Source organism: Rosa chinensis, chromosome 1, assembly GCF_002994745.2.
Source record: "Rosa chinensis cultivar Old Blush chromosome 1, RchiOBHm-V2, whole genome shotgun sequence".
Lineage (NCBI taxonomy): Eukaryota > Viridiplantae > Streptophyta > Magnoliopsida > Rosales > Rosaceae > Rosa > Rosa chinensis.
Genome location: NC_037088.1, coordinates 58,478,780 through 58,547,608, shown reverse-complemented (window position 1 = coordinate 58,547,608; position 68,829 = coordinate 58,478,780). Strand labels below are relative to the sequence as shown.

Genomic DNA, 68,829 nt, shown 5'->3' with positions numbered 1-68,829 from the left:
ACTTCGGCGAAGTCACTCGATCGTGCCCACTCCTCGGCTAACTCCTTCTTCAGCCGCTCCATCTCCTCCTCCCTCTCGCCTGCCTCCAGCTCCACATCCCGTAAACGGTCCACTTCCCTCTGCAGATTCCCAACTTGGTCCTCTAGATCCACCATGTGATCCGGATAGGGAGCCAAACTCTCCAAGGCAGTGGCACGACACTCCAACTCGGTATCGCGTTCACGGACTTGCCTTTCCAAATCTTGCAGACGCTCTTCGGTCTCGGCCACCCGGGCCCTAACTTCGGCGTAGTCACTCAATCGTGCCCGCTCCTCGGCTAACTCCTTCTTCAGCTGCTCCATCTCGCCTCCCTCTAGCTCCACATCCCGTAAACAGTCCACTTCCCTCTGCAGATTCCCAACCTGGTCCTCCAGATCCATCATGCAATCTGGATAGGGAGCCAAACTCTCCAAGGCAGCGGCATGACACTCCAACTTGGCATCGTATTCACTGACCTGCCTTTCCAAATCTTGCAGACGCTCTTCGGCCGCGGCCACCCGGGCCCCAACTTGCTCCACCAATCTTAGACCATCCTCCGCCCGCTGCAGCTTTCCAGTTAAATCCAGGTTCGCCTCCCTCAGCGGAGCGATAGCACCCTCAGCCTCTTGACGACAAGCCTCTTCTATGGCCAGCGCTTGCTCCAGCTCCATCCTCCTCGTGATCCCTTCATCAATGGCTCGCCGCATATCCCCATGCTCAACCCGCCCTTGGTCTACAACGTTCTGAAGCTCGCGCGCCCGATTCCTCTCGGCCTCCAGCTCCTCTTGCAGTTGAGCTATCTCTTGATCAAAATAAGCCACCAGCTCACCCGAGGCGTGTTAATTCAAGTTCACCGCCTCCATTATACCATTGTCAACATGTTCACAAAAAAAAAAAAATAATAATAATAATAATAAGTAAACTCATAATGACACATACCCTCATCAACCTCTCCTAGGTCTCCCGATACCCAAGGCGTGGGTCTTCAGCACTCACGCGACTGCGATCACAATGACAGTTCCGCAGGTCAGCAACCATATGAAGGATGGAGCCATTGATAATTCCAATCTCGCCCAGTGTGCGCGCGAGACCCCCGGCAACATCATCCTGTGAATCCCTCGAACCCCCATTTGTAGATCTCGAGCGCGACACAGTATCAACCCGAGACCTCTTACTACCCCGAGTGTTGACAGCGACACCAACCGGGGGACTCCCGAGACGAAGTTGCGAGGCCATCATCTTCCTCGACAAGACCCTATCCGTCCGAGCATAGGTGTCCGACATTCGGACTCCATCCCCCTCGCCACCTTCGGTTCCCCCCTCGATAACCTGAGCAACCCCGAGTACACCCTCTCCAGAATCCGGTTGCACCTCCGATACCTCAACCTTCAGACCTGTCTCGCCAACGGCTTGGCTGGTTACCTTCGTCTCCACTCTATCCATAGTAATGACTTCCCGCGAGACAGGGTCACCTATCTCCTTACCAAAAACGGTTTCCAACTGTTCCAGCACCGCATCCTACACCAGGAGAACACGAGCACTAGTGTCGCTCTGATGTCACTCTACCTCCTCCAGCAGCTCCTCCACCGAGATCTCTACCTCCACAGTGGGCTCCGAGACCCGGGCCCTATCTCTTGCAAAAACCTGGGGGGACTGCCTCATTACTTCCCGAGTCTTGGGGGACTGACGCTCGCCAGCTCACACTTAGGGAAGTTTACCCACCTCGCCGACCTGCATGGGCTGATCCTGACCATCTCGAGTTGGCTCCCGAGGATCTGGAACCTCATGCACCTCGGTTCCAGCCTCCTCCTCGGCCCGCTGATTGAGATACTCCAGGACGGCATCGGGGAACCTCAGATACATCTCATCGGGCAACGACATACTTACCCAGTGATCAGTCACACGCACCTTATCGGGGAGGTCCACATCAATGCGCCTCGCCGTCTACGATTCTTGCAATAACGCTTAAATAATGGTATCAGGATCAACATCAGCATATGGAGCATTGCTCTTGCTCAGAGCTTCGGTCGGCATATCAGCTGCGGAATAAACAAACAATGTCAGTAGGGATACCACAACACATAACACACCAAGAAAAAAGGAGAACCCCTCACCCGGAAACCTCCCCAACTCAAATCTCTCATATATCGGAAGCCTACACAAACGATAGAACCCCCTCGACCCCCTTGGAAAAGCACCCATCACCCTCGCCACACGTTTCAGCTCCAGCGTGGTCAAATTCACCTCCTGCCTCACTACGATGCACAAAAACACTATTAGTATACACCAAAGGCAAGAAAACCTACCAAAAAAGACAATCACGATACTTATAGATGGGTTGAAACCTGCTCAGGGCCCGGTGCACCATTTTCAGATTCTGCCACAGGCCACCTACTAGGCATGGCCTTCCTCGCTAACGCAAATAAATGTTCGACGGCAAGTCCTCGATTACAGCGCTGCCGCATGCCCTGAAATTCACGCACCCGCTATCGCGACCTTTGATCGAATACAACTTTTTGAACAAGGAATTGAACTCACCGATACTTGGACACAACAGCCTACTCAACTTCCATAGCAGCAATACGCCCATTATTTGCCTCAACGGATTGGGCGATAGTTGCCCTACCGCTATATTCATACAAGACAGCAGATACTGTAATTCCTCGGATAACGGGAATGACAACCCACACCTGAGTTGGTACTCGTAAAAGCCTGCCCACCCCAACTGGGGGTGACTAAAGGTTTCACCTTCCCTCAACGGACGCAACAGGATGTTATCCGGAATCGCCCAAGTGACCCTCAGTTCAGCAATCTGCTCCTCCGTCATACTCGGACCCGGCTGATCAATGGGTGTCTCGCCAAGGATCAATTGCCCACGGGGCGTACGTGGGATCTCCAAAATCTCGACTTCCTCCTCATCGGGAACATCGGGCACCACAAGGCTCCGAGAGAGGAACCCTCACCACCCCCTTGGGACCTCCCCACAATACTCCCGCGAGACCCCCCACTACCACCTCCTCAGGAATCACTCTCACCAGCCCCCCGGGGGCCTCCTCCACCGCGACCACAAGAGGAACCTTCTCGCCCGCCACGACCGCGATTCTCACGCCTCATAATCTGAGTGATTTAGATCCTTGACCAGTCGCCTCTTTTCAATATCGCCTTCCTCAAAACTCTCCCGCAAAATTCAAATCCATGAGCCCTATCCGGAGCAACCAAACTAGACTAAACTCAACCCAAGGCTCAAAACCCTAAAATCTCATAGGACCTAACCGAACCCAAAATCCACAGGAAAATCACTTTCCCGGAGCACGACCCCCCACAAGATACACGCACACCAATAACTCTAGATAAACCAAGAAGGTCAAGAGACGGCGTACCTATTCACTCATCCGGTCGAGATACAGAAACTGCGACGACCACTCCACGTCCAGATAAAATCTCTCCACACAACTATGACTCCAATCTCACCTAGTCCTTCTCTCAAGCTCCAATACGAACGCCGAAACAGTAACCATCTCCATCTCTACCCTGTCCTTATATAAGGACCTCGAGAACGCCCGGACCGTTGGACGTGCAAGGACAACCACCCAAGATCTCACCACGTGTACGACATCCCTGAGCGTTACAGAAGTCGTGCGCCATCGCCTCGGCTACTCACCACTCTACCATTATTACAAGATACAAATCCTAGTACACCGGTCTTCCCGCACACGAAAGCAAATAAGCTCACAACAAGTGTCACCAGGGAATAGCCCATGCGCTAGAGGACGTATGCAACCCCATCGCCAATTCCTGATAGCGACACCACATCGAGCACCAACAGAGCTTACTCACCCTAGCTAAGACTCCTCCTGAGTGGGGACTTGGGGGACTGGGGGGGGGGGGGGTACTGGTTGTACGGAAGCCACGTGGCATAAACTTGCCTTGAACTTCTGATACTTTTACCAGCAGCAAACTCCCCACCCAAAAGAACTCTTGACTGGGGACTTGGGGGGACCTGTTGGTATACACATACCTCCTAAGCACAAGTATCGGAAGCACAAGACTCGTATCGCCTATACATTAGCAAGATAAGCTCCCAGCTGGGGGTTCCGATACCCCTCGGGGCGATATCGGGATCCCAAGCGTCCCACACTGAAAGAAACGTGACTAGGCTCCCACAAACCTGCTGCATTAAGGACATCTCCAACAACCTAAAGAGGTAACTGTTTACTATCGCTTTCCATTATCATTATCTTATCCGATACTGACTTAGGCATCGCAGCTTCAAAGGTCGGCACACCCGGTCTTCCCTCTGACCTGTGTCTAGCTTGCAGATAATCGAGACCGATAGCGATAGTAGCAGACCGATACAACCCGTGTTCAGTTGGACCAGATTGCCCTCGAGACCACTGAAACAAACCATTCTTTAATTCTTGGGTTTGCTTTTCTTGCACCTTGGGTTGAAAGATCTTACCTGGAATTACAATTTTTGCATACAAGGAAAAGAGAAGGGAAGAGAGGAGAAAGGAAGAGACCATCCGTTTGAAAAAAAGAAAGAAAGAGGTCTCATGTGACACAGAAAGAAAGAAAGAAAGTAAGAAAGAAAGAAAGAAAGAAAGAAAGAAAGAAGGAAAGAAAGGAGAGAGGAGAGGGGAGAATAATCTTCTGCTTCAACATCAATATTTGGGTGCTGGAATTTTCCATCTTGAACCATTAAGTCGTGGTTTGCTGATGTGGCAGCCTTATATTAAATTATAACAGATCCTAGCATCTAGTATTATAGTAGAGAAGCCGGATCCTACTAGAATCACTCGAATAGAAGAACAGAACACTCCTTTGTTTTAAAGAAAGAAGAAAAAGAAGAAGAACATAACCCATCATCGAACAAAGTGAAGATTTCATCATATTTTTTGTTATTTTATTTTTATTTTTTTGAAACATGAAAGAAATTACAAAGAGGATCCACTTAGAATCTTATACAAGGCTTTATCAAAATGTAACAAGGATAAAATCTCAGGAGGGAAATGATTACACTAAATATAATTTTGAGAATAAATTTGGTTGTTTAACAAAATAGTCTGCTACCATATTAGCTTCTTTGTAAACATAATCAAAAGAGACGGTTGTAAAACTTGAAGTTAAGTGCAAGAGTGTGGATAGTCTCCAAGAAATCTTGAATTGACGCTAACCATTTTGATAAACAATATTGTGACTTAAAAAAAAAAAAAATTGATGCTGCTGTGTTGTAAGTATAATCAGCTGTGAATTCGTGTTTGGTAAATAATACTTTAAAAGTATTGTCAATACATAAAACAACTTCAGAATGTGTTTTAATTGAAAACAGCTTCAAAACTAACCTTTGGGTTGCTTCTAAAATTTGCCGTCAGTGACCTGTAATTTTCAGTTAAAACTGTTTTTATTTATTTACCAAACACAATAAAATCTAAGGGGGGGTGTATTCAATTAAGAGTCTATTGGATTGTTTTGTATTTTAAAAGTCTTTTAAAATCTTATGGTATTCAATTAGGATTTCAAAAAGTCCTTTAAAATCTTGTGGTATTCAATCAGGATTTTAAAAAGTCCTTATAAATCTGGTGGTATTCAAAAGCCCGTGATTTTGAAGGATTTTATTAGATAATTGATTGTGTAGGATTCTTGGGTGTCTGGTATAAATACCAAACCCTATCAGAAATCCACTCTCTAGAGGTGAGATTTTGATGTCTTTATTTTTTCTCTCCGTCTGAAGACGAAAAGACCTCAAACACCAGAAGACGAACTGATCTCGACCTCTGACCTCAATCTGTATTCTCTACTAACCAAGGTAATTCCTCATCTTTGTTTTGGTATTTGGAGTTAGCATCATTTTCAAAACTATATGCGGATTGATTGGTTTTTGTTTTGGTGTTTGGAGTCGGTGGTGTACGTGCTTGGACCGGAGCATATAGATAGACACAAACACACAGCAATAGGATTGGTTCATAGTTTTCAATTTCTATGTACTTGGCAAAAGCAATAGGATTGGTTCATAGTTTTGGTTCCATATAAACTGTCACAGTTTTGGCATATTTTGCTATAAAGGTTAATTTTAAATTCGAGATTGGAGTTGGTGGTTAGCAGTGAGTTCAATTACGGAGGAAAGAATGCAGTGTCAGTGATATGATAGATATATAGCAAATGAAGACCGGTCTTATACTCTTATCATAAATTTAGACTCTCAATTAATTCTATGGATAATGACAGCTGCTCCCATCCTGTTGGAGTTAATACAAGTTACTTGTTCCTAAAGATAGGTTGTTTCATGTCCGCAATCTGAACCTATGTAAATAGAACAGCTTATTCATATTTAGATTTACTCCCTGGTGGTGTCTTACTGTTTTCTTTTTACATTGATCTTTGATCTTGTTATCTGATCTTCATAAGAAAAGAGCTTATTTTCTTTGCAATGAGCAACTTCCTGCTTTAGTTCTTGATTGTGAGCCGAACATTGACTTCAAGAAAGATATTGAAGCAAAGAGGCAGTAAGACTCCCTATTAATTTTTTGTTGAACTAGAAGTCCCTTCACACTTGCTGCCTTCAATTTCTCCCTCTGTATACTCTTTCATGTACGTACTGAAACGATTCATAGAAACCAATTCTCTTGTGTATTATTAATTTTGATAACTTGTATGAAATGAAACTACAGAAATTTGTTACTTCATTGTACTTGAGCGTCCCGTCCTTGCTGCCCCAGGAATTGCATTAAGCATTTCCAATGTGCCCCTTGACTTTTAAGTATATTTAATTATTTATTTGCATAACGGGGAATAATGGAACAATTTAGTTGTACTATACCCTGCTTTGAGATCTAACACAGAAAGATTTTAAAATTACCCAACATGCATTCAACTTATAAAGTACGCTGCTATCAGGCCATTGTGATTAAAAAAATAAGCTTTTGACGTTGAAGATGCTAAAATACTGAACAAGATATACTATGTAATTCTAGTTTCCTCTCGAAAAATATACAAGACTATCGTTGATCACTTCAATTCTCTTAACGAATTTCTTCACCAAATCAACAAAATAGCAGTAGCAAGACAAAAACCCACTCACAAAAGAATCATGTGACCATAACCCTCACCTTAAACAACGGAACTTCTCTTTAAGACACATATAGAGTAACATGGCAGAATCATAGATTACATAGTACATATTTTGGTCTTTATTATATTATTGTTATAAGGACAATCCATGCACTTATTAAAATCTAAATAAATTTTGCTAATACAATACATTAGAATCTATTCAAATCCGTATAGAATTAAAACAATCCGTGGATTCTGTAGAATCCACGAGAATCCATGAATTATAAAAAGTCAAGCAGAATCATTTAAAATCTAGATTGAGTACACCATCCTAAATCCTAAAAGTTTATACAAAAAATGATTATTTTTTTTTTAAAAGTAAAGCTATCTCAAATGAAGCCTTAAAACAATTAGATTGAGTAAGATTCCATCGAATAAGAATGTTCCTTTTAGGTCTAAATTTACGTAGAGCAACTTTATTGGCTTCCTATAATCAAGCAAGAATTGTCTAATATGAAAAACAGCCTGTTAAAAAATTTATTTAGGAAGACATAGATATACTACTCATATACCATATTGTAATTTCAGCAACCGACACGTGGCAAGAAAAGGGATTTTATTTTTATGACACATCAAAAAAGGGAAGTGTGGATTTTGCAGAAACCAACTACCGGACAACAGAGGCAGCAAGGCCCTCGGTGCCCAAGGCGAGGTGGCGCGTGCATTACACAGCCTCTTCATTGTTTTAGCTCCCAATCCTTGTAGCCGCTTGGATTTAAAGGTCCGTTTACAACATCCTTGCGATATACATTATTCCAAAACTTTGCTTCTTTCTGGATTTGTTGTTCTAAATCCAGAGAAGGTTTCGATCTTGTTGGGCAAATTACCCACCATTTTTACCTGGCAAATAAAAATAAATCAACAAAAAGCGTCTTAAACTTGGGGATTTGAATTCAAAGATAGTTAGGGTTTCGTGATGCCGGTGATCTATTCTACCGGGCAGTAGCAGTAGCTAGAAGCCTAGTAGAAAAACTGATTAGGGTAATTTTCTTTGTTTAATCCACTGATGTAGCCCCATTTTTTGATTGTTAATTATGTTATTTTATACAGGATCGATCAGGAAATATGATGCTTGATTTGGCTTACGCATCTTAATTGTTACTTTCTGGGTGGGGTGTGTAAGAGATGGTGGCAAAGTTGAGGTTTCCCAGGTTGATGAGGACTAGAAGGAGGAAGCAGAAAGCAGTGGTTGGAATTTTTGCTTTTGAAGTTGCAAGTGTGATGTCTAAGCTGGTCCATCTATGGGCATTCCTGAGTTCTAAACAAGTTGATAGGCTCAGGAAAAAGATCTCAGATTCGGTGGGGATAAAAAAGCTTGTGTCACATGATGATGATTTCATTCGAGGTTTAATACCCGGTGAATTGTTTGAGAATATGGTCCCTTTGACAAAATATGTGGCCAGGCTCGGGAAGAATTATTGTTCTGATCCTAGTTTGAAGGATTTTGAGCATGCTGTTAGTGATTGGATCAACAATGGTGTTGACCCTTTTGGATGGGAACTTCCATGGGAGAAGATGGAAAAGAAAGCCAACAAGATGGAGAGGTTCATTTTAATAAATGCAAATTTGTATGACGGGATGAAACTTCTTTCGGATCTTGAACATACTCTGAACGACATCACTGCCACCTTGGATGGTCCAATTTTGCTTGAGTTTCAGAACAAGGTAGAGCTGAAGCGGCTTGAAGTGGAGAATTTGAAAGAGGAGTCTTTGTGGAACAGGACTTACGATTACGTAGGTATCCTTTTGGCAAGATCTGTCTTCACAATTTTCAGTTGGATCAAGTCTGTTTTTGGAGTTCCTCAACTGATGGCAGATGCAGAAACCAAAGATTCTGATCACATTAGTCCTAGTCCATCAATTTTCAGCAAGTACAAGCTGTTGGATGCTCCATCCGACACACTCGGTGCTGCTGCCTTAGCACTGCACTATGCAAATATTGTTATCAAAATTGAAAGTTATGTAAGATTTCCTCTCTTTTTATATTGTGGCAGACATAACCTGTACAGTATGTTGCCTGCAAATATGAAAGCTGAGCTAAGTGAAAGGCTGCCTTCTATCAAGAGCTCGACTTCATCAGTTCGCGATCTTGCAGCAGAGCGGAAGGTGGCAATGGCGGAAATATTAGAATGGTTAGCACCACTTGCTCATAATACGACGAAATGGCAGTCCAAGAGGAACTTTCAACAGAAAGCCTCTGTTTCCAGGAGCCATGTGCTTCTGGTACAAACCCTCTACTTTGCAAATCAACAGAAGACAGAAGCAACAATTATGGAACTTCTTGTTGGTTTGCAGTACATCTACCAAGCTGGCCTAGAAGCTTTCCGAGAGAATGACTGCCGAAGGCGTGAAAGAAAAGCAGCCTCCCTGGAAGACCAAGACTAAGGCAGCTCTCCATTGTTCTCTAGGAGTCCAAATCAGTAACTACTTAAGAGTTAGTCTAAAAGTTATATTACGAGTATATTATTCGCATCTAGTGTTATTGACAGTCCATTTAACTATTTAAGGACAATGTCCATTATAATCTGACTGAGTACTTTTACAGTCCTTTGGTACTGCACGAGTAAATGCTCTTGCAATGTCTATAAGGGCATCTCTTATAGAATATGGTGAATGCTATTGGAACATAGTTGCCTAACGGAGATCAAACTGTGAGATTGACTCATTCAGATGCCAAGAACATGTTTTATCAGCTTGATTAGTAGTATACTATTCCCTGGAACTGTATGATTTCAGGTTCTACTATAGTGCTGCATCACATTCATTTATCACTTTGATTTTGCCTTGTTCTTTTACTTTTAGATGTAGGTCTGTGGAGTTTCACCTAGCAGTACTACACCTTTCCCAGTGTAATCAACGCTTTATAGTGTTCTGAATGAAAATTTGAGTACATCAAGCAGTATATGATTTAATTCTAGCTTTCTAGGGCAGAACACTTCCATACCATCTTTTGTGATTTTATAATGTAAAACATCAACGAAAGCAGTTTGAAGGATTTGGAGAACGTTTATGTCACTCTACCGCAAACATACACCAACGAAAGCAGCTTGAGGATACTTGATGTGAGACAAAATCAATTGCAAGGGCGTTGATGTTTGAGACTTTGGGCCTGTCAAACAATTACTTCAATGATGTCTTTCCCTTTTGGATGGTTAAGTAATTCTAGCTTTCTGTGGCCATCCTCAATTGATATTCGTTATTTACAATGCAAAACATTCTCCCAGAAATGTAATTGGGAGAGGAGCGTGTTTGATGCGGCTGCACTCAAATTGCTTGACGGGTTACTTACCCCTCGAAAGGTGGGAAGCCACTCGTAATTTAAAAGTTCAAATGTTCAAATAAAACTGTTTTGACGTCGGGGTCTCTAGTGTGTTCTTGCCTCTTTTGCGTTGTGAAGTCCTCTCATTTCATTATGAAGGCCTCTTTTGTTATAGCTTAAATTCTGGTAGTGTGATGTTCTCACACCATATGAAGTTGTATACTTTTCAATTAAAAACAACCATTACTTGAAGAATAATTGATTAACATTAATATGAGTTGCTCAATATAATGGATAATTTTACGAAATGCACATTTTCTTTGTCTACTATACTTTTGGTTGCTTAAGTTAATGTATTGTGGAAATGTAAAGAAAAGGTAACATAATAGCTCATTGAAATAGGAAAAATATCCAGGAAAAAAAAAATTATGGCATGCATTTATGTCCATCTACGGCTTGCATAAGTGTTGATTTATGGCGTGCATGAGTGTTGATTTACGGCGTGCATTGGTGTCGTGAATTGACGTTTTCAAAGTGGTGGAAAACAGATTCACGATGTGCTTATGTCCATCTACAGCGTGCACAATGTAAATTTACGGCGTGCATAAGTGTTGATTTACGGCGTGCATTGGTGTCGTGAATTGACATTTTCAAAGTGGTGGAAAAGAGATTCACGATTCACGATGTGCTTTTAAGTTCATTTACATTGTTCATTTTTTCTTTTTTGAAATGGGACTGGTGCGGATGCCCTCAAACCTTGATTAATGAAATTGCAGAATACAAGGGGAGGACATAGAACTTGAACCCCAAATTACATTGTTCATTTTGCGCACCGTAAAATTGAAACATTGTAACTCAATTTTACAACGCGATCCATGAGGGCGCATTTTTGCATGGCTTTGCACGCGTAAGTATCATTCACAGTGCGCTTTAATTTGCATATTGTAAAAGACTTGTTTTCTTGTAGTGACTATTTAAGAGAGAGATAAACAATAGGGTACAATCATTATTTATTTATTGAAGTAACAATAAATATTTTCACCTGATAATAGATAATATTTCGCCGGTCACGGTGGCATGTTTGGCCGAAGATGGTGCTGATGCCAATCCAAAGAACCAGTGACCTGCTCCCACTACTACAAAACTAAGCAACACGTACCATTTCTTGCCCACGTTTGAGTTAATAGTGATTGACCCTATGATTCTTTGTTTCTTTTTTGGATGTAAAGGGCATGGCCACATTATTTGACACGAAATGAACCAATGGCAGAGAGGGGGGAGAGGTGGAGCGTGTAGTGATGGTGCCTATCCAATTCTTTTAATACAGAAATAAATAAAAAATTGGATCAGATCGACGTTTGCATGTGTTCATACATTCACACTTGTTCTCTCTTGCTCTTGGCCAATGATCAAAATATCGAGTTTCGAGGAAATATCGATGGTTTCGAAAACAAAATTTTCGATGGACATATCATGAATATATCGATTTTGGTAAATAATCAAGAAAAATGATGGAAATTTGAAGAAAAATATGAAAATTTTAAGTAAAACTTTTGGATACGTTTGTTTTATCAACTATCTACTATATAGGAAAAGAAAACCTTGAATAAACAATATTATATAGTAAGTTATAATAATTTAATATGAAACAGTAAATGCTCAATCGCCGACAATTCTTAAAATTTTTTAAATAAACGTTTTTTTTTATATTGCTGGAAACTTAATGGGAGACTAGGTCATCATGCCTTATATACCTTCTTTGTACATATCATACAATATTATACTTCTACTTCCGCTACTAGCCATTGTATTTTCTTATCAAAATACCTGCACCTAAATTAAGTAAAGTTAAACCTTAAACTCAAAATCCTAAAAACTACCTTATTATAAATATAAAAATACCCTACATTTATTCATAAGTCGATCCTAGGTTTGCATTTGGAGATAACAGATCTGCAAAGACTTGAATTAACTTATTTTTGTTAATATCTCAATACTTTACTAATCTCCTATATTTTTTTGAATTAAGGGGAAATAGTGTATTCATCACAAGCAAGAATATGTCGTTACATACCTTTCCGCTATCATTTAAATAGACAGACAAGAAGATAGTGGTAGTACCCACAAGTAGTACATATAAATAGACTTACTCATTATACATTCAAATACGTAGAGTAGCAGTGAGCCTCATTTGGTACTACTCCAGAGGCGCTAGAGAGATATAAAGTGCACATTGGTGCTTAGTTTCCTAAAAACAAAGAATTTATTGTTAAAAACAAAGCTAAAAACAGAGTAAAGAACTAGGGCAACAACCCTAGCCTAAAATAGTGACCCCAACAACATTCAAGAATAGTCCAATTCCAGAGCCCATCAAGCGGGCTTGGTCCCGGCCCATCATCTTTTGATGCCATGTCGTACGCCACAAGCCCAGGACCTTTGTCCGACCCCCTCCGCCAAGACCCGTGACACCAAGATCTACACAGTTGTGACCTCTAGCCTCGTCGACCCAAACCGCCGCGCCCTACGCCTCCACAGCTCCCGTCCTGCTGATCCAATCCTGAATCACGCCAGTTCAACGCTTCACAATCTGCCCCACCGTCGTCAATTGAGAACCCATGCCGCCAGTTTTAATCAGCATGACCATGCCGCCGGTTAGAGATGCAGCCAGAAAACACAAGCCAAACGTTGTCAAAAACAATCTTGAGCACAACCACCCATGGAGCACCCTCGAAACTGATCGGATCAAAGACCCGTTCGGCAGCATACCCAAGACGTCGGCGAGTCCGGAGGCCAACACCGGTCGTGGTGTCGCCGGACTAGCTCGATTGCACAATCAGTGAAGAAACCTGTTTTGGGGTTCTAGGGTTTCTAGAGTAAGAGAAAAATGTAGGAGTGTATTGAGATAATGTAGGAATATTAAAAATAGTAAATGTCATTAACTAGAACAATAAAATAAACAATAAGAAACAAATGGTTAATAATATTAACTTATTGCTTACTAAAATTTTAGAGTGAATAAGTAGTAGGAGAAAGAAGTGAAGAAAGAAAATTATAGTTTTCTTCGTGCAATAAATGAATGAAATTTTGAATGATTTATATAAGTCGAATTTTAAACTATTTATATAAGTTAAAATTTAAAATGTTGTTGTAAAAAATTTGAAACATCTGGTAAGTATAATTCAAAATGTAATTGATTGTTCTAAGTTAGTTATTAATTAGATAGTAGGCAAATGAATATATATTAGAATGTAATGTTACAATCGTGACACAAGGTGCAGAGAGTTGGCTAAAGATTTCAAAAAGCAACGAAGTGGTCAAGGTTCCAGCCTTATAACTTAGTTGACTTTTTTATTAGAAATAATTTTAGGCCAGCTAGTTGTGGGCCACAATGTTTGACTATGCATGTGAGAAAGGGTAGTGGCCTATAGAGGCAACTGATGTTTCTCATTACCTTCATCAAATTGACTTGGATTTCTAGCCAATCCCTGAATTTATGTCATCTCACCCCCTTTTTGGAGGACTTGACGTAATCTCAGCTCATCTTAAGTGACGATTTACTGGTAGACCGTGACCAGACTATATCTATACTATTATTAAGAAAAGAGAGAGTTTGTTTTCCATAGCTGATTTTTTTTACAAATTTATTTCTTATATATTAAAATATTTTGAATCAGAAATAAGCAATAGGGATAATAAAGTCCATTAACAAAATAAAAACAAAAATTAAATTAAATGTGTGAAAACGTGGTGGGTGGAAACTTCCACTATTTTTAACTACCTCCACCACACACTCTTAATAAAAAAATAATAGTAATAAAAAATAAAGAAAACCAACATTCCACACACAGCGTGTGTAGGCCAATACCAGTAACAACTATCACAGGACGTCAAAAGTAAACAAGCTTCACGCGTCAATTGAGACATGCAACACGATGAATATTTTAGTTGCTTTAGAGCAACTCCAACAGTTTCCTTATAATTTCTGTATTATAGGAAAACAAAAGTCAAAGCTTTAGCCTATTTTTCTTCTCCAACTTCAACAAATTCCCTATTTTACAGCGATATCTAAAATCTCCATAATTCTTCCTTAAAATTTTAGAGATTGCTGTAAATTTAGGGAATTTGGTTTTCTCTTTCCTCACTATCCCTAAAATGGGGGATAATTATAGGAAATCTATTGGAGCAAAAGACACTCATTTTTTCTTTAAAAAAGAGAAAAATTAAAATATAAGAAAGTTGTTGGAGTTGCTCTTAATAACTTTTGCATGTAGGACATTGTATGGAAATTAAGCTGGCTGGTCTATAAATAGCTCTCGTTCTATCCCACTTTATTCACACTACACTTCTCTAGAGAACTACAGCATAGCAAATCAAAATTTACTTACATTATATGATGGGGTTATCCCATTGCTTGTTACTATTTTTCATCTTTTTCTTCAAGGGGTGCAATACCGGTACTTCCCATGAGGTACCCAGCAGTACTGTTCATAAAATAAATATGCCTCTTCTGTTTTTGTTGTTAATGTTCTTTCGTATTTCGATTCCTAACTGTTGTTGTTGTTGTTGTTCTTTCATGTTTCGGTTGCTAATTGATCTTGATACTACGTACGTACACTTTGCAGCAGCTATCTTATTGTCATGATGAGGAGAGCTTTGCCTTGCTACAATTCAAGCAAAGCTTTACTATCAATGCATCTGCTTCGGGTTTAGAGGGGGCTTACCCGAAAGTGTTGTCCTGGAAACAAGCTCAAGGAGGAAACAACATCAGCTGCTGCACATGGGATGGGGTCGAGTGTGACGAACACACGGGTCATGTGATCGGGCTTGATCTCAGAAGTAGTTGTCTCTACGGCTCTATTCACTCTAACAGCTCCCTCTTCAGTCTTGTTCACCTTCGGGGGCTGAACCTTGCCGATAATCACTTCAATTACTCTCAAATTCCTACTAGCATTAGGAATTTTCCGAGGCTCACCCATCTCGACCTCTCTGCCTCTGTATTTTCTGGTCAAGTCCCATCGGAAGTTTCACAGTTGGTCAAGTTGTCACTTCTTGATCTTTCTTTCAATACCGACCCTTCGTCGGGTGTAGGATTGTTGACACTTGATGGATCCAATTTGAGAAGTCTAGTTCAAAACTTAACTAATCTTCAACATCTTCGTCTCCGTTTCATCAATATATCTTCTCCAATACCCGATTCCATGGCCAATTTATCATTTTTGACAACCCTTGACTTCCATCAGTGTCACTTGTTTGGAGATTTCCCAGTTAGAATTTTCCAGTTACAAAACTTGCAAAATCTCTATCTCAGAGACAACCAAGATCTCATTGGTTATTTGCCTGAATTTAATAAAAGTAGTCCTCTCATAACTCTCGATGTTCATGGAACTAGATTTTCAGGGAACTTAGCCTTGTCGATCAGAAAGCTTGGTTCTTTGAAACAGCTGGATGTGGCTGCGTGCAATTTTTCAGCAGGGTTAGTTCCATCTTCGCTGGGTAATCTCAGAGAACTGACTTATCTAGACATTTCAGCAAACCCATTTGGAGGTCCTGTTCCAGATTCTTTTGCAAACCTTACAAAATTGTCTGTTTTTAGGATTTCTTCGAGTCTACTAACTGGTCCAATCCCATCCTGGCTGGGTAATTTTAGCGAACTAAAGTACCTAGACTTTAATTATAACAGCTTGAGTGGTTCAATTCCTACATCATTTTCCAATCTCACAAATCTCCAGATTCTTTATCTTCAGTCCAATAACCTGAGCGGTATAGTGGAGTTTCAAACATTTCAAAACCTACAAAATCTCAAGCAACTAGTTCTAAGCTCCAATTCTCTGGAATTTTTCTCTGAATCCACAGCAGTGAATGCAAGTACTGTTCCACAGTTCACCCATCTAAAGTTGACTTCATGCAACTTAAGAGAGTTCCCATATTTCCTGAGCTATCAAAAACATTTGCAGTATTTGCTCCTTAATAGAAACAAAATCCATGGGCAAGTACCAAAATGGATGTGGAACATGAGCACAGAATCCTTGGTTCACCTAGATATTTCTTATAATTTCCTGTCAGGCCAACTTCCTGTTTTCTTTCCTTGGGTCAACCAACTACACTTGGGTCTTTCTTCCAACATGTTCCATGGGCCACTGCCGATACCTGCATCATCCACTTTAGTCTATGAAGCTCATACCAACAAATTTACTGGAAAGCTTTCACCAGTGATCTGCAATATGAGTTCTCTTCGGGCCCTTGAATTGGACAATAACAACTTGAGTGGCATGATTCCGCAGTGTTTCGGAAACTTCAGTGATCCATTGACACTTCTACTTCTTCGAAATAACTCGTTTCATGGCACTCTACCACAAACATACACCAACAAAAGCAACTTGAGGATACTTGATGTGAGTCAAAATCAATTGCAAGGGCAACTGCCAAGGTCATTGGCCAATTGTCTGATGCTTGAGACTTTGGTCCTGTCAAACAATTACTTCAATGATGTCTTTCCCTTTTGGATGGCTACTCTACCTGAGTTGAAACTTTTGGCAATGCGGCATAATGCGTTCCAAGGATTGATAGGAAAGGGTGAAAACAATCAGCGGTTCCCAAAGTTGCGTGTCTTTGATATTTCTCACAATAACTTCACAGGCAAATTTGTAGCTGAATACGTCTTCTCCAAGTATGCCATGAGATCAGTCAACCAGTCCACCTATATCTCGGTTGTCATCAATTACGACTCTGGTAATGATTGGCTCGGTCATGAAGCTTATGATTCCACGATTAATATAACCATTAAAGGTGTGGATAGATACTATCCAAGGATTCAAGAAGCTTTTGCAGTCATTGATATCTCAAGCAACAAATTTGAAGGGAAGATTGATGAATCCATTGGGAGTCTAAAAGGGCTTTGGTCACTTAATTTTTCCAATAATCTTCTCAGTGGTCGTATCCCGTCATCGTTTGGGAACTTGACGAATCTTGAAGTACTAGACCTTTCCAATAACAAGCTCTGGGGAGAGATTCCCAAACAATTGGCACAGCTGACATTCCTTGCACAATTCAATGTCTCTCACAACAATCTCACAGGTCCAATACCGCGTGGACCGCAACTCAATACCTTCTCTATCAATTCATATAAGGGAAATCCTGGATTGTGCGGAGATCCTTTGCCAAAGAGATGTCAGAGCTCTAATGCCCCACCGGAACTGCCACCTTCAAACACAGAAGAAAATGATTCTGGAAGTGAATTTGAATGGGCTTTTGTGCTCGCTGGATGCGGAAGTGGGTTCGTGGTGGGAGTTGTGCTTGCGGACTTGGCCATCACACGGAGGCGTGAGTTCTTTCTTGAGATAGTTGGAACGTTGATCAGACTAATGGAAAGGATCACAAGCCGGAAGGGGTTTGGACGCTGAAATTGATGAGTTTATTATAGAGTTAACGCCATTGTTATGTTGTGTTTTATTGTCTTTCTATATTTGTTTCTTAGCTAGTTACTCCTGCCTGCTAGCTGATTGGTATCTATATATGTCTTCAGATTTGTTCACCTAAGGGATAATTTTAAGGGACTGTGAGGGACAAATGCATCTAAACCACATGTATTAAATATAAAAGCAGAAATTATAACAACTTAAAACTATGCATTTATTTTCAGCCGACAGATTCACTTGTCTCTCACAGTCCCTTAAAAACTGTCCCTTAGGTGAGCAAGTTTTTATATGTCTTAGTAAGGAGTACGTGTCTACTATGGTTTAAAGGTGATTCTGAGGTGATTGTGTTTTATCTTTTGCTCATCTGATTAGCCCGTTTATCAGGTAATCAGTTTGTATTTTGTGGAAATTTTTACAGATTTGGTAATTGCATTGCGCAGTTTTGAGTAGCTTGGATCGTACATATCTAAATCATATTGCTTTAGTAAAAACCAAAACCGTACCTAGAAATTAAAGAAGTTAAGCACACATATAACCGATAAGCACATCGAATTTCATTTGCACAAAATTGAAACTTTCCAATGCATTAATATTTGGAAAAATAGCCAAATTATCCTCTAACTTTTCTCATGCATCAAATATTTACTTTAATAACACATACATAAAAATCCTAACTTAGGCAATTCCAAAGTCCCCTATCTGAAATATTGCAGGTTTAACTACATTCGCTTTTCTAGGCCAACACTGTTACCTTTCATGTTCTGCGTAACTGGAGTCCTAGTCTGACAACCAATCCAATTATTTATATCACTTGAAACTTAATTTGGAAACGGATTCTCAAGTTGATTAGAGTTACCAAAGCCTCTGCTTTTCACATTGATTTCAATATCGATATCAAAGACAACTTCAATTTCCGACATGATATTAACTCAAAACTAGACATATTATTTTTCTTGCCAATCACTTGTCAAGAGATCAAGGATCATGGTGTGCAAAACAAACATTCAAATTCACAACCCACAGTGTTCCCTTAGACAATCAGACTAAAACTTCTTTGTTAACAAAACAATGGATTTTTTTGTTTTTTTTTTTTTTTGTCGATTACTTTGGACACACATTTCAAACCAATCCCATTTCAATTGTTCAATTGATCATTTTGTCATATCTGCACTAACTTTGGATAAACAATTATCCATGGTTCCCTTCATTCCATGCCATACCTTTAACAATTCCAAAATAACTTAAATAGTCCCCACAACAGATTATATTCCAAATATGCCGATGATCATTGCTTAATGGTTCCATCCAATTCTGCAACTCCTCTGTTATTGACCCAAACCAAGCATTAATTTGCATTCATGAACAATGAATAAGGTCGAGAAAGACCAACCAAAACCCAAACTCTCACTATTCATCATCTGTCTCTAACACACAACAACGTTTCAAATAAAATGAGGACCCAATTTCGAATAGAGAAGCTGAAGACAACAACCCTTACCATGACTTCAGTTCGAATGAAATTCAATATTCTGCTGCTAAATCCCTTCAGCCAATTTCACCAAATTAATGCTCAACTCCCTGCTTTGCTACCCAATTCAAAAATGAGCCAAGGACTCTAGAACCATTACCGGAATCAGTAAACTCGGTGGTGGCCGGCGTCACCCAAAATTACAATTCCTCCAAAACTCAATCGAATTCAAAAAAAAAATTATACCGTCACTTAGAGCGTGAAGATTTGATCGAGTTTCATACCTCATGACAAACAATCGCCGGAGCCACCGGAAGACGTCAAAGAAACGTCGGAAAACATAAAATTTGTCAGCTTCGATTCTCTCTCTACACCCAGCGACTGGACCAACGGAGGCTGGAAGTGAAACCACGGCGAGAAGACGAACCAAACCACACCGGTTTTCCACCGGACGAAGAAGTTCCGGTCGAGTTGCTTTCGCGGGTCGTCCGATCGAGGAACCGGGTCTCCGGCTGTGGAGATTTCTGATGCGTGGATCTGATCTGGGGGGTATTTTAATTTATACTCCAAATTTAAAATTAATAACCGCCCGGATCAACAGGTTGTTTATTTCACGGCTGAGATCGCTTCAGTCTATTTTTATTTTCCATTAAACAAATTCTATAATCCCAAACATTCGGAAAATCATAACAATTAGTTCAGGAGTCTGAAGACTTCCACAAAAATTAGCACGGACTCGTTGTGAAGTGTGTGTTTTATCATCAGACCTATAAATTGAAAGTTTCGCCTCAAGAAAAATTCAGAAAATATTCTCAAAAATCTTTAACAACTGTCGAGACTACCAATCAAATCTGGGGGGTTCTAGTTGGACTTCCAAATTTGTTATTTGGACCTCTCTTACTTATTGGATCTCTAATTCATTTTTTTTAAATACTTAAATAGCTAAGTGCACCTCCTTAATTTTACCAAAATATCTTTAAACAATTAAATTTATTCTTCAACAATCTTTTGTTATATTTATTTTTTATTTTTTATTATCTTTATTAATTCAATTAAGAGAAGAAGAAGCATAATGAATTGACCAAAATATTGCAGATTTGGACTGGTCAAGTAAGTCAAGTTTTAGGTATTAACGCTGCTCGTGAGCCTTCCGGGTATTAACGCTCGAACTTGAAGAAGAGCCTTTACTAAAAGCGAGATTCTTTGATGTTGGTTTCCCTGGTCCTATGAATCAATCCAACATTTTGGAGTGTCGTAAGCCATCGAGAATTGAAGATATAAGCTTTGAAGAAAAAGTTAGGGGAAGCAGCAGAACAAACTGATGAGAAATTACAAGTATTTTTTGTTACTCTTGCATTCATCTATCCCTTCCTAAAGTTGAAACAAATAAGGAGCAGTTTTGCTTACAAGTATAAAGACCAAACTTATCTAATTCCATATTCAAAACATGAGACTTTAATAGAAAACAATAACAATTTAAAATTTTCTACAAATGTATCATCTTGCATCCAAGCATTGGAGATTGAAGGGAGAACATACTTTGAAAGTAAAAAGAAAAACGCTGTTAGTTTGTCGTGGGAGGTAAGAAGAGTTTTTTTTTTTTTGTCTTTTCTCTTTCTCTCTGTATCCTTATATGTCTTTTTATATGAGTTGACAAAGTCCAATAACTATTGAAAAATAATAGAGGTCCATATAGCAAATTTGGAGATCCAACTAGAACCACCCATCAAATCTCAAACTATCATGCATGATATCTCTGTAGCTTTTTTGCACCTTTGGGAATCTCATTTGGTTCTAAAATCCTTCTCTTTTTGCGTCTGCCTGGTTGTTTGTGATAGAATGGTGGAAGAATCAGCATGCCACCTTTTAGGCCACAAGTCTTGATTGGATATTGGGGAAAATTGATGGCCTTCCATATTTAACAGACAATTCTCTTATGGCCTCCCTACATTGTGTCATAGTTGGAAACTCTAGACCCAGTTTGAAGTGTGGATCCCTTAAGTCAGTATCTCTTCTATACTACTTGAACTTTGGTTGTTTTATAGGCTCATTAACCTCTTCATCACTTGAACTCTCATCAAGGTTCTCAAGATCATCGATGTCCACAGATCAGTCATCAGACTCCTCTCTCCAAGTTCCACATCCTGATCAACTTCAATTTCATCTACAACACAAGTCGTGAACTGCCTTGATCATATCTTCATCACTCTGGACATATTCTTCATCCACCAACCACTGCACATTTTCAGGATCCAGTGCATCTTCATCATTGCTGGAATCCTCGTCCAAATCATTATCTACCAAGATATTAACACCAACAATTCCAAATGTAAAACTGTTTGAGACTTTGAGGTTGGGGTCTCTAATGGGTGAATTGACCTCCCCTCCCCACCTTAATTTTTTGGTATGGGTTTAGTATCTTGAGTTAAGGTCTTGATTGCCTAAAGTCTTAGACACACTATGAACACACTATGAAAGGATTAAAATCATATGCAGTTTATTTGGACGGGAGATTCAAGTGAGTGAAAGGCATATCTGTGATCTTCCAATTCAACTTACCAGGACATTTTTTGAGTGTGCGAACATAACTGTTGCATTTTGCACATGAAAGTATATTGTTTGGTTATTAGTATTTGTAGATCAGTTCACAAATACACGGAGTATGATCGAACAATAGTAGGTCCAACAACAGTTTTAACTTTCTTTTACTAAAAACTTAACCGCATAATGTATTTTCTTTTGTTGAATATAGCTTTGTATTGATACACAAATTTTTGGTATCTAACCTTTGTAAGAGAGATATTCTGTTACGTCCCGTATCTCAATTTACCGGTTTACTAGTCATTTAGACGGTAAACAACAATTACTTTCACTTTTTACTTTGTTTCGATACTTTGAGTGACCCTAAATGTTGACTTTTTGTTCAGGTCAAAATTTGAGAAAATTTTCTTATGGAAAGTCATAGAGGACGTTAAACTGAGTCCGTGCATATGTGGTACGTAAAAATCAGAGTTCGTATGCTAAAGTTATGGATGAAATTAGCAAAATTACTGTTTATGATAAGTTTCTATATAAATGAAAAGTTACTGTGCTAGGTTTCCATTTCCGGAAACCTACCCACTCGGTAACTCTCTCTCCCCGGTTTCGTTTTTCTTGATTTTTCGGGCATATCTTCCGATTCCGGCCATCTGACGGCGTGCCACCGATCATTCTAGGACCGCCTCTTCCTCCTGCACACGCCTATAGTGGTGGTTCACGGCGATTTGGCAGGAAAACTACAGATCGAAGCCAAATCCGATCACTATAGCAGTTCATGTTTTCTGGCCACTTCTTCCAATTTCGGCCATCGATCTACGGCCCCAAAACCAGGTATAGTAGAAGCACCTCGAGCCATGGATCATTTTCCCTCAAGCTTCTAGCTTCAATTCGCGGTGTGGAGAGTGAATCAAAGGAAAACCCGATCATAGGGTTTGAAAATTTCTGGAAAATTTTCACCTGCTAATTTCGAGCTCTTTAAGGTAAAATTAGAATTTGTTGTAGTTGAGAAAAGTGTTAGGCTTGTTGAGTAGTTGTTGGTGCCAAAATTTGGTGGCCATCGGAGATGGTGGCTGACGGCGCGTGGGCCCCACGTGCCGCTGATGTCGCTTTTGGCAAGCGCGCAATTTAACCCTGAAATGTCGTTAGTAATATAAGTAAATAGGGATCGTTCTATTCCGGGGATTGAGGGTACACTTGTAATTGTGAAACAAATAAAGAAAAGTATTATTTACAAAAATAAAATAAAGAATATAAATATATACAATTGTATAAACAAATAAAGAATTAAAATAATAAAGTATTATTTACAAAAATAAAATAAAGAATAAATATATACAAGTAAACACAAATAAGGGGGGGATTAGGATTCTTAAAATTAAAATTAAAATAAAGAAAATGTAAAAACATATATACAAGGGTGGAACGCAAGGAACAAAGATCAAAATCAATTCCATGTAATCAAATTCGATTCAAACCCTATATTGTTCTTCCAAGTCATGTGAAAGGAGTTGATCATGTGAAACATTCGAAAGCAAACGATTTCCCATATTTTACTTTTCAATGCTAATTAATCTAAGCGAAAGCACCTAGATTAATCCTATTAAACATGCAATCAAACCCTAGAAAGCTAGTCAATCATGTCATGTTTAATGCATTACACATAGAGAAAGGCTATCAACTCAAGTGTACAACTTAGTATGAATAAGTTCACCTAATTGCAATCCTCTTCAATTGAATTCGATTTTTGTCCAAAACCTTTACTACTTTGATTCAAGTTTACACAAAACGAAAAGTCGATTTCATGTTCTTAAACCTAGCACCAATTACATGCAAATCCTATAAGTGTCGACCCAAATAAGATAAACATATAAAAGTTTTCTATCAAGCAAATTCAATCGAACAATCACACATAAGCAACTTTGGAATCACAACATAAGAATCGAAATTCTTTATTCAATCATAAAATTTCAGAATATAAACCTTGTTCAAACATAAATGTTAACTAAAAACAATTCTCACGAAACTAAGCAAGATTACAAAGAAAGAGGTTGAATTACACCGTGAGATGGAGATGGGGATGAAGGATGAAACGTTATGGATTCTTGAATCTCGAAAGCAAGCTTCAAGGTGGAGGATGGATGATGATGCTCACGGCTCCTTCTTCTTCTTCTTCTCCCTTGCTTGAAACGTTGAATGCACTAGAGGATGGAGAGAAAAATGGAAAGGAAATGGAGAGACAAAGAAGATGAGATGGATGAAGGAATTGGTTTTGAGAGTGAGAGGAGAAGTGTATTTATAGCCCAAAAAATGATGAATGGAGGGTGGAGATGAACATAAATGAAGGGCTAGATATGTTAGACAAATTTGTAAAAATATCTTTCCACTTGTTTATCACTTGTTCAACTTGAATTGATTTTCCTCCTCAAGATTTTCCACTTGGTTGCAACTTTGATTCTCCTCCTCAAGATTTTCCACTTGCTTGCAACTTTGATTTTCCTCCTCAAGATTTTCCACTTGGTTGCAACTTTGATTCTCCTCCTCAAGATTTTCCACTTGGTTGCAACTTTGATTTTCCTCCTCAAGATTTTCCACTTGCTTGGAGGTCCTAAAAATAGAAACTAATAAGAAAAATAGAAACTTTCCTAAAATGAAAAATGACAACTTACTAAAATGATAAATAGAAACTACAAAAATATAAACTTTCTACAAATAGGAACTTTCCCAATCAAAGAATGGAAACTTTCCTAAACAGGATTTTAATAAGGAAATAACGTAAGAAATGTAGGGAAATGCAGTTAAAACGTCGCATTAAAATGCTCCTATCAAATTCCCCCACACTTAGCTTTTGCTAGTCCCTTAGCAAAATCACACTAAGACACACACTAAGACTCAACGAAAATTAAAGACTCTACAAAAACAATGACTCTATTGCCCTTCAACTTTTTGTCTCAGAAATCTCCTACTTTCACAACATCAAGATTAGCACTCAACCAAGAATCAATATGTAGATATTCAAGAGTTAATTAAAACATATAATCCACACATACACAAGTAGGACTTGGTTGTAATAATGGTGATGGTTTCGGTTAAGCATGCTTCGAACAAGTATGATTCATATCCTCACAAGGTATATCCACTCTTTCTTCTCTCAGAATTCAAGACAATGCTTAAAAGCTTATAATCACTCAATTATATGTGAGAGAAAATATTTTGAGGCAATCAAATAGCTCACATATATAAGAAACGAAAAGCACTTTGTGAATATAATTTTTTTGAAAAGATCTCATGAAGGATATCAATTACTTGCACGGATGGACCCAAGCCATAGGTTCAACTCTTGTAACTCATCTCCACAAATCAAAGGCTGTCCCATCTTAAGGATCAAGAAGGTCTTATTTAGGGTTGTAATGGGGCCAAGGCTCAAGGTTTTAAGAAACGAAACGTAAGGAATTTCACAAAGTGTCCTAAAAACCTAGCAGAGCTCATGTAGATGTAGAGACTTATAGAAATCCACCAAGATATATCAAAACGTCACATCCCATAGAGGTTTTATGAAAGGGCCAAATGTCTTCATGTTAGGCCCAATCTTCACTCTAAACTTCCCTCGAACTAGTGAATTGGACAAAGACGAAATTTTCCAATAGTGGGTCTTCAATTCAAAACAAACTCCAAACTCACCAAGTATGGAGGACTAAAATCCATATACATTTTTTCTTTTCTTTCTTTTAATTTTCTAGCCGTACACATTTTTTTTTCTTTTTCATTTATTTTTCACGGCTTTCACATATTTTTTTCTTTATGGACAAGTCTACCCCCACACTTGAACTTTCACCTCTTCTCAATTTTCTTTCTCAATGCCAAATCCTCAAGTAAAGTCCCAAAATATAGCTCCGCTAAGTTTTTAGAACAAAGGGTATGAGTGTAGCTATACTAAGGTTCAGGGTTAAGGATTTAAGGGTGATGAAAGAAAAGGCTTAATGTAAGCTCAAAGGGGTTTATCTAAGGGAGTCCCACGACGGGCACAAATAGGGACACATGCTTATTTGGCAATGGTGGTAATTCCTAGGTTGCCTCTATCCTTTCCAGAATCAGGGCCATGTATTGATATAACGTTTCAACAAGCACAAGAGTGAATTCTAGCATTCTCTAGTCCATCAAACTTAATCTATGGCAAGCAATCAATCAAATGAAAGAGTAATGAGATCATCAAAACATCGCCAAGAAATTAAGAATATATTTTTCAATTATCACTCCAAGAAAAAGGAACATGGCTCAAATATCTCACATGGGCTTTTATGAATCAAAACTCATCCTAACTTGCTCATATTCTGTACCAAGGTTACGAAATCCATATCCACTACACATGCATGCATTTTTCATATATCTCAATTAACCAAAGAATACCATTTTAAAAATCATCTCAATTTTGTGATCCTCTTTTAATCATGATTTCAGAGATATAGAATCATCCTAGATAGTTGAAAGGGCATCCTAAGACTCAAAAACAAAAACAAAAGTAACAAAATTTTTTTTAAATTTTTGACATTTTTCGAATTTTTTTGTATTTTTTCAATATATATGACTCAAGATAAAAGTGTAAATCCCTTCCCCCACACTTAAATATTGCATTGTCCTCAATGTAATCAATTATTAGCATGCAATGAGACACTTAAGCATATAGGGATGAAATTTACGAAAATGACTACTAAAACAAAGGAAAATTGGAGAAGTAAAAGGGAAAGAGAAAGCAAATCTGCGTTGACGACTCCTCCACAGCTACGTTGGAATTGGGTTGCCTCCCAAGCAGCGCTTAATGTTTATAGTCTTTCAGCCTAGACTTGTACCTCCATTTACTCCTTTGGAGGAGCGGTATGCGGGCTAGTGGCTTTCGCATTTCCCTTGAGCTCAGCCTCAACTCCTACGGAAATGCAGACATAGCTTAGTATAGAGTATTTTTATTATTATTTTTTTTTAATTTTTTTTTTTTTTTTTGTAAATAGCTGAATTTAATAAGACTGAATAAATGCAGTTTTTTTTTTTTTTTTTTTAAAATTTTTTTTTTATATATAAAGGACTCAAAAATAAAAGACAAATATAAATATATATTGGACTCAAAATGAAAGACAAAAATATAAATCCCTTCCCCCACACTTAAATATTGCATTATCTTCAATGTAATCAATTAAAAGCATGCAATGAAATAAGTAAGCATAGATAGAAGACATTTACGAAAACAAATCCTAAAATAAAAACAATAGAGAAAAATTGAAAAATAAAAAGAAATAGGGAAAGAGAAAGCAAATCTGATTATATTTTGAATTGGGTTGCCTCCCAAGTAGCGCTTGTATTTTACGTCTTGCAGCCAGACGGTACCTACGTTAAATAAAGTTAGTAACTATAATTAACAAAGAAATACAAAATAAAAACAAGTATAACTATTAATTACAAACTACAAGTATAATTGACAAGTATATTGTACAAAAGACACAAGTTAAGTACTCAAGTGAGTATAAAACGTGAAAAGTATTTTTACAAGTTTAAAGTGTGAAACAACAAAATAATTTACACGTATAGAGTATTCACAAGTATTTATTTTGTTATAAACATTATTGATATCGAATCAAATTCCAAGCGGTAAATCAAGTGAACGTGCGGCCCAAGTATAGTCGCCTAGACACAAACTCCCTTTCAAATCGTTTGGGCAACCTTACTGAAATGGCCAGGTGGGGGAGGACGAACACGAGAGGAAAAATCCATTTTGGCATGAGCTACTCCCACATAGTGGTTTAGGCCCATTTGCAAGCACTTCTGGATTCAAAAACCCGTCATGAACGTTGTCCCCTACCTAGACACCATTTCACATAGGCTTTCTTACTAAGATGAAAAAGTTCATAAGTGTGAAGACAGTTCAACAAGTGTTAATAAAGGCCGCCCTCAACCTTAAGGGACCTGAACTAGGTACCAATAAGGGGTTTAGGCCAATATTAACAAAAGAGACTTCACCTATTCCTCTCAATTTACAACCTACAATTAAAAATTCGTGTTCAATAATATAAATAAAAATTTAAACTAAGTTTCAAACAATTTATATACAACAAATATATACAATAAATGACACAATTTAACAAGTGATTTTTCAATCCCCGGCAACGGCGCCAAAAATTGATGTCGCTTTTGGCAAGCGCGCAATTTAACCCTGAAATGTCGTTAGTAATATAAGTAAATAGGGATCGTTCTATTCCGGGGATTGAGGGTACACTTGTAATTGTGAAACAAATAAAGAAAAGTATTATTTACAAAAATAAATAAAGAATATAAATATATACAATTGTATAAACAAATAAAGAATTAAAATAATAAAGTATTATTTACAAAAATAAAATAAAGAATAAATATATACAAGTAAACACAAATAAGGGGGGATTAGGATTCTTAAAATTAAAATTAAAATAAAGAAAATGTAAAAACATATATACAAGGGTGGAACGCAAGGAACAAAGATCAAAATCAATTCCATGTAATCAAATTCGATTCAAACCCTATATTGTTCTTCCAAGTCATGTGAAAGGAGTTGATCATGTGAAACATTCGAAAGCAAACGATTTCCCATATTTTACTTTTCAATGCTAATTAATCTAAGCGAAAGCACCTAGATTAATCCTATTAAACATGCAATCAAACCCTAGAAAGCTAGTCAATCATGTCATGTTTAATGCATTACACATAGAGAAAGGCTATCAACTCAAGTGTACAACTTAGTATGAATAAGTTCACCTAATTGCAATCCTCTTCAATTGAATTCGATTTTTGTCCAAAACCTTTACTACTTTGATTCAAGTTTACACAAAACGAAAAGTCGATTTCATGTTCTTAAACCTAGCACCAATTACATGCAAATCCTATAAGTGTCGACCCAAATAAGATAAACATATAAAAGTTTTCTATCAAGCAAATTCAATCGAACAATCACACATAAGCAACTTTGGAATCACAACATAAGAATCGAAATTCTTTATTCAATCATAAAATTTCAGAATATAAACCTTGTTCAAACATAAATGTTAACTAAAAACAATTCTCACGAAACTAAGCAAGATTACAAAGAAAGAGGTTGAATTACACCGTGAGATGGAGATGGGGATGAAGGATGAAACGTTATGGATTCTTGAATCTCGAAAGCAAGCTTCAAGGTGGAGGATGGATGATGATGCTCACGGCTCCTTCTTCTTCTTCTTCTCCCTTGCTTGAAACGTTGAATGCACTAGAGGATGGAGAGAAAAATGGAAAGGAAATGGAGAGACAAAGAAGATGAGATGGATGAAGGAATTGGTTTTGAGAGTGAGAGGAGAAGTGTATTTATAGCCCAAAAAATGATGAATGGAGGGTGGAGATGAACATAAATGAAGGGCTAGATATGTTAGACAAATTTGTAAAAAATATCTTTCCACTTGTTTATCACTTGTTCAACTTGAATTGATTTTCCTCCTCAAGATTTTCCACTTGGTTGCAACTTTGATTCTCCTCCTCAAGATTTTCCACTTGCTTGCAACTTTGATTTTCCTCCTCAAGATTTTCCACTTGCTTGGAGGTCCTAAAAATAGAAACTAATAAGAAAAATAGAAACTTTCCTAAAATGAAAAATGACAACTTACTAAAAATGATAAATAGAAACTACAAAAATATAAACTTTCTACAAATAGGAACTTTCCCAATCAAAGAATGGAAACTTTCCTAAACAGGATTTTAATAAGGAAATAACGTAAGAAATGTAGGGAAATGCAGTTAAAACGTCGCATTAAAATGCTCCTATCAGCCGCCACTGTGGGTGGCGCGTGGAGGTGTGTACAGCATGTTTTTGGCTTCAGTTTTTAGCTAGTTAAATCCTATATTTGATCTAGTGCTTATATATGAATTTGGCGAAAATTGGAGAAGTTTTGAATCGATTTTTAATTTCCGAAGATTTAGGATTTCAATTATCGATTTATGAGAATCCGACCATCGGATTTCTCTCTAATCTGCCCTAGAACTTGTAAATTAATGAAATGGTGTTAGTGGTAAAGTTTGGGTTGAATCGGAGAAGGAAATGGAGATGTTGACTTAAGAGGATTGATTTTGGATTCATATTTAATTGTTGAATTATGATTCACGGAATATAATTATGTACAGGACGACGTACCGAGCTATTGCTTGACGAAGGAACTCGTAGCGTGATAGCCTAAATAGTACCGTGAGTGGACTTTTGTTTTTAAGAATTGATGCATGCGATTATTTTTCTGCAATAATGATTTACTTATTTGTTTATTATTTTATCATTTTGCCATAATTTGCTTTTGGAAAATTAATTTCAAGATATCTTATGGATTTGCTTGCATTGTTGATTTACGAAGATTATGATTTATCTCGATTATTATTTTGGTTTATGATTCACGTTGATTTTCGACGAATTATTTTCCGAGGTGATTTTCGGAATTAAATATTGTTTTCATTCGTCGATTTTGAGTTTCCCAAAGGATCTTCGAAAATGGGATTTTCATTGGGATTCATGGATTTACTTTAATCTCGCATATTAGTTTATGAATTTGAGAATATTTTAGCGTGCGGGGTCAAGTCGATGATATATATTATTTTTTTCTCGTGAGATTTGGGGAAGCTTTAATGGTTTTCTAGTTTTTGTATGATTTTAACCCACCATACCTGGGTCGTATTATTTTATTGCTAGCTAGCCTATTAGTACTCCTCCCCCTTACTCTGTGTCTGTGGGTGAGTTTAGCAGAGCATGGGATGCTCAAGAGTGTGGGAGACTCCGACCCGAGCCTGGGAGTCTCCCTTACTTGTATGGTGATGACTTCTTCTCCATACTCTGTTGTTACTTGACTAGCGGGGCTAGTCCGATTTCTCTTAACCAGCGGGGCTGGTATGTTTTCACTAGATTTCAGAGTTTAAAGAAATATGTTTTATAAACGTTGCATGCATCGAGGTTTATAAATTTAAATAGGTGGGAGAGTATTCAAGTTTGCTCTATTTAAATTGTCTTGATTATTTGTTTTGTCCACTCACACTAACGTGTTTTCAATACTTTTCCCATGGGCCCTTCTGTTTCAAATGCCCAGTTTGCAGGTTAGGTTAGTTGAGGTCAGGCGTACATGGAGTTGAGGCATAATCAACAACCCAACTTCCTCATATCCATTTTATCCATGTTTTGCTTATTTACTTTTCATTCTAGAATTGCTCTGATAATCTGTGGGTTGAATGTTATGAAGTTGAGATTTGTACTTGTGAATTGGAAGATGTTGTGGAATTGTTCAGTTTTGAGAGCAGGGTGGCTCCAAGAGTTTTTGGAGGGTTGTTTAGAAGTGTGAATGTGTTTTTACAAGTTTTGAGTAGTCCATTTTAGGGGTGACACTGCCGAATTTTTGGTCAAGTTATCTCTAAAGTGAGCCCCACAGGGCCACCTCAGATTGCAGGGGGTCTCGTCATATTCTCTCTTAGACTTTTACTTTCAAAGTTTTTTTTTTTTTTTGCAACCAAACATTTTATCACCTTTTTTTTTTTTAGTTCAGTCCGAGAGAAAAGTTCATTTGTTTTGTAATGCAAAAGCAAACCAAGAAGGAGGACTTCAAGTTTAGATGCAAATGAAGCATGCGTGTGCCCTATCAAAATTAAGTAGTTAACAAGTCCTTCATTTGCTTCAACAACATGCTAATAATTTTTTCATGTACTCCATCACAAAATACCACATTAGGACATTCTGTCTTTTCAAAAAAAGTAAATAGCATGTTTCAATTTGTATGGGATGGCTAAAGTTTTGGATACATTAAAATGGAGTTTCACCGGCAAACCCGGTCAACCATACCAAACTTCCTCGGCGCTATATTCTTTCCTTATTTCATCAACAAGGTCCCCTTCATCATTTTAGAACCTTGGTTCGAAAGGTCCGTGAATTATTCAAACTTCTTGTCTCAGAAAGTTTCCATTTTGCGGGGACAATGATTTGGGAGCTTTACTGGTTAGGGTTTCGTGATTCTACCATTAAATTATTTATATTTATGTGTGCTAGCAGCCTAGGAAAAAATTAAAATTATGGTAATTTTGTTTTTGATTAGGTTTTCCTTTTTGGCCATTTAGTTTGGGGATTTTTTTTTCTTTGGCAATGAGATTTGGTATGTTAGGTCATGAATAGGTGTTCATCGTTTGATTGTAGATTTTATTATTTTACACAGGATCGTTCAAGAAAAGGATGATTGATTTGGCTTAATTATCTGGTCATATTGTTACTTTCTGGGTGGGGGTGTGTCATGTGTGTACGAGATAATGGGAAAGTGGTGCTTTCACAGGACTACAAAGAAGAAGAATAAATTCTTTAAAAAAGAGAAGCAGCAGAAAGCAGTGATTGGAGTTTTGGCCTTCGAAGTTGCAAGAGTCATGTGTAGGCTGCTCCATCTATGGACAACTCTGAGCGATGAACAAGTTAACAGGCTCAGACAATATATTTTAAATTCCGTGGGTATAGAAAAGCTTGTGTCAGATGACAATGAGTTCATACTAGGTTTAATATCCAGCGAATTGTTTGAGAATGTGGTCACTGTGGCAAAATATGTGGCCAGGCTCGGGAAGAATCATTCTTCTCATCCTAGTTTGAAGGCTTTTGAGCAAGCTATTAGTGATTGGATCCATAATGGTGTTGACCCTTATGGATGGCAACTTTCATGGGAGAAGATGGAAGGGGAGGCCAAGATGATGAAGGAGTTCATTTCAAAAAATGCAGATTTGTATGACAAGATGAAACTTCTTTCGGATCTTGAACATACTTTGAAAGACATCACTGCCACCTTAGATGGTCCAATTTTGCTCGAGTTTCAGAACAAGGTAGAGCTGAAGCGGCGCGAGGTGGAGAATTTGAAAGAGGCCTCTCTGTGGAACACGACTTACGATTACGTAGGCATCCTTTTGGCAACATCTGTCTTCACAATTGTCAGTAGGATCAAGCATGTTTTTGGATTGCCTAAACTTATAACAGATGCTGAAACCAAAGATTCTGACCACATTAGTCCTAGTCCATCAATCTTTAGCAAGCACAAGCTGTTGGATGCTCCCCCCGACACACTAGGTGCTGCCGCCTTAGCACTGCACTATGCAAATATTATTCTCAAAATTGAAACTTTAGCGTTATATCCTTCTAGGTGTCATCGGGTCGACAGAAATGACCTGTACAGTATGTTGCCTGGAAGTATCAGAGCTGAGCTAAATGAAAGGCTGCCCTGCATTGAGGGCTCGACTTTATCACTGCCCTGCATTGAAAGCACGACTTCAGCACTTGAAGATCTTCCAAAGTTGGAGGAGTCAATTCAGGCAACAATTAAAACAATAGAATGGGTATCACCGCTTGCTCGTAATATGAAGAAATGGCAATCCAAGTGGAACATTCAACAGAAAGCCCAGAAAGCCTCTGTTTTCAGTCATCCTGTGCTTCTGGTACAAACCCTCTACTTTGCAAATCATCAGAAGACAGAAGCAACAATTACGGATCTTCTTGTTGGTATGCATTACACCTATAATCTTAAAAGACAAGTCAAGGCAAAATCTATGCTAGAGAGAGGCCGCAACTCGCTTAAAATAAAAGCAGCCAACTTAGAAGCCCAAAACGAAGCCCTGGTCTCCATTGACGGAGATCATACTGTCTGATATTTTCTTCTTCATTTGTTTCGAAAGAGCTCATCAACTCTTGTAGATGCAAGAACATGTTTTATCAGCTTGATTAGCAGTATAGTATTCCCTGGAACTGTATGATATAGAAAAGTGCTGCATCACTTTCATTTATCACTTTGATTTTGCCTTGCTCTTTTAGATGTTGGGTTCTGAATTTCACCTAGCAAGTACAACGCTTGTGGTGTTCTGAGTGTAAATTGAGTAGATGGAGCAGTATACAGTTGAAATTTTTTCAATTTTTTCTTTTGGTCGAAAGTATATGAAACTCGGTAGAAACAGGATTTAATAACTTAAAAAAAAAAAATCCCAGGACCATGATGATAAGAAACTATAAAGAACTGTAAGAACTATATTGAAGATTGGTGTAGAAAGCTACAAAAGAAAAGTCTAATACATGGCATGCTATAAAAGAAATACTATTACACTGATGGCCAAGGCAAAAATTCAAAACTTCAATTTAGAAAGCAACATGCCAGCACAGAAGCGAAGACAGCCAAGGCAAGCTTTGGAGCATTGGTCAGAGCCGCTGAGTGTGGTGGTCTCTCTTCAGGATGAGGAGTTGAAGGAGAAGACAATCCAGAAGGTGCCGGGCTTGGATTGTCGGGTATGGGACGGCTGACCTGAACGTCGACCTTCTGTCCGTCTTCACAATGACCAGGAGCACCACAAAGAAAGTAATAGTGGCCAGGCCTTTCAAGCGTGATCGTGTCTGAACCGGAACTATAAGCTGCGATGGGAGAGCTGGAGTTGCAGGATTTGAAACCTTGCTCAGATACTTGAACCACATTGTGGTATTGCTTATTGTAAGAAAAGAAAAGACCATCGCCTACGCGAAACTCTTTTGATGAGGACCACTGGTTATAATCAACACCTACTATCCAACCATCCGGGCCGCCGACTTTGTAAACAGCACCAGCACCAGAACAAGCACCGCAAAGAGTCATTGCCACCAAAAGGAACATTATACTGCTTCTGAAAGCCATCACAGTAGATCAATATGGAGAGAGAATTAAGCAACCAAACTGAAAGAAGAAAAGCTAATTGTGAGTATTATTTTGAGCATGCTCGCTTATAAATAGTGAGTATAGATATTGTTGTCATTCCTTGTTTTAACAAAACTCTACTCCTTTAGGTCTAAGTTTAATCTACTACAACATCTATGTGTTTCCTTGCTGCCTTGTTGAACAAAACTCTACTTCTTTAAGTCTAAGTTTAATCTACTACAAACTTCTTTTCTGTGTTTCCTTGCTGCCTTTTTGAACAAATTCTACTTCTTTAGGTCTAAGTTTAATCTGCTACAAACTTCTTCTATGTGTTTCCTTGCTGCCTTGTTGTAGACCAAGTCTTAAGAAGCCCTTTTATCTCATGATAATCAGTTAAGCTCATGCATTGCATACCTTTTCACAAAAGTCTGCTGGTCTTTCAATTGCTGCGAAGATGTGGTTATTTTCAATTGCTCCCGTTTTGTACTATCTATAATAGGTAGTGTGTCAAAATAAAGATTTGCATATTTAATCAAAGTCAGGTAGGATAAAGGGTTTTGTGATATTCAAAATGGTCTTCCATGCTTGTGTCAGCTGTGATTAAAGAGTGTGGCCTTTGGCTTCCAAAATTGATTTTTGCAAACTGAAATTAAGGGGGAATGGGTTTACCTAATCCAACTGAGACTAAGGGGCTCTTAAAAGGCTGCATTCATCTTTCGGCTTATTCACACCCCCCCCCCCCCCCCCCCCTCTAGGCTCCTTCTAAGATCTTCATTGTCTCACCTAGAGGGAGGGGGAGGACCACCTTTGATTTTCTCAACTGCCTCGTATAGATATTAATGTTTTTGTTATTGGCTGGAACTAATCTTTGTTTCTGTAAGCTTCTGAAATTTTAAGAATCCCCTTATTGGCTATATAGAATTATAGATGAATAATATGATGGTTATCAATTAGAAGAATTAATCTATATATTATTATATGAAAGTAGAACTGATCGAGGTGAAGGTGGAGCAATTCAAAGTGATTTGCTGGCTTCAAAACTTTGCTCGTTTTTTTTCCTTCAACTTGATACTCTCCATCATCTCAAAGAAACAAAGTTGAGAGAAAAGACAGTTGGCGTTCTGTGAGATGCAGTCATCTCTTTATTTTTTTTAATTTCTTTGGATAATAAAATACAAAATGATGGATGTTTGAGAATAATACTCGAAATTTTTATATCTCTCACGTTGCCGGGTTCAAACAGTAACACCCCAATTTTTTTGTTTTAATTTGATTTCTATTGGCTTTTGAGAGTCTCGTGCTGCGTTGGTCGAACCCTTCTATGCAAGCTTGAGGAAAAGTCATGCTGTTTTCGCGATCAAAAATCACACATTGCAGACTGAGTAGGAGATGGTATGCCAACCAATCCATGTGAACAACTACCATGCCTCTTGAACCTGCCTAGCTTAAACAGTCTCTCATTGAGTCCGTCTATATAAAGTTCCTTCCGAACACCGAATTCCACAGCAGCACCTTAACACATAAACCAGAAGCTACCAACTGCTGCTTCAAAGAGATCATGGAGAGCCGAAAGATGAATGCAAGTAACTTCCAGATGCCCCTTCACTACCCAAGGTACAGCAGAAAGGACTACGAGGACATGCCTGAGTGGAAGCTCGACCATCTTCTCGGTCAGTATGGGTTGTCTGCGCACGGCGACTTGGCTTACAAGAGAGACTTCGCCATGGGTGCCTTCCTCTGGCCTGATCATCATCGCCATGAACCAAACCCTTGTAATAATTCATACCAGAATAATACCATCAAGGATGTTTCCAGTTCTCTTAGAGACAAAAAGGTCATGTAGCTTCGCTGCCTGTAGGTTTTACATGTCTCAACATCTTACGCATGAATGCTATTTGAGGGCTAATTTGATTTCCTATTCAGATTGCAACACCTAAAAAGTATAATCATACACCTTGAGATTTAAATGGAACCAAGATTAGATTGGTATAATGCCCTGGACACATTCATCTTCCATGGCAGACAATCAATACAAAGGTTTGGTTTCAGCAATGGAGGTATTAAACACAGTCAACACCCAGACAATCAAGGATTTGCAGATGAAATATTTGTTTAGATATTTAGCCTTTTCTGTAATAATATCATTCCATTGAAACTAAGACTCGATCTACTAATCCTAGATACAGTTACAGAACACAACCATACAAATTTCTGATTACAACAAACAGTACCCTAGCAAACCTGTTCACAGGCAAAATACTTCACCCCCCAAGATTACCATTGAAATTTTATACAGGGAGTGACTAACACAGATTGGAGGATGAGATGTGACTACAATTCGCCCACCATCCATAACTACAGTTCTGTTCGTAAGACCACTTCTTTCAGCCTTTCAGGTCTGCGGCACTTAGAGGTAACTCAGTACATTAATATCGCCGCGGCCTCAACCGCCTGCCATTGGGATTTGCTGATTCTGCTACAGCCCCACTGCCATCTGCTGGCAAGTCTAGCCCATATATGCTGCTGCCACTCCTCTTCTTACTTGAACTTGAATTTTCATTTGCATCAACTGATGCAAATGTCTTTAGTAGCTCCTGTAACACTGAGGGGCAGCTCTCTTCTAGATGCTTGTATCCATCTGACTGCATTACAGCTGAAAAACACAGGAGGATTCATTAGTTCATAAATTCATTTATACACCATAAAGACCACCAGATGATAAACAGTTGCATGCAAAGCATATGAGGAATATCCTTTTCAGAATGATGTGTGAACACATGTTTTAGATAGAGGTAGTATCATCAATTCATGTTATGCTCTTCTTCTAAACTTAGTAAAAAGTTGTCCAGATTCATATCAAATGCAGTTCTCACAAAAACAATAACAGAAATTTCCGGTCAAATAACCAGCATTCAATAAAAAAAGAAAACAGATGTTTAAGTATTCCAAGTAAATCTTTCTGTAAAGTGACAGCTACTCTAGACCATTTAGGTGTGTAGTTCAACTATTAGCCAACCAATTATGGTATTCATTGTCTCCTAAACATTAACATAGTCTAGAGAACAACCTGACCTATTTCTCAGTTTTTGAGAGAGGGGAGGGAAAGTCTGAGAGGGAGGGAGAGACAGAGAGAGGGAACCAGTAATTAGTGCCTTTAATAGACCAGTTAACAACATATCTAGTTTTGCACTTTCCAAAGCATAAAGATACGACCAATTGTGACTATCTTATGCAGGGTCCATCAAGGTCTGTACTCATTTGTCTATATATTTTTTTCATTTTTGAATGACAGTGAGAAATCTTGCTTCTTTTTTTCTTTTCCTCTTCTTTTCTTCTCTTCTTTTCTTTACTCAATGAAACAAAATGTATTGGAGGAACCCATATACAATCAGACCCAGGCCACATTAAGAATCCTACTATATATACCATTCTCAAAATGCTGCCCCTCGATCAGCCAGATATCATGGTGTCACCAAAGGCTGACCCGAGGACTCGCATGGAATACCATAAATTTTAATAGAACAACCTTAATGAGTTCCTGAAACCATAGAAATTGATAAGGACAACTGTAACATGTTTGATGGGACATGCATGAATTTAGTCAAGAGCACTTGAGACTACTAAGAAAAACTGTAATTGACATAACCTGAAACCTTGCACCCCAGAATCTACGGGCAACACCCACCTCCCAAGTTTGTCGACTTTGCTGCAAATTTTAGACACACAGCCTTCAGCTGTGGACAGTGATGCTGCTCAGCAAGGGCCAGTGTGGTTGCCACTGTTTCAGTAGTGATTTCTTCACACAACTTCGATTCACACAGCAACTTCAGTCGCTCTAGGTTATAAAGGTCTGCAGCAGCCAACAGATGCTGCACCATGACAGTGAATGTGCACAAAGATGATGAACCTGTAACTTCACGTATATCAGGAAGTTTGTCCGCGTAAATAAACAGAAGCATTGCCTGGAAAAAGAAAAATGGAAAAACCATGTGATTTATTAACCATGCTCAAAATCTGAGGGAAAACATATATTAACATATGGGTTGATATTTGCAGCAAAACTCACTTATCTTTAAGTCTTGGTGACACAGAAAACAAACTTCTAGTCTAAACTAAGGAAAAACAGAGCAAAATGGAGAGATTTACAGATTACTAAAACAAGTTCAAACTGGTTTACAATATTCCAATTATCAGCAAGTGCATAAGGTCCATAAGTTTTAGTTAGTGTCAACTCCCAAACGTTCCCATAACCAGTGGCACCATGAAAAACTTATCAATTTTGTAAGTGCGGTTGATAGAATTGAACTAACATTTAAACTAACCACGCACAAGCCTAAACCATCAGAATTTGATAGACACTCTGACAGCCTTCAATGTCTCTGCTGCAGACATACAGACAGACCATGAACTACTTCAACATCTCATATTTTTTGTATTTTACCATAGGAGTTCCATAGACAGAATTTTCATGACCGTCAATGTCTGTTAGGACAAGCTCAGATGACTCTTTCTTATTATTGGTGCTTCCTAGTTCCTGCTCTAATTACACCACTGAAGACCCCCAAACATAAAGAACTTTCCAGTGGATTAATTATCTATACAGAAACATTTAGAATTTATGTGAGAATTCAATGATTTAGATACTAAAATATTACTAGATTGAATGGCAACAGCTTTAAAGATTTAAATGAGTTTAACAGATAATGCAGAAGATGACATAATAAACATACAGATATAATAAGAAAAGACATAACAAAATGAATTTTAGCAATATCTTATCTCTATGAACAAGAGTATTAATTATTTGACTTAAAAATTCACACAATCCTATAAATGTGAATCAATACCATACTACATACACCTTCAATTTGGAGACTGGCGAGGTATAAAAGATCTTGTCCCCTCCTTTTCCTAATTGCGTTTATCTTTCAAAGAGAATTAAGATTGTTATCTCTTTCAGATACTTTCAATTTCTTATTTGTTCACTTTATAACTGAATGTATAAAATGCAATAATGACTAGTGTGGAGCATCCTAGGGCAAAAGTCTGGAAACATGTGAGACATGAACTCAGACCGTCATGGACGTTTTTACTTTTCCCGTCCCTACTTAATGTTTACTTTTCCCATCCCTACTTAATGTTGGGTACAAAACTACATTATATGAGGTAATTTGTTTACTATCATGACTACTTTGGCGTCAAAAGGCCTATGCTGACCAGAAGGGTATCCACAAGGAGATTTCACATTCCAGTGATGTCTTACTGAGTTATTGTTCATTTCAAAACTCATCCACAAAGAAAAATCAAAAGTTTAGCTCCTTAATACTAAAACTGAATCCCAATTATACTATGTAAGAAAACAAAACTACACAGTTCTTAATGTCTATGTCATGCTTTTCAGAATCTTTTCTCTTCCTTCCAATGGTGACTAGTGTAAGCACAAAAACAAAGGAGCATTTACCTTGAAGATAAAGGGCTCAACATCCTTCACGACTACTTTATCTACACTCGAATCCCCAAGGTGTCCAAAAAACTGTGCTTTGAATACAGGAGAACGAGCAGCAAGTATCAACTTGTGAGCTTTAAATTGCTCATCACCAACCTGAAAAACTACGTCGCAACCAGCTCCAGAATCTAGAAAAGCCTTAAGACCTTCACCCATGTCTGATGGTGGTACAGTAATTGCAAATTGTTTTGGACACTCGAGACGAGTTCTGACAACTCCAACAGTGCAGTTCAACACAAGGGAATCATCCTTTAGAAACTCGGAAGTTTCGAGGGCTGCTCTTCTGAAAAATCGCTTGTAACCCCTGAAATGTAGCCAGAGAAGTAGAATCTGGTGATTAAAACATGGAGAAACCACCAGCTTGGTAATAATAGCCAATACAAGCAAAATAAACAAAGCGTATCCAAAACGTGGTAAAAGAAACTACAACTAATCTAAGAGCAAACTCTGACAATGAGACCAATTCAAATGCGAGATGACATGCACACCTAATTATTTTCATTTGTGAAAATAAACTTTTCTACTGTAAAAGCAACCAAATACTAGAATCTTTATCAGTTCTACCACATACATTCATCTGAAAATACGATACCTCACATTCATTCCAACAATCAACACCTATATCCAACCACATTACTAACCCAATTACATAACAAGCTGCTAAATCACCATAATTCACAGAAAATGGTACTCAATTCTATCATCGAAACACCGAAAACTTGCACAGCAATTAACACAAACAAGAAATCACCCAAGAACCAAGAAACCACATACCACATGCTGCCTCGGTACTTCAACGTGTACGGGCCGCTCTCTAGGGCACGATCAAAGTGGCTATGCACCTTGTCCTTGCCACTGTTGCTCTGGTCCACCAAGGTGAGCTCGAACAGAGCCCTGACATCGGTGCCCTCACTCACCAGCGCAATGAAAACGGAGACGTAGACGGAGCTATCCTCGGGGTTTTTACCGTCGGGGTAAAAGTAAATGGCCCAATCGTAACCGCCGACGGTGAAGGTGTCGCTGAGTATGTATTTACCGGCGCCCATGCCTTTGGCCAAAGAATAGCCCTTTATGGTGAAGCGGTGGGAGCCGTTGACGGTCTCGCTGATCGAGCGCGAGCACGACTCGTCGTCGGGCTTGGGCTTCGAGCTCGCCATGGCGGAGGAGGAGGAGGAGGAGGAGGGTTTACCCAATTGCGCGCCGCGGAGGGAGAATTTTTGAATCGGTGGCATCGGACGGTCGCGGCGGAACCCTAGAATGTGAACGGCCTTGGCATGGCATGTGATTCTTGGAGAAATTGGGGGTGGGCGGAGGCAGCAGATTCGAATTCGGAGCCCTAATTTTGGAATTGAATGGGGGAAATTTTGGAATTTGATTAGGGGCGTCGATTTGGGTGACGTGTGGGTCGAGTTGTGTTCGGGGCCGGAGAAACAAAAGTGCCTTCCGTAAAATTGCACTGGGAATGTTATAGTGCTTTTAAATACCAAAAGTTATGTTGGTTCATCTTATTTATGGTATGGAATCTCTTAAAAAAGAGTTTTATGGTATGGATAATTTTATTGTCTTAATTGAAGGGTGCTCTAGATTGAAGTCCTTATTTTATGAATTACAACATTGTTGCCTGATTAATTTCTTACCCACAAAGCTAAATGTATTTGGGTTTGGAGTTTGAAGGAAACAGTTACGGTCAATTTCATCATTTTAGCTTTCAAATTCTTTTAAATTTTGTGAAAATCAAAGCTTTGAACACAAAATTTGACACCAATCCCATTGTAGAGCTACATGTGTAAGACCAAACATTGTAACGGTGAGAAGAAAATATGCGAGGGAATTATTAGGGTTCTGCTATCAATCTAGGGGTGAAATGTTACATGTAAATACAAATTGATGTGATATCTACTTTAATGGAGTATAGACTAATGCGACTGGTTGAAGAAATTTTTGAGTCAGACTTTCTTTTATTATAATTATAGACTAAATCATATATAATTTTTCATCAAATGAAGTATTTTTATATCGAGTAAAGTTGCTTCTTTTTTTTATTACAATTACACACTAAATCATATATCATTCAACTATTTTAAAGACATCGTATTCAATTGCATGAGGATGTTCTTAGCAAGTTAATATAAAAATAAAAATAAAAAATCTAAAACGTCCATATCCTATGAACGACCGGCCCGATTCAACATGGAGCTTCTTATTTTCGAAAGAAACTCCCCACACAAACCCAGACGTGGGAACGTTCCTCTCTCCGTCACCGACATTGCCAAGTGGATTCAACCCCTCGCCACGTGTCTCCCTCTCGCGCTCCCGCCACTCACGACTCTATCCCTCCGCGGGTGACGTTAGACATGAGTCAACCGCAGCTGTCTGATTGGCATTTGCTCAGCAAAATCCCAGCCACAGTCTTTATACCTCTCCTCCTCCTCCTCCTCCTCCTCCTCCTCACTCTCTCACTCTCACAGTCCCAAACACACAACCCACATTGCCATCAAAACGCTGCGTTTTGTTCATGGTTTTCGATCCAGAGGGCTAAAATCATCGCGCACTGAATCAGAAGATGGGATTTTTCGGGAATGGCGATTGGTTGAGGATCCCATTGATCATCAAAATATGGGGGTTCATCATGATCTCCGTCACCTTCTTCTACTTGGGCAAGAACTGGACCGGTGGGGCCCAGCAGCTCCTCTCCTTCACCACCGCCGCCACCACGCGCCGATCTCCTCCTTCCGCCACCGTCTCCATTTCCCCCAATCTCAACAACCCCTTCAACCTCTCCGCCCTCCTCAACGAAACCCTGGCCCCGCCGCCCTTGCCTTCTCCTCCTCCGCCTCCGCCGCCGCTTCCTTCTTCTCCGCCGCCCCCCGCGCCGCCGCCGTCGGACGTGATCCAGCGGTTCGGGATCGTGGACGAGAACGGGACCATGGCCGACGATTTCGAGGTCGGCGAGTTCGATCCCGATGAGGTGGTGGAGAATTGGAGCGGCCAGAATGGGACGGCGGCGGCGGCGGAGAGTGCCGGGAGCGGGTCGGGTAGGTTCAATGGGAAGAGGTTTGAGCTTTGTCGTAACGGTATGAGCGAGTACATACCGTGTTTGGATAATGTGGTGGCCATTAAGAGGCTCAAATCCACCGATAAAGGCGAGCGCTTTGAGCGGCATTGTCCGGATTCCGGCAAGGGTTTGAATTGCTTGGTTCCGCCGCCCAAGAACTACAAGAGCCCCATTCCATGGCCGAAGAGCCGCGATGAGGTACTAGATTAAACCTTAGTTCAAGTATGGATGTAAATGCAGGTTTATAACTTTAGATAGTACACAAGTATAAAGAACATTTTCGCTAGGAAGGTTGTTTGTTTTCGCTATTACTATGCGGTGTGTGATTGTGATTATTTATTGTTGCAGGTTTGGTTCAATAATGTACCTCATACTCGTCTGGTTGAGGATAAAGGGGGTCAGAACTGGATTACACGAGAAAAGAAGAAGTTTAAGTTTCCGGGAGGTGGGACACAGTTTATACATGGGGCAAATGAGTACTTGGATCATATTTCTAAGGTTAGAATTGTTTAAAGTTGAAAGAAACTGGGAATTTGAAGTGGATAGTTTGGACAGTGAGTTATTGTTTCTTGTTTCTTTTTTCTCTGATGGTCAAATTCTAATGGTGTAGATGATCCCTGACATCACATTTGGTCACCATATTCGAGTTGCATTGGATGTTGGATGTGGTGTTGCAAGTTTTGGTGCATACCTGCTGCAACGGAATGTCATCACTATGTCAATTGCTCCAAAAGATGTCCATGAGAATCAGATACAATTTGCTCTTGAGCGTGGAGTGCCTGCAATGGTAGCAGCATTTGCTACTCGCCGTTTATTGTACCCAAGTCAGGCATTTGACTTGATCCATTGCTCACGATGCAGGATTAATTGGACTCGTGACGGTATGCCATTTTTGTTGTACAGTTTTTTTTTTTTTTTTCCCACTGTTTATCATAGCTGGGGAAATGACAAGTTTAGAACAGTTGATCTAGCATGAGAGTGCTCGTTAGACAGTATGCAAGTAATATTACTATATTAGTAGCATTGCAATTTTCTCAATCCTTCCATAAATATGCCTGTTGGTAAAAAAAAAATCTTCAAATGTAATGAACAACTTACTTCTAAACTGATGTGCTCACAAACTTGAGTTATACTAACCTCAAGAAGTTCACCTTCTTTCTTTACTATCAAAATCTCAGGGTTTGAAGCAGTGTTTTGATCTTTGTTATATTGTTTATTGTTAAAGAGTTGCTAACTTGGCGGATATCTTCTGATTATGTTTTATCTTTACCCTCTTTCTCTTCTTTGTGATGAAGATGGGATATTGCTACTTGAGGTTAATAGGATGCTCCGGGCAGGAGGATACTTTGTTTGGGCAGCACAGCCAGTTTATAAGCATGAAGAAGTCCTAGAGGAGCAGTGGCAAGGTAACACTATTCTATTATATACTTTTTTATTTGAATTGTTTGTTGAACTTCTTCTGATAATTTGTTTGTTGCATTTTTCTTTAGCGAGGTTTTTGTTTTATATTGGTTGCCCTCTGTATATTCAATTTCAAACCTCTGCATATTCAATTTCCAACTTGCGATTACTTGAGAACAATATAACGTTTTGTCTTTCCACTTCTAAATCAATTCTCTATCCACCAAGCTGTAACCTACAGTTTTCTTTTGACTGTGATTCCTATTTGTTTAACTTTATTGCTCCTGAAGACCGATTTTAACCAACAAATGAGCAATATCACCGTCTTCATTGCACTTGAAATTTCTTACCTGGCAACAATAACATTTCTTATATTTTTCCTCATTTATTCTTGGCCAGAGATGCTTAACCTCACGACCCGTCTTTGCTGGGAGTTTGTGAAAAAGGATGGCTATGTTGCCGTATGGCAGAAGCCAGTTAACAACAGCTGCTATCTAGGTCGGGATGCTGAAACCAAACCTCCATTATGCGACTCAAGTGATGACCCGGACAAAGTTTGGTAATATTTCCTCTCCAACTATTCTCTTACTAATGATTTGATAATTGCATTAAAGTAAGATATTATCGGTATGTCAAATTTCTTGTTCATCAAACTCAGATATTAATCAAATTTCAAATCTCAAATTATTGTTTAAAAGAACTTTTAGTCCAGATGTACTTGACTTTCTTCTTCTTGTTGTGAGGGTCACAGTTTTTGGTATTCTTTGTATGATGATGCAGGTATGTTGATCTGAAGGCATGCATAACAAGACTCCCTGAAAATGGTTATGGAGCAAATGTCACAACATGGCCAGACCGCATGCAAACTCCCCCTGATAGGCTTCAGAGCATACAGTTTGATGCCTATATATCCAGAAAGGAGCTCTTCAAGGCAGAATCTAAATATTGGCATGAAATAATTGAAGGCTATGTCCGTGCTTTTAAATGGAAGAAGTTAAGATTAAGAAATGTAATGGATATGAGAGCTGGCTTTGGAGGGTATGATATTCATCTCATATTCCACTGATCAACCTTTTCTAATTTATTTTTCTTAAATTTTCTCATTGCTTACAGTCTATGAACTGGTTGGCAGATTTGCAGTGGCACTAATGGAACATAATTTAAATTCCTGGGTTATGAATGTGGTTCCTGTTAGCGGCCCCAACACCTTGCCTGTTATATATGACCGTGGATTTATTGGAGTTATGCATGACTGGTATGTTACAAACAGCTCTCTATGTCTAGCTGGTTGATTTGTTAATATGTTTTTCTTTGCTTGGAGACACTGATAGATTGTCTGATTATAAAAGTCTGTTCTACTTCTATTAAAAATACCACTAGAGATATATTCAAATGTTCAACAAATAATGACAAAATCAACTGTTACAATAGGTTCTAAGCATGATTTGACCGATTCTTGTAACAATATGCATTTAATTAAAAGTAACTAATTTGCATTATGTCTATCAGGTGTGAGCCATTTGATACATACCCAAGAACCTATGATTTATTACATGCAGCTGGCCTCTTCTCTATTGAGAAGAAAAGGTATACCCCTCTTTCTCCAAGTAGAAAACTTTAATTGCTTTATGTTTTATCTATTCGGGTTTCCCATCAGTCCATCACTATTCCGTCTTTTAGTCCCTTAGATGAAAGTGAACAGTAGTTTGCTGCAATGAGGGCTTACATTGCACCAGAAGTAAGATTAAGAATATTAGTAGTGGTGCAGTTAATTAGAAACAAAAGTATTTTAGAAAAAGTAGGTGTCCGGTAACAAAATTGGAAGTATAACTGTTGGCCCTAATAACAAAGTAGGTGTCCATTACTATTCTGGTTGTGGGAATCATACTACATGCCAAAAGAAAAGGATGAAAGTTTCATCTTTGGTTGAGCAGTTAACCATTTGACTTAAAAGGGAAAGCGGAATGTAGACTTATTGTCTTCTGAGAATCATATTCAATGCCTTCTTTCTTGCAGTTTCAGTGGTTGGGGTTAAGGTATTCAGACCATGATTTAACATTGGCTATAAACCGGTGCTTTAATATCTCTGTTCGTTCTTTTCTAACAAACAGAAATAAGACTTCATGTTTCATAATCACAGGTGCAATATGTCAACAATCATGCTTGAGATGGACCGTATGCTAAGACCAGGTGGACGTGTATACATCCGTGATGCTCTTGCGGTCATGGATGAGCTTCAAGCGATTGGAAATGCCATGGGCTGGAAAGTTAATTTGCGAGACACATCTGAGGGTCCTCATGCAAGCTATAGGCTCTTCATGGCTGAAAAACGCCTCTTGCATAGTTGAAGCATTCAGATTTGAAGACCCATAGCGATTTATACTGCTCATCTCTGTGAAGGAAAATTGAGCAAAAATTTGATAAAAATGCTTGTCACCAGTAATAATTGGTGCCAGTGTAATTTGTCAGAGAGAGATAAAGAGAGATTCGTTTAATTGTGTAGCACAGATTGGATCCCCTTCAAGATAGTCCCAGACCTCAGTAAAGATTATGCAGATTTGAGTTGGTTCCCCACTAAAGAGAAACATCCCCTGTTTTCCTTGTGAAATAGAATAGCGTTGAACTAGAATTAGATTAAAGAGTTCAATTGTTTTATGTATGATGTACATATTGGCAATCCAATATCAATTCGATTTCATTTGTTTATTATTTATGAGGTTCTATGAAGTATGGATGCTGCCATTTTCCTCTTCCTGTCATTTCCATTGAATAATGAATATACACAGGATCGACATCTTTCTGAACATGAAAACTATCAAGCTCTATTCAGGTAGATCAGAACAAGAATATTCAGGGTAGATCAGAAATTTGATCTCCTGACCAAAAGAAATGTCAGAAATTCGTTCGACACAGAGATCAGACTACTCTTGATTTCACAATAACTAGTTGAAATGGAAACTTCTCTCTGAAAAGGGTAATTGATTACTTTAAAGTTTAAACAAATGGCATCATCTGTGGAGGAGAATGACCAAAACATTGAAATCATTTTGACAAAACCTTCACTCCCCAAAAATAATGGGGACAAAATAATAACCAATAAACATGGCAAACTGGAAAGGTTCTCTACAGTTTGACCTTCTGAATCAAAACCACGCAGTGAAACTTGATTTAACACCACAAGTCACATCACAACTATCTATCAGATGGTCTGCATTCCTGGTTTCTTTGGTGTCCATTTCTGATACGCCTGTAGCATTGGTGCCATCTCTGGCTTCACTTTCTGAAGTGGTGATTGTACTCGTGAGGTTGAGGGCACAGACTTTCGTATATGCGGTTGTACTTTTGACGGTGAGTGCACCAGCTTCTGTATTTGTGGCTGTACTTGTGACGGTGAGTGCACCAGCTTCTGTATTTGTGGCTGTACTTGTGACTGTGACGGTGAGTGTACCAGCTTCTGTATTTGTGGCTGTACTTGTGACGGTGAGTGCACCAGCTTCTGTATTTGTGGCTGTACTTGTGACTGTGACGGTGAGTGTACCAGCTTCTGTATTTGTGGCTGTACTTGTGACGGTGAGTGCACCAGCTTCTGTATTTGTGGCTGTACTTGTGACGGTGAGTGCACCAGTTTCTGTATTTGTGGCTGTACTTGTGACGGTGAGTGCACCAGCTTCTGTATTTGTGGCTGTACTTGTGACGGTGAGTGCACCAGTTTCTGTATTTGTGGCTGTACTTGTGATGGTGAGTGCACCAGCTTCTGTATTTGTGGCTGTACTTGTGAGGATGAGTGCACCATCTTTCGTAGTTGTTGATGTCCATGTCCTTGTGGGGACGAGTCTGCCAACTCTCGTCCATAAGAACCACTTGGTTTCGGAGGGCCATTATAATCCCTTTGGGGCACCAACTCTCGTCCCTTACCATTTGGTTTTGGGGGGCCGTTATATTCCCTTGGGGGCACCAACTCTCGTACAAAAGGACCATTTGGTTTCGGGGGACCGTTATAATGATGTCTTGGGGTTCGTGAATGTGAGCTCTCAGCCCTGAAATATTGTGGATGAGTTGTTTGGTGGTGCTTAATATTGTAACCTGGGTTGCTAATAAGACGTAGCATATGTGGTCGGACTAGTGTGGCAAGAAGGGAACTCTCAATGGCTAAGGAGGCATTGTAACTAACTGCGATTAGCCTGTCACGACTCATCTCAAAAACTTCAGAGATCCTTTTCAATGCTTTTTGGCCGACACCTCTTGCAGAATTTTCTGGCCGATCAAAAGGATCTTCAACCTACCATGCCCAATTCCGTTCACAAAATCAGTGGTGATGACACCTATTCAAACTCCAAACAAATGGGGGAGAGAATCAAAATATTTAACATATGTAGAGAAAGCATAGAATTACCAATATACAATAGGTTTTGGGCAACCATCCCATATTGCTTTCTATTCTTTCCCATTTTCCAGAATATGTGCAAATTCCCAACTCCGCAGCCTTCGAACCAAGGTCAGAGAACTGCAAATTTACAAAATGACCATAATCAAATTAACAAAGGTACCTAACCAGAAACCCAAATGAATAAGCAAGGCAAACTTTGGTGGGCATTCATGATAGGCAAGTCTCTGGTTAGAAACATATTCAACTCAAATTATTCAGGAAGGCAGAAAATAGTCAAAATACCTTCCCAAGGAATGAAATGAAAAGCTCAGACAAAGAACTTTTATTCCGAGCTCTCAATTTGTTTAGTTTAAATCTTCTCATGTTCTCAACACAACTTTTTTCAATACGTCTTTCTGCATCATCCCTCAAGCCTGCAAGAAACATAGCACAATCAAATATTTCTTGTCTAATCTAGTCAGTAAATATGTTCAGATCAACAAATTGTTCTCTGATGTACTTTAGGTATATTTTTGTACATTCAAACAAATCCTTACCAGAAGCACTATTGAACCTTTTTTTTTCCTCAATAAACAAACACTAGTTTGCTGAACGGCTGAAGGTATGATTTAAAAACCTTTTAGAATACCTCTCATGAAACGACACAGCGGAGTAATAGTATAAACTAATGAGAAGTAAATATTAGTCAACTCAAGAATCTCCTCTTCATGACCAAAAAAAAGAGAGAGAGGAAAAACAAAATATCACTTGGGGCATACAAAACTCACATTATTTCACAGGAACCATGACAGTGAAACTGATTTTACTTCTCCTTATGGGCCAATAAGCTGCCAATTACCATTGCATATCACCGCTCAAGCAATTAACATGCTCTCGAGTTGAAAAAAGAAAACTCTAGATCCAATATTTAAAAAAAATAAAAGGACACTTGGCAATTGAAAGATTGAAACTATAGTTTTCTTCCTCATATCTTTGCTTTGTAAAAGGGAGTTCCTTTGCTTTGATGCTGTGTAGAGCTAACTTAAACTCCATTATTTCAAACAAAGAACCAGTACCATATCTTCAAAGAAAAATCAATTTCAGAAACTATTCCAAAAGGAAAAAAAAATTATTCAATTTTTACCAACAGTTAGTGGCAAAATGAGGTCTCTGTTTAAGGTAAGGCTGAAAAGTACCTTTAAGATCATCCGTGAGAGTATCTGTATATATGTCTTGAAGAGGAGGCAGAATTGCAGGTGTACATGTCTGAAATTTTTTTTAACGAATATTAAATTAAAATCAGGAACATATACTACACAAAACTGAATCATATATGCTGTTACTGTATGGAGCAAGAACAGGATTTGAAATGAGATCAAGAAGACCAAAAGATATAAAACGAGAAACTCAGACTCTAGTAAGATGCAGCATGGTATCAACAACACATAACACCAATGTAGAAAAATCACAAAGAAGAAAATTATGAACCAAGTGGTATGAATCTGGGAAAGGAATAAAAGTGACACTTTGTAAAGTCTAGCAAATGATGAGAAAAGCACAGAAGGGTTAGAAAAAACGTTACTACACTACTTCTAGCAAACCAGGTCCCATATCAACTATGCTAGATGATGCTAAATTGCAGCTGAAACCCAAAGAAACCCTTCAGACTCCAACTACTTTGTGGTCAATACCAGAAATGAAGATTTAAAATCACCTGAAAATGGAAGATCACAAGCAAACTCAGAGAGTATGAATTGAAAGTCCCAGATTTTGAATTATTGATATTGTGTGCTTTTGCCCATTCCTTCACCTACAAAGGCAACAGGAATATATCATGTAAGAACACTTTTCAGTTGAAAAGTACATTTAACTTGCAATTGCAACCTACCAGTAAAACCATATCACGAAAGCGTGGATCTATATCATTCATCCATAAAAAGAGTTTTGATTTCATTTGGGCTTTCAGGTTATTGACTGAAATATCACAGGAGATGTTTCCAAGATTACTTTTGACCATCAGAATGGGAACTCTTGCATTAGGTATGAACTGATACCTGTTCCATCCACCTGAAAATCAATCAATGTTCCTTAGGAAGTGAAATGTGGAAATTTTGTAACTAAGAAAAATCAAACAAAAAGACATACATTTTCATAGTGTGGAAGCTTATGGAATGTAAGTTTATAGAATTAAAAGTAGGCCATTTGCATATGTAATTCAAGTAAACATATGAAAAAATGATTAACCATGAGTCAATGACATGTTCAGTATACTAACGGTTATTTATGATCAGCCTCATAGACCACAGACAGGTGAAGATACTGAAACCCCAAATTATTATCCCAGTCTTTTTTATTGGAAGAGGAAGGATCTTCTCAAGATTTAAAGCACTTGAAAAAGAAAAAACAATAAATCTACCTCTCATTCTCATAGCCTTCATTAAATCTTTTAGTACATCTTGTGTGTGCTTTCTTCCATAAGAAGAAATATATGCGCCTTTTGAGAACTCAATTGAAACATCCAAGTCTCCCCAGCGAGTAAAGAGTTCTGAGACAAATGATCCAAATGGCTCCACAGTTGCACCTGGTCTTATGCCAATTATGTCATAAATTTGAAGAGTGAGTCAAATCTATAAACTGAAGGGAAAAAATTATCCCATGTTTAGAGAAGACAAATCACTAATTAAACAAAGTGGCTGGACCAAAACATAGATAAATCACCTCTTAAGCTCTCTACAGACTCAACAGCTCCTTGTAACTCCCGAAGAATTTGGCATCGTGTTTCTCGATCCGTGGGCAAGGGTTCAAGCACACGTATTATCTCCCTGAGAGTATTCTCCATATTACTTTGAGCCACTTAATCCCTGCCGTTGCGCCAACACCCTAGTGCAAAAGGGATCTTAGCACCATACTACCATACTTCATGGAAGCAGTAAAGTCCTGACAAGAAAAGCTTACACCAACTTCAGTAAGATGAGTGTGAATTCAAAAGCAACGCATAGATTTCCATAATTATTCAAGAAACTGAATATAGTACGATCCAATACACTATGCAGCTACCACATCAAACTCGTTCCATCAGATAAACAACTGTATACCGAAACTACGCATTTCAATCAGATACCTTTGCCATACATTTTTTATATCAAACTATACGAAACAGAAGTTCATAGACTGTGAGAATCCATATTTTAGATAAACAGAAACAAAACAACATAATTTTCCAACGTGGAGTACCTAACACTCCGAAACCTGCTCAAAAACAACAGTGCAAGTTTCTAACATTCAAAGACCGATAGTTTTACATGCTTGATCAAACTCCGCTACATAATACTCCCATTTCACAAACAAAGCAAAAACCTTAATTGATCAAAAACCCTACAAACATGATACTTGGATCATAAACCCAATTCGAAACCAAGCAATAACACAAAACCCAATGAACAAAATTAAAACTTGACGATTACAGAGAGAATCACCCGCGTTTTCCAGGGTTTTGATGATGCAATGCATAAAACTCAGAAAGACGAATCGAAGTATAGACATTACCTAGAAGAAGAAGAAGTGGGTTTGGTGACGAGGTCAACTCGCAGTAATTGGGAGCGGAGACCCAGAACTTGTACTTGGCATGACTCTGGGAAACAAAGGTTGAATAATACGTGTATATATAGTGAAATAGAGGCCTGGGAATTAATTTTTTTTTTACCAAAAAAGGTTTTTTGTTTTTTTTTTTCGAACGAGAACAAATAATATTACATGCAACCATACGAACTCATTAGAAGCTCTCCCGTATTCAGTATATAGTAATAGTGGTTATTTACGTTGAATTTATTTAATTGAGCAAGTATTTTTGTAAGGGAAGTGAAATTTACATTTCTCTGGTTTCTTTCGGTAATTGGAAAGAGAGACTCAGAACTTGTACTTGGTACGACTCTGAAAAACAGAGGCATTAACATAATTACTAAAAAGAGGCCTGTGGAATTCTTTTTTTTTTTTTTTACCAAAAAAGGATAGTAAAAAAGAGGCCTGGGGAATTAATTTTTTTTACCAAAATTACTATGTAGTAATACCGGATATTCACGTTGAATTTACTTAATTGAGTGAGTATTTTTTGTAAGAGGAGTGAAATTTACATTTCCCATTTACAATCCACACTTCATGTTTTTCTAATTTAGTTTTTTTTTCTTTTTAAATCGAGCCAGTAGGGCGAATATAAATTCATCAAATGTCAGAATAGGCCATTACATACTCTCCCGCTGTCATTTAGATAAACAATAAGATAGTGGTAGTACCCACAATGGTACATAAAAAAATAGACCCACTCATTGTACAATCAATACATACACATAGCGGGATCCCCCTTGGGTACTATGCGAGAGGCGCTAGAAAGATCCGGCCCTCCCAACCTACTCTTAACCAATAAATCTAATTGTCTAGAGACCTCAATTGGTGTACAACTAGATCCACTGAGAATTAAGTCGACAAGACCGGTCCCTGAAAACGGAACATTATTGTAATTTAGACAAAACTAAATAACATAGTGTTGGCCAAGGCCAAAACCCTAGCCCAAATTCGAAGTGCAGCTACTCCAAAAGAAAGCCCAAACTCCAGGTCCAGCAGGTTGCTACAGCAAGCCCAAACCTATCTCCAACACGCAGTGGTCGTGTAGCACATCCGCCGCATCCAGCCGCGCCAACCACATCCTCACAGTTAAGCTGGAACCCCACGTCCCACACCTGCCTACGTCATCGCGCAATCCTACAGCCACCAAGTCAACGCAAGATCAACGAGAAAACCTCGCCGCCGCATAGCCCCTGGGAACCTTACTGCCGCTCAGTCCATTCGACCCACGCCGTCGTCGCTAGATCTACAGAACCCACGCCGCCGCTCAAGCCATCCGTGCACAACCCAACCACCATGCATAGAGCCTACAACTGATGCTCACCAACTAGATAGTCATATGTCCCTTGAGCCGAAGCCACTCTCTAGAACAAATAGAGCAAAAGTAGCTATCAATACCCATCCCGCAAAGACTCATTAGTGGCAAGGCAAGCCCATACCCATTCCGAATGCCACCGGACGAGCAAATTTTTCAAAACCCTAGACCAAGAGATGCTGGGTTTTTTGGAGCAGATTTTTCTAATTTAGTATGTTAAATTCTGTCATTTTGTAAAAACAAAGTCTTGGGAGTGTGAATTTCATTCTAAGAAAATAAAGGAAATGTGGATTGCAACACTTCTCATTTTCCTTTGGCAAAATTACCAATGTGATTGATAAATGTGATATTTAATTATTTGTTGGCATCTTTGAACAATCATTGGAGATTATATACTCGTTAGGTGATTTACTGATAATGGAAGATTCATTCGCAGTATGTTTCAACAAGCTCATCTTTTAAAACCCTGGTTCAGTGTATTTTTGGGGAAAAATCAAAACTTTTTGTAAAGAAATTACCAATGCGATTGATAAATAGTATTTGATTATTTGTTGGCATCTTTGGACGATCGATGGAAATTACATACAGTTATTTGATTTACCGATAATGGAGGCTTTTTTTTTTTTTTTTTTTTTTTTTTTTTATTTTCTTCTCTTTATATAAAGAGGATCAAAGGATTTCACTCCTACCCCCATGGTGACTCGAACCCATGACTTCGTCATTAGGTAGTGGGTGCTCTAACCACTGAGTTAACACCACCGATAATGGAGGCTTTATTCGCAATATGTTTCGTTCAATGTATTTTTGGGGAAGAATCAAAACTTTTTGTAAAGAAACTATCAAAGAGTTACATCGTGTTTCATGCCGTCTTCTCTTTTCTTTACATATCATGGTTTAGTCGAAGACCTTGTGCACTAAGTAACTTAAAGACAAAGAAACTATCAAAGAGTAGATCCCTTTCTTCAACTTTAAGGTTCAGGTCACACATTTGGGTCCATGGCCATCAAAATCAATATCCAGTCCATCTCAGAGATGTTGATGCCACAAGGCCGACAAACCGATATCTAAACATAACGTGCCTACAAACTGTTGAGCGTGTTCCTGAATCCTACATGACATATACGTACATAATGTCGAGGAATATGAATTGAATCATGGAACCCTGGAAATGAGCCTACTGAATGTACTCCCCAGGCATACACATTCCGCATGCACAATCCCGAGATGTCTCTAGAGTTGGGATATCAGGGGTGGACCTGTTGGGATGGTTTTCTGGCTTCATCTCTTGAAAAGTGGGCTTGACAGGATGGTTTTCTGGCGTCATCTTCTGAAATTGAGACTGGACTTGTGAGGGTTTCTGTGCCCACTTATGCACCTGAGGACGACGTGGTTGCCTGGGAACATAATTCCCCCTTGGTGTTCTTGAATGTGGGCTCTCAGTCATGAAACGTTGTGGATAAGCTCCATGACGTTGCTCAAACTGGTAGTGAGATGTTCCTGTCACAAGACGGTAGGTTAGGGGTCGGACTAGTGTGGCAAGAATGTCACTCTGATTAGCTGACATGAGTATGTCCCTGCTCATCTTAAAAGCTTCAGATATCCTTGTCAATTCTCCCATGCTAACAGCCCTTGAAGAGTTTTCTGGCTGATCAAAGGGATCTTGAATCTACCATGGGGAGAGTAAATTACATATCTTCATCAATGAAGAAACTCAAAACATACATTTACAGAAACAGAAATGGAATTACCATTATGGTATATGTTTGGGGCAACCATGTCATATTGCTTGGTATGTCTTCCCACTGTCCGGTATATGGGCAAATTCCCAACTTTCTTGTTTTCAGAAAAAGGTCCGAAAACTGCAAACATTCATGAAAATACCATCAACGTGAAAACACTAACTAGAACAATATCATGGAATTCATGAGACAGCTTAAATTGGCCAAACACTTTAAATTGCCTGATGAAAGAAGATGGTTTGAATTATTTTCTAGAAATTACCTTCTCAAGGAATGAAATGAAAAGCTGTGACAATGAACTTCTGTTTTCTGCTCCACATTTGTCTGATTTAAACCTTGTTACGTTATCAACACATGTTTCTTCAATACGTTTTTCTGCATCAGCCCTCAAGCCTGCATGAAGCATAGCACACAAAATGTCATCTAAATTGGTCAATTTAGTGTTCAGATCAACAAATCTTTTTAGATGTATTTTAGGTATCTTGTTGCACATTCAAACCAAACAGTATCTAAACTTGGGTGAGACATTGATTTCATAATGTGGTTCCTCACCAACAAAGAATTTTTGAAAGGGAATTGTTTCTGTTCGCAATATATGAGGTATCCAAAACTACAACTTTTCAGAATCATAACCAGCACTACTTCAACTATGACATCAAACGGTGAAGACTCCTCTCATACTGAAACACCTTCAAAGAAAAACCCCTTTTGTGGAAACTACTCAAAACGAGAACAACTTCTTCACATACTTTAATATTTCACCAACAATAAGTGGTCAATTAGTAAACACAAAATCAGTAATCTGTTTAAGACTAAAAATGACAAGTACCTTGAAGATCATCCGTGAGATTCCCTGGATATATATCTTTAAGAGGTGGCAAAATTGCAGGTGTACATGTCTGAAAAAGAAAATGAAAAGATTGGTAACTAAAATCAGGAAGGCAGGAACATATGCTACATTGAATCATATTTTTTGCTAGTGCAGGTAAGTAAGAACAGGACATTGAAACAAGTCAAGAAGATCAAACACATAACAAAATGCTTGGAAAATGGTAGGATTCAGCCTGGCATGAACATGACATCACAGAAAGCCCAGAAAGTTGCACAAAACAAAATGAAAACGACATTATAACTCTGGTAACAGAATGAAATATGACAGTTCATAACTATAGCATACAATTGGAAAGCCCAAAAAGGTTACAGATTCACAGAAACTATGATTACTCTACTTCTGGCAAACCATGTCTTTAATAATTATCTTAGATGTCATGAAAATGAAGCCAAACAGTCAAAGTACTTTCTCATCAACACCAGAAGTAAGAATTGAAATCACCTGAAAGTGGAAGACCACAAGCAAAGTGAGGGCGTACGAGTTGAAAGACCCGAGTCTTGGATTATTCATATTTTGTGCTTTTGCCCATTCCTTTACCTACAACAGCAAGAGTATTATATCATATATGAACATTTTTTTTAAAGAAAAGTAAATTCTAACCTGCAATAATACTATCATACCAGTAAAACCATATCTCGGAAGCGCCCATCAATCTCACCAATACAAAACAAGAGTTTGGATTTCATTTGTCCCTTCAGATTATTGATTGATATATCGCAAGAGATGTTTTGGAGATAACTTTCGACCTTTAATATGGGAACTCTTGCAGTGGGTATAAATTTAAAACTTTTCCATCCACCTATATTAAAATCAACACCGTTCCTTAGTTTTGCAATTTCAATCATCAGTTCCATAGATGCCGTAAACTTAGCTTCTCTGTATCTTTTCAAGTGCAATGTAGAATAAAGTGGAGGATCAATGTCCATTGTGGTGTAAAGAATGACCATCATAGGAGTCAATGACATGTTCAGTACAATATAATGTAGGCACTTGAGAAAGAAAAAACAACAAACCAACCTCTCTGTCTCATAGCTCTCATCACAACTCCTAGTAATTGTTCTTTGTGCTTTTTCCCATACTCTGAAATATATGAGCCTTTGGAAAACTCAATTGAAATATCCAAGTCTCCCCAGCAAGCATACAGATTAGACACAAATGATCCAAATGGCTCCACAGTTGCACCTGTTTCAGGCCAATTACGTCATAAATCTACAAAGTCACTAAAGTTCTGTACAAACCAATGGGAAACTATCCATCATTTATACAAGTCATATAAGATTAAACAAGCAAAATGGCATAAGTAAGAACGAATGCAGTACTACAAGCACCAGAGCTTTCTCAAAAGTTTATGATACAACACTAAAATGACCAAACACACACCAAAAAAAAAAATTGAGGCATCAGTTAGCATCCAAAACTTAAAATTTGCTTCAGTGTGCTTGTAGTATGAACAAAAGTACATGTTCAGAAACGCAGAAGAAACATAGCGAACCATGTATTCCATCTGGTGCTCAGTCACAGCCTAGTGATTGTTCGTCTGAATCAGCAAAAGCTTTAAATCAAACCAAATTTCTGCTTTTCTTTTTCTTATGAACAGACAGATTTCGATGCTGAGGGCATTCATAATAAACTAATCCCATTTCTCCAGGTTATCAAACCAAAAGGGCTTTTTGACTACATATACATTAGATGGGTGCATAAATAAAACTTAGAACAATGAACTTGTATAACCCAGCTCACCTCTTAAACCCTCCACAGATTCAACAGCTCCTTGTAACTCATGAAGGATTCTCAGTCGTGTTTCCCAATCTTCCAGTGAGGGTTTAAGAACTCGTAGAATCTGATTGAGAGTATTATCCAACATAACAAGTGTATTCATTTTTCACTGCTGTACAGAACAAGAAAATGTCAAGAACCCTAGTTCATAATGGCTTCTGGGACATAAAGTATAAACATCAAAGTTTCATGCTTTCACCACAAAAAACTCATTCTTGGAAAATAAAATGAAAAAAAAAAAAACAGAAATATTGGTATCAAATAAAAAGAGAAAAGTTAACAGTTTTACCCATCATAAAACTCCTATGAACAAGAATAAAAAAATTTGGGTGCTTACAATTTATGAAGCACTAAAGCAGAGTGATCATGGGTCACTTATGAGAGTGGTGAAATGGGTCGAAGAGTGAAGACTAGGACTGTAGAAAATACTCAAAATAGAAATAAGAAAAATAAAAACTTGGCGCACTTTAGTCAAAGCGACTTTGGTCAAATAGTACTATTGGGTCAGACCACTTGTGAATAAACAATAGTTTTTTTTTTTGTGAGAATGTAAAGAGGGGCTTGTTTATGCCTTTATGGTTTTTAGATTTAGGCCGATTTGATGGTTAGAATTGATGGGCTAGCATTTTAATTTACTGGCCCAAAGAACGAGAAAAAGTTTCTAATGTACGATTTGATAGTTGGATAAACAAAAGCTAAATATATTAATAAACCGATACATTAATAAATTAGTTTAATACATACTTAGACAGTTAGACCGGCTTCATTGCATTGTTATAGAGTCGGTTTATCTCTGTATCGAACTAGTCTACTTGATATATTATGTACACTAATATACAACAGTACTTTTCAAGTTTCTAATGACTCATAAAAAAAATTTATAAATTTTTTTCCCTACTTTGCTTTTGTTTGTGTGAACATTTCTAATTAACGGAAATAACTTTCCATTGTGTTTTGAGAAATTAATTTTGCGGTGTCAATTGTTCTTGAAATTGCCTCAAACTTTCTAGTATCGACGGGATTCTAGAATTAAAATATGCAAACACAAAATGTTATGAACTTATGATGATCAGATGATATACTTCATTTTTTTTTTTTTTTGATGAAACAGACTATTGAATATATTAGAAAAAGAGGGGGACAAAGGTCATACCCCAAGTACAAAGAAAAAAGAGGAGATGGAACAACCGCTTCCCAACATCAACTATAAAGTTCAGAACTAATATGAAAAATTAAACAGAGAATAAGGTCAAAACTTAACTAGTATGATTAAAAGAACCAACACCACGGGCCTTCAAGAGCAGCAGGTAATTGCATCCAAATTGCATCTATAAGAGGACATCAATAAAGGGATTTAAGCTGGCCTCAATAAGCCGCCCTTCAAAAGTAAGAAACCACATAAGTCCCAGAGGGCACGTGTTCAGACAGATTCCAAGTTACGTGTAGATAAAAACTGTAATTGAATACCTTATTATCGAATGTGCGTGTTCAGACAGATTCCACGTCAGTAACTGTGACATTTATGGAAGTATAGATGACACAAACTACACCATTCATGATTCGACATAAAACTTTATTCATGACGAAACGAATCACGAATCAAATAATTTCATTGGATCTCTGTAATCTAAAGTGAAGAAATCTTTTGAATCCACATAGAATTAGACATGTGTAAGGAGAATAGAATGTCGTTAGTCAACTATATATACATCTCTTGATTTCTGGAGTCCATAATTTTTCTCGTTAGAGACTTCCTCATTTAAGAAAGAGGCTCCACAACAAACTTCGAACATCGCATAGGTTTTGACTAATATCACACTAATGTCTTGCCAATAGTCAAACTGGTTATCACATTTAATGCAAAACAATTGATCTTGTCATTTTACTAAATTATTGAAAATTGCTAACGCAATCAATTATTATTAAGGATAATTGATTGCATTAGCTCAATTGGTGAGAGGTTAGAAATCTAAAGAGACTAATTAGGAATCAGATATAGCTCCTTTTTCTTAATCGTATATCCAAATGGATGGAAATACTAGCTAGCTACTCTAGTTTCGGATGGCAAATACAATATAGTTAAGAGTACGTAATCGCATTTTTCCATTAACAGTTAACCTAGCTATGATACCAATTCTCGCAGACCAATTCTACGAAAATCGACACATACCGTGTGGCACTTTGCAGAAGCTTAGAAGTGCTAATGGAGATGCACACTTTCAGCTTAATTCAAAACATTACATGTGACATTTTGACGATCATCAGCACTGTTGTCTAGCTACAAATTCATATATCCCCTAGAGCTGGCCCTTTCCATAACAATCCACGTTTCCAGATTGATTGAATTTTTATATCCAAACATATTCCATAATATATATGGATCTATGATTTGTACAAAATATTAAGCACCTGGTTTTGCCTATTCCCCTTATAGTTTTTGGCAAGTGGTTTTGCAAATCGATCCCTAGCTTCAATAATAGAATAGAACTTTCCAAGCATCATTCCCACGACTTTGGCTTATAACCATTGACAAGGTCTGCATTCTGCTTCTACAAACTTAATGGTTGACTAGGATCATTATAGATTTGTAGTCGATCTGCATGATTGAAAAACTTTAAATTAACTTTTTTATAACCAATGTACTATTCGAATGAAGGAGAATGAGGATTTTCAAATCAATATTTCATTGACTAATGCCTCTACTAAGTACTAATCAATTGCCTTCTAATGTTGTTGTTCGTTTATGTACTTTTTACATAGTGAGTATATAGATGAAGAAGTTTACATTAAAATTTATCTATTTTAATGTAATTCATCTAACACATTGTCTTAAACTTCTTTGCACTTTTCTATTTCCCTTACCTGCTTGGCTAGTTATTGTTTGTCCCCGAGCCTCATTCAAACATTTGAAAAAAAAAAATTGAGCTAACACTACTGAAAATGAAAAAAAAAAAAAAAAACAAGAACACATAAAGATAGACTAACAATTTTACTTTTTTTTTTTCTGTCTATTTTTTACATTTTTGACCACAATAGTGACTTTATTATTAAGAATTTAAGATCGACATTTTGTACTGTACATACACATGATTAGTCATTACAAGAAACATGGTGCGCCCACGGTTTTTTTCTCCAACTTCCAAATCTCAATTGTGAACCTCAACATAGCCGAAATCCTAGAGGCATTAGATGCTCGATCAAAATCCCATCCTATCCCATCTGCCCTTTTCTTTTACAGCGTACAGTTCTTATCACTCAGACAAAAAAGCACTAAAGGGGTAGGAGACTTTACCCTGTACCTTAATTTTCAGGTCACACTGGGGTCCATTGGCAATCACCATCAAAGATCAAAGAAAATCTCGTCCAGCTCAGAGATGTTGATGCCACAAAGCAACAACCCAGACTCAGAAACGCAACGTGTCAGCCTCCCATTGCTCCCGTTCGTGAGTCACCCATAAACCATATATTGTCGAGGAATAAAAATCTCATGGTGGAACCCCTAAAAATCTGCCATAACTATTTGAAAGGGAGCCCGAATTTATCCACACATCCAAGGCATTGAAGTCCCAAAAACAATTAGATCCTATCTTCGTTTTAAAGCTTCGAACCAGTGGATGAAATCCCAGCAAGAATTTACGGGAATCGTATAACTATGCAGGATTATATAGTGACCTTAAATATGGTCCAAATTCGTATAAAATATGCTTAAGTAGCAAAGGTGGTTTGATTATCTTGGGATTAGTTTAGGTTTTATGGTCAAGTATTGTCGTATGTGATTCGATCTATCATTTGGAGTCAAAACACTAGCAAGCAAAAGCATAGTTAAAGGTGGAGCTTGGCCTAAGTGAGGTATGTGTTTCATGATCATTGGTTAGGTTCCTTTTTTTTTTTTTTGGATGACAATTAGGTTCTTTCTAATTGTCTCCATCATTGCAAATTGTACCATGGCACCTAGGGCATCTTTATGAGGCGAAAATATGAATCGACTATTTTGTGTATCTTCTTATAATTTACACAACGAGGTTTCAATAGATCATCAATTTGCTTTATTATTAGACGCAAGTGATCATTAACCTAAACATGACATTTCAAAAGCGGTCGGGCAAACAATTGTGCCTATTGCTCCGATTTGACCTAATGACACCTTAAAACAATGACAAGATCAATGAACCTTGTGTTTCAATGATGAACCCAAACAGTGGTGAATGAATCAATAAGCTATCCCCAATATTTGATTACTCGGCCTATTGATAAACAGCTGAATAAATCAATAAGCTATCTCCAATATTTTGTCGTCCGGCCTATTCATAAATAGTGATCGTTCGGCTTAACATAACAATATGTAGTTATCAATAGTGATCGTTCGGCCTAACATTTTAATAGGTGTTAGGCCGAATGACCAAGTATTTAATAAACTATCCCCAATATTTGATCGTTCGGCCTATTGATAAACAGTGCTGAATAAATCAATAAGCTGTCTCCAATATTTGATCGTTCGGCCTATTGATAAACAGTGATCGTTCGACTTAACATATCAATAGGCCGTTATCAATAGTGATCATCCGGCCTAACATTTCAATAGTGTTAGACCGAATGACCTAGCAATATACTTGGTAGGTTAGGCGAATCATGTCACAAACATTGATCAATCATTTCAAAAAAAAAAAAAAAATTGATCAATAGATTGAACAAATCAACGAAATATCTCTCCAAACCATCTCACCTGATGGATCCTCAATGCATATGTGTGTACTCGTTAGATCCAACATCTCAATCAACAATTTTACTCAATTTAGGCCATCCACACCGTTTAGTACTCTGAAACTCAAAATAAAGCAAAGCTGGCCGAAATGTGAGTACAAAGTTGCAAGATTCCCTACTTCCGATGATGGACATCAAAGCACCGATTTTGATTGCATAAAATTTGGAAAAGGGGAGAGGAAATAACGAAAACAAAAAACCAACCATCGTACATATTCACTCTTTAGATGTATATCACAACCCTGCAACCTTCTGCAGACCTGTGAAGGTTGAAAAGAACCAAGAAAAACGAACCCTTAATAAGAAAACCTAAATTAAACCACATCTAAGGGGAAATCTTCAATTCCTCATTTCTCTTAAAACCTTGTTAATAAGAGAAACCCAGCAGCTTTTACAACTAACAATCAACAAATGAAAAGCCACTAATTTGGTAAATTTCCCCACTGCGGCTACATTAGTATTAGTATAACATAAAAACGACGTCGCATAGCTCATCATCACGGTCTGTCATGCCTCCTCAAATCCACCACCACCACGCTGACGTTATCCGAACTCTGCCTCGCCAGGGCCAGCTTCGTCAGCAGAATGGAGGCGTCGGCGCACGCCTTGTCGGAATTCTCGCCGCCCGACGACTCCCCGTCCGCCACGTCACCGCCCGAAGCTCCTCGCGTCTTCTGCGCGCGCAGGCACATGCGTGCGACGCCGCAAGCGGTGTCGTTTGAGACGACGTCCCAAAGGCCGTCGCTGGCCAGAATCAAACACTCGTCCTCCGCCGTCCGGTCCATGATCGTCACCTCCGGCTCCGATATAACGTACGGTTTGAGATAGTTGTCGCCGATGGCTCGCGACATGGCGAGCACTCCGAGGACTCTAGGGCCGTCCCAGTAGATCACGCGCCCTCCGGCGGCTTCGATCCGGTGCAGCTCGTCTGGTCGGTCAGGCTGTAAATAAAATAATAGCAAAAACGAGTTAGTGGAGGACACACTCGTCACTCTAAATGATTGGCACGTAGTCCACGCGCCGCGACAAGAACAGTGAAATTTCGGTTCAATGAATTTGAATCCCAAGAGATCCCTCACCTTATGATCGGAGGAGAGAGGCACGGCGGCGCCGCCCCGGCAGAGCACGGCGCGGGAGTCGCCGCAATTGGAGACGATGATCTTCTCCGGAGTCACCACCGCCACGACGGCGGTGGACCCCACGGCGTCGCACTGCGGAGTCTGGAGCTCGCATCTGCAGTTGGGACTCTGAAGGACTTGGTTCCCGGCCTCGACCTCTTGGTCCATTTTCGAGAAGCTTCGCTCCATGGTGTCCTTCCATTGAACGACGCTCTGTCTTTCCAGGTCTTCTTTCACGATCTCATGCAACCTGTCCTTGCACTTCAACGCAACCTGGATAATAAAAACCAAAAATTATTAGAATTTCGAAGTTGGAAATTTGGAGTTCATCAATTTCAAGAGATTGAATTTAGTAGTAGTGGACTTACATGAGAGCAACCGTGGCCGTCGTAAACACCGTAGAAGTGGCATCCATCGGAGTCGGAAGCGTCGTTTCGACAGAGCGTAGGGTGAATCGAAACGGCGTCCTCCATATCTCTTCTCCTTCCGCAAACCGAAGTGCAACCGAAGCGCGGGGGTTCCCGCACCACCCGCGGCGGAACGACCACTTCGTTTTCCGCATGCAAAGCTTTGGACTCTCCACGTGAAATAACCGCCTCCTCGCCATCCAAACGCATAGTTGCGTCTGACACTTCACGTTTTTCGCAGTCCCGAGACAAGGACCGCAACAGATCAAGCTTCTGCCGCTTCCGGCCGTTATCCACCGCCTGCTGCAGCGCCATGTGATCGGCGGCAATACACTTAATCGACAAAAGATCCAATCTCCGGCGTCTCGAGGTCCGGGAGCTTGGTTCAATCGGAGCTGAAGTCTCGCTTTCTCCAACTAGACCGCAGCAAATTCCAGCCATTGGTTGCTCCTCGAAAGATTGAGAAGACAAGAATGAACCGAAACCAAAAACCAAAACTCTTTAATTCTCTGTACTTGTTGGTTACAGAGGACACAATTTGGGTAACAAGAGCAGAGGGGAAGGGGAGAACAGAAATATATTTTAGGATCTCTGAAACGAGCTCAAAGGGCAAGACCCATTAAAATGGCTCTGCTCTGAAGCTTTTTCTAAAGAAAATGAGGGACACCTCATGCCCCTCAAACAATTTCGGCTGGGGGCCACGCAGCGCCTAATCACGGGCAGCTTGCCCGTCACCATAGCGGGCAGGAGGATCCGACACTGTACAGTTGGTATGACGTCGAACTACGGAATACCAAGGCGAGAGGGAGAGCCACATCTCCACCGTTGGTCGAATCACCAACCCTTTCTCTCTCATCCCTGATTTAACAACACGTGCTCCATCTTTTTGACACGTATACGTGGCACTACTCTCGGTTGGACACGGTAGGTCCATACGGTGTCCTTTTTCTGACACGCATGTGGTCCTTGATCGACCGACCCCTCTCTCTTTTATTATTGTTTACCGTCCTTAATGCGCAGGATCCCACCACGTGGCGACATCGCAGGTTAACAGCTTCGTGTTAGGTCCGCTTTCCCATACCCCATTACCACCTCTTTTATGGTAAATTCAACCTTTTTTTTTTATATACGAAAACGGTAAATTCAACAACTCTGATTCCCTGATCACTTAACATGAATTTTGTTTCTTATGTTAAAAAAGACCCACATAATTTCCATTAACAAACTCTTTATATATATATATACACACTATTATCTATTTCTTGACATTTCAAAATAACATAAATGATAAGTGTAAGAGAATGGTGAATTTGATAACTAAAATTTAATAAACAGTTTTGAGTCGTTATATTTGCAAGTTTTAAATTTAGTGTATATGCATGTGGTTGATTTGACTTGCGCAATCTATTATTACTATTCCTAAGAACTAGATTGTTATAAATTCTCAATAGCAACGGGAGAAATATGTCAGAGATAATTCTAGAAGAAAAGAAGATTTTGCTCGCTAGGCGGGTCAAAGAGCAACTTATTTCTTTGCTTTTGACTTTTCATATTCTAATATCAAAACTACTTCATTCTTTTTACGAGAAGTTGAAAAAAAAGATAGGTGAAGGAGCGACCGAGCGACTACTAATTGAGTCGAGGTTGGTGCTAAATTTTGAGAAAGTGTGTTGCGGCGACTAACTATTTATCTAGACTGACAAGACTGACCGTAATTATAGTAATCTTTTGGAAAATTCTTGCTTGTTATTAGGGCATGTTTATAAGAAATAGTCCCGTGGAGGTAAGCAAATTAATGATTTTGAACGAAATGATAAATTAAGGTGTAAGAAAGAATTAGTGGTTCAATAACTTATCAAATAAATTATGCCCAAGCACAATTGGATGTAAACTCAATAGTTGAAAACAAAACAACTCAACTTAAAAATAATTTATTTCACCATTGAATTTACATTAAAAGGTGATTAAGCATAATTTTCTTTGTCAATTACTGATTATGTAAACATTATTGAAGATAGAATACAAATTGAATGATTTATAAAAGTAAATACAAAAATATCAAAATCTGTGAAAATTGAGTAATATTCGTGATTTTAGTTAAAAGTATTTAAGTTTCCAGTTGTCAAAGAAAAGGTTCAGAAAAAGTGAAAACGAGGGAGGTAGAGACACGTGTGAGGTCATATTTCAAACCGGGAGATTTGTTGAGACAAATATCTGAGGTTGAGTGAACTACTAAGTGGACGCGTGGAGGTAGCTGACGTGGATCCGAGGGTGCAATTCCTCTGTTCATGGCAGGTTACGTTATTTTTAAGGTTAATAATTATCGAACTCCAAAATTAGTAATATTTTTTTTCCGACCAAAAAGAAAAAAATAGCAATACATGGAAAAAAAAGGGACTTTGGGACCCGACTTTACTGGTAGTGCCCACAACAACAACGTTCACCGTTGGAACCACCAACGACCGGTGAAGAGTCGCCACGTATGAGGTATGGGCTGTCGAGCAATGAGATCCGGCATGTGATGACCTACACGCACTGAGAACCGCCACGTCGGTTAGACACAGTCCCTGACTGACTCACTCTTTAACCTCGGTCTGACCAGGGTTAGGTCAAGTCTCCTTGCTGGGTCAAAAACCTTGTAAATTGAAACAGAGGGCTATACACGTATGAGATCTAGAAGCGGGTTAGGGTCTGGGAGACGTGGAGGGAAGGTTTGAGGTTGAATGGACACGTAGAGAAGCAAAGGCCCAGATACCCACGTCAGTGGGTTTACGAAGACTCATGGGGGTTTCCCAGAGGAGTAGGTTTCCGTTGGAAACCCAGAGAAAGATTTAGCAAAGCTTTCTGCGCCTCCCTGCAGCACTAGGATATTTTAGTTTTCTCCAACCGTGGTTGCTGCTTTGGAAATAGGAACATGAGTCATGCACTTCCTAGTATCAATTTCCGGAATTTAATGATATCTTAACGAGTTCTGTTGTGTCACTGGTTCATTGGTCAAAGTTTGCAGCAATATTTTTTCCAACTCTGAAGTCGAGAATCGTTGGATGAGTCTATATTTGGGGGAGGCACAATACTATAATGAACTAATCCGACGGTTTCGATAGTAACAAAGTTTGTTTCTAGGTTTCTCAAGTACAGATTGAGGTGAATAGTGAGTGATACAACTACTAAGGAAAATGGATTCAAGTGTACATAATGATCGACGAGGAGAAAGGAGTTCAGGTAATTAATAAATGAAGTGCAGAATGAGCTCACATTTGTAGAAATGAAAAACTGACGCATCTTTGGTGAGTCCACTGTTACAATCACATCATGAAACAAATGCGCAAAGCATGATAATTTCAATGGGGTGAGCTAGACCATTTGTGAAATGGAATTCAAAGTAGATTCAGCAAATGAAATGTCTAGGGTATATTTTGGCTTTATGCCCATGATTAACAGAACAAAACGCATTGAGGGAAGGCAAGTTAAACAGAATCTGTAATGCAAGAAAGATAAGACACCTGATAAGAAGGCTCATTGTGGTATCTTAGAGGGGCAAAAACTGTTAGCAGTCATGCCTCCATCAACAGATATAATCTGTCCGGTGATGTATGAAGCAGCTGGTAGGCAGAGGAAGGCTACCAAGGATGAGACCTCCTCAGGTTCTGCAACACGATTGAGAGGGGTACGAGAGGTTATCTCTTCCACAAACTTCTTGTCCTCCAGCATCTGTGAGCAGGAATGGAGCACACCCGAGTCAGATAATGTTCTTAAATTTAGTGAACCAAATATTATTGATTGATAATAGAGAATCATTAGCATTTAGCACAAGTCAATTTGAATGCTTTCAACAAACTCAATTTCATTAATCTCCGTTGCAGATCCAATCTTACATAACCAAAAAACTGCACTAAGTAACTATCCCTAATATGTGGCAAACATGTCTTTGAACTGTGCAACATCTTCATCTAGATGAAAATCTATTTGTCAGCTTGCAAGATTCATGGTGTAGTGTTTCTTGACAGGGCTTAGCCCTGAAATAAGCAATGGAAAATGCATAAGTGACTACCAACTGCTACTTGGTCAATCCGTGCCTACATTGGCTGAGATGCCACTTAACCAAGATTCCAGCTGTACTTGCTACCTAGGAAGAGTTAGATCCGAAGAAAACTAATCGAACTGTGATGTTAGATAAGAATGAAACTCAAGAATGAGGACCTCAGCATAACCAGGGCAATGATAAAGCAAATGAAACTCAAGAATCAGGACCTCAGCATAGCCAGTGCAATGACAAAGCTTTAACTATACGGTGGGACAATAACTAATTTAGGTTTTAATCCTCGATTCCTTGGAATGTGGGCATGTAAAAATACGATTCTTCTCAAAGTGAATGCAC

General features: G+C 38.7%; 11 protein-coding genes across 22 annotated transcripts in view; 4 read left to right on the top strand and 7 right to left on the bottom strand.

Annotated features, from left to right (window-relative positions):
• LOC112170806 (tropomyosin-like) overlaps positions 1–725 on the bottom strand; it is an 891-nt gene extending 166 nt beyond the window's left edge. The window contains exon 1 of the mRNA XM_024308104.1: positions 1–725. This exon is cut by the window's left edge and continues 166 nt beyond it. Coding sequence (XP_024163872.1) covers positions 1–725 — 725 coding nt within the window.
• Positions 726–7,715: 6,990 nt separating this feature from the next.
• Positions 7,716–9,961, top strand: LOC112182946 (protein PSK SIMULATOR 1). Its single transcript, XM_024321514.2, has 2 exons — positions 7,716–7,849; positions 8,179–9,961. The coding sequence occupies exon 2, from the start codon at positions 8,254–8,256 to the stop codon at positions 9,511–9,513; it is 1,260 nt and encodes a 419-aa protein (XP_024177282.1). The 5' UTR covers positions 7,716–7,849; positions 8,179–8,253; the 3' UTR covers positions 9,514–9,961.
• Positions 9,962–14,745: 4,784 nt separating this feature from the next.
• On the top strand, positions 14,746–17,787 carry LOC112170799 (receptor-like protein 7). The gene is made up of 2 exons (XM_024308097.2): positions 14,746–14,855; positions 15,010–17,787. Exons 1-2 carry the CDS (start codon positions 14,778–14,780, stop codon positions 17,785–17,787), a joined length of 2,856 nt encoding a protein of 951 aa, XP_024163865.2. The 5' UTR covers positions 14,746–14,777.
• A 13,931-nt stretch (positions 17,788–31,718) lies between these two features.
• On the top strand, positions 31,719–33,715 carry LOC112170791 (protein PSK SIMULATOR 1). 2 transcript variants are annotated; one of them, XM_024308091.2, is made up of 2 exons: positions 31,719–31,814; positions 32,029–33,715. In XM_024308091.2, exon 2 carries the CDS (start codon positions 32,120–32,122, stop codon positions 33,488–33,490), a length of 1,371 nt encoding a protein of 456 aa, XP_024163859.1. In that variant the 5' UTR covers positions 31,719–31,814; positions 32,029–32,119; the 3' UTR covers positions 33,491–33,715. The 2 variants fall into 2 exon arrangements, with proteins under 2 accessions (XP_024163859.1, XP_040368595.1); XM_040512661.1 differs by having other exon boundaries at positions 31,752–31,891.
• A 217-nt stretch (positions 33,716–33,932) lies between these two features.
• On the bottom strand, positions 33,933–35,062 carry LOC112194554 (mavicyanin). Its single transcript, XM_040509598.1, has 2 exons — positions 34,912–35,062; positions 33,933–34,486 (listed from the first exon to the last, which is right to left on the bottom strand). Exon 2 carries the CDS (start codon positions 34,474–34,476, stop codon positions 33,967–33,969), a length of 510 nt encoding a protein of 169 aa, XP_040365532.1. The 5' UTR covers positions 34,477–34,486; positions 34,912–35,062; the 3' UTR covers positions 33,933–33,966.
• Positions 35,063–36,557: 1,495 nt separating this feature from the next.
• LOC112182830 (BTB/POZ and MATH domain-containing protein 3) lies at positions 36,558–41,509 on the bottom strand. Of its 2 annotated transcripts, none has more exons than XM_024321380.2 (4): positions 40,778–41,506; positions 39,959–40,307; positions 38,183–38,459; positions 36,558–37,150 (listed from the first exon to the last, which is right to left on the bottom strand). In XM_024321380.2, the coding sequence occupies exons 1-4, from the start codon at positions 41,233–41,235 to the stop codon at positions 36,924–36,926; spliced, it is 1,311 nt and encodes a 436-aa protein (XP_024177148.1). In that variant the 5' UTR covers positions 41,236–41,506; the 3' UTR covers positions 36,558–36,923. The 2 variants fall into 2 exon arrangements, with proteins under 2 accessions (XP_024177148.1, XP_024177150.1); XM_024321382.2 differs by having other exon boundaries at positions 37,018–37,150; positions 38,144–38,459; positions 40,778–41,509.
• An 886-nt stretch (positions 41,510–42,395) lies between these two features.
• LOC112182827 (probable methyltransferase PMT11) lies at positions 42,396–47,170 on the top strand. Its single transcript, XM_024321372.2, has 9 exons — positions 42,396–43,256; positions 43,407–43,556; positions 43,669–43,939; positions 44,354–44,464; positions 44,859–45,018; positions 45,240–45,497; positions 45,592–45,714; positions 45,969–46,046; positions 46,600–47,170. The coding sequence occupies exons 1-9, from the start codon at positions 42,567–42,569 to the stop codon at positions 46,805–46,807; spliced, it is 2,049 nt and encodes a 682-aa protein (XP_024177140.1). The 5' UTR covers positions 42,396–42,566; the 3' UTR covers positions 46,808–47,170.
• Positions 47,171–47,405: 235 nt separating this feature from the next.
• Positions 47,406–52,462, bottom strand: LOC112182828 (protein HESO1). Of its 6 annotated transcripts, none has more exons than XM_040509565.1 (10): positions 52,372–52,462; positions 51,544–51,762; positions 51,242–51,406; positions 50,714–50,892; positions 50,540–50,635; positions 50,022–50,091; positions 49,129–49,259; positions 48,853–48,963; positions 47,981–48,738; positions 47,406–47,800 (listed from the first exon to the last, which is right to left on the bottom strand). In XM_040509565.1, exons 2-10 carry the CDS (start codon positions 51,662–51,664, stop codon positions 47,659–47,661), a joined length of 1,773 nt encoding a protein of 590 aa, XP_040365499.1. In that variant the 5' UTR covers positions 51,665–51,762; positions 52,372–52,462; the 3' UTR covers positions 47,406–47,658. The 6 variants fall into 6 exon arrangements, with proteins under 6 accessions (XP_040365499.1, XP_040365498.1, XP_040365494.1 ...); XM_040509564.1 differs by having other exon boundaries at positions 47,406–47,960; positions 48,021–48,738; XM_040509560.1 differs by having other exon boundaries at positions 47,406–48,227; positions 48,270–48,738.
• Positions 52,463–54,681: 2,219 nt separating this feature from the next.
• LOC112182829 (protein HESO1) lies at positions 54,682–58,574 on the bottom strand. 5 transcript variants are annotated; one of them, XM_024321378.2, is made up of 9 exons: positions 58,503–58,574; positions 58,130–58,277; positions 57,407–57,571; positions 57,010–57,188; positions 56,831–56,926; positions 56,327–56,396; positions 55,760–55,890; positions 55,507–55,617; positions 54,682–55,424 (listed from the first exon to the last, which is right to left on the bottom strand). In XM_024321378.2, exons 2-9 carry the CDS (start codon positions 58,266–58,268, stop codon positions 54,933–54,935), a joined length of 1,383 nt encoding a protein of 460 aa, XP_024177146.1. In that variant the 5' UTR covers positions 58,269–58,277; positions 58,503–58,574; the 3' UTR covers positions 54,682–54,932. The 5 variants fall into 5 exon arrangements, with proteins under 5 accessions (XP_024177146.1, XP_024177147.1, XP_024177144.1 ...); XM_024321379.2 differs by having other exon boundaries at positions 58,130–58,274; positions 58,503–58,567; XM_024321376.2 differs by having other exon boundaries at positions 58,455–58,531.
• A 4,535-nt stretch (positions 58,575–63,109) lies between these two features.
• On the bottom strand, positions 63,110–65,071 carry LOC112182826 (protein phosphatase 2C 37). Its single transcript, XM_024321371.2, has 3 exons — positions 64,413–65,071; positions 64,006–64,317; positions 63,110–63,867 (listed from the first exon to the last, which is right to left on the bottom strand). The coding sequence occupies exons 1-3, from the start codon at positions 64,890–64,892 to the stop codon at positions 63,424–63,426; spliced, it is 1,236 nt and encodes a 411-aa protein (XP_024177139.1). The 5' UTR covers positions 64,893–65,071; the 3' UTR covers positions 63,110–63,423.
• A 2,678-nt stretch (positions 65,072–67,749) lies between these two features.
• Positions 67,750–68,829, bottom strand: part of LOC112196446 (tropinone reductase homolog At5g06060) — a 3,091-nt gene continuing 2,011 nt past the window's right edge. Inside the window, exon 4 of the mRNA XM_024336831.2 lies at positions 67,750–68,162. Coding sequence (XP_024192599.1) covers positions 67,968–68,162 — 195 coding nt within the window. The 3' untranslated portion in view covers positions 67,750–67,967. The remainder of the gene's footprint in view (positions 68,163–68,829) is intronic.

Bases quoted from the DNA above. Each gene is read 5' to 3' on its own strand.
- LOC112182946 (XM_024321514.2), top strand. From the start codon at position 8,254: ATGGTGGCAAAGTTGAGGTTTCCCAGGTTGATGAGGACTAGAAGGAGG.
- LOC112170799 (XM_024308097.2), top strand. From the start codon at position 14,778: ATGATGGGGTTATCCCATTGCTTGTTACTATTTTTCATCTTTTTCTTC. The intron at 14,856-15,009 runs GTACCCAGCAGT...TACACTTTGCAG, and splicing joins ATACCGGTACTTCCCATGAG to CAGCTATCTTATTGTCATGA.
- LOC112170791 (XM_024308091.2), top strand. From the start codon at position 32,120: ATGGGAAAGTGGTGCTTTCACAGGACTACAAAGAAGAAGAATAAATTC.
- LOC112194554 (XM_040509598.1), bottom strand. From the start codon at position 34,476: ATGTTCCTTTTGGTGGCAATGACTCTTTGCGGTGCTTGTTCTGGTGCT.
- LOC112182830 (XM_024321380.2), bottom strand. From the start codon at position 41,235: ATGCCACCGATTCAAAAATTCTCCCTCCGCGGCGCGCAATTGGGTAAA. The intron at 40,308-40,777 runs GTATGTGGTTTC...GCTACATTTCAG, and splicing joins AAGTACCGAGGCAGCATGTG to GGGTTACAAGCGATTTTTCA. The intron at 38,460-39,958 runs GTAAATGCTCCT...TTCTTTTTCCAG, and splicing joins TTGAGCCCTTTATCTTCAAG to GCAATGCTTCTGTTTATTTA.
- LOC112182827 (XM_024321372.2), top strand. From the start codon at position 42,567: ATGGGATTTTTCGGGAATGGCGATTGGTTGAGGATCCCATTGATCATC. The intron at 43,557-43,668 runs GTTAGAATTGTT...CTAATGGTGTAG, and splicing joins ACTTGGATCATATTTCTAAG to ATGATCCCTGACATCACATT. The intron at 45,019-45,239 runs GTAATATTTCCT...ATGATGATGCAG, and splicing joins GATGACCCGGACAAAGTTTG to GTATGTTGATCTGAAGGCAT.
- LOC112182828 (XM_040509556.1), bottom strand. From the start codon at position 51,664: ATGGAGAATACTCTCAGGGAGATAATACGTGTGCTTGAACCCTTGCCC. The intron at 50,893-51,241 runs GTAGATTTATTG...ATTGATTTTCAG, and splicing joins GAAGGCTATGAGAATGAGAG to GTGGATGGAACAGGTATCAG. The intron at 48,739-48,852 runs GTAATTCTATGC...TGGGCATGGTAG, and splicing joins CCAAAACCTATTGTATATTG to GTTGAAGATCCTTTTGATCG.
- LOC112182829 (XM_024321378.2), bottom strand. From the start codon at position 58,268: ATGAATACACTTGTTATGTTGGATAATACTCTCAATCAGATTCTACGA. The intron at 57,189-57,406 runs GTTGGTTTGTTG...ATTTTAATATAG, and splicing joins GAGAGCTATGAGACAGAGAG to GTGGATGGAAAAGTTTTAAA. The intron at 56,397-56,830 runs GTGATTTCAATT...TTTCTTTTTCAG, and splicing joins TTGTGGTCTTCCACTTTCAG to ACATGTACACCTGCAATTTT.
- LOC112182826 (XM_024321371.2), bottom strand. From the start codon at position 64,892: ATGGCTGGAATTTGCTGCGGTCTAGTTGGAGAAAGCGAGACTTCAGCT. The intron at 64,318-64,412 runs GTAAGTCCACTA...TTTATTATCCAG, and splicing joins ACGGCCACGGTTGCTCTCAT to GTTGCGTTGAAGTGCAAGGA. The intron at 63,868-64,005 runs GTGAGGGATCTC...TTTTATTTACAG, and splicing joins CTCTCTCCTCCGATCATAAG to CCTGACCGACCAGACGAGCT.